The sequence below is a fragment of the Amblyomma mixtum genome, chromosome 1 (genome assembly GCF_055824585.1).
Source record: "Amblyomma mixtum isolate Tamu chromosome 1, ASM5582458v1, whole genome shotgun sequence".
In the NCBI taxonomy this organism is placed as follows: Eukaryota; Metazoa; Arthropoda; class Arachnida; order Ixodida; family Ixodidae; genus Amblyomma; species Amblyomma mixtum.
This window is the reverse complement of record NC_143012.1, coordinates 11,841,023-11,912,493: the sequence shown is the minus strand read 5'-3', so window position 1 is coordinate 11,912,493 and position 71,471 is coordinate 11,841,023. Positions and strand designations below refer to the sequence as shown.

At 46.0% G+C, this 71,471-nt stretch overlaps 2 protein-coding genes and 1 pseudogene across 2 annotated transcripts; 1 reads left to right on the top strand and 2 right to left on the bottom strand.

Annotated features, from left to right (window-relative positions):
• Positions 1-12,154: 12,154 nt before the first annotated feature.
• Positions 12,155-13,006, bottom strand: LOC149365469 (ubiquitin-conjugating enzyme E2 Z pseudogene; annotated as a pseudogene).
• A 3,385-nt stretch (positions 13,007-16,391) lies between these two features.
• On the bottom strand, positions 16,392-53,347 carry LOC149365467 (lysosomal protective protein-like). Its single transcript, XM_089585197.1, has 10 exons — positions 53,175-53,347; positions 44,420-44,582; positions 40,443-40,688; positions 39,570-39,661; positions 38,289-38,388; positions 35,789-35,962; positions 34,151-34,272; positions 32,567-32,726; positions 31,385-31,477; positions 16,392-16,508 (listed from the first exon to the last, which is right to left on the bottom strand). Exons 1-10 carry the CDS (start codon positions 53,345-53,347, stop codon positions 16,425-16,427), a joined length of 1,407 nt encoding a protein of 468 aa, XP_089441323.1. The 3' UTR covers positions 16,392-16,424.
• Positions 20,680-26,939, top strand: LOC149365468 (lipid storage droplets surface-binding protein 2-like). Its single transcript, XM_089567430.1, has 5 exons — positions 20,680-21,192; positions 22,334-22,471; positions 23,249-23,461; positions 24,614-24,743; positions 26,826-26,939. The coding sequence occupies exons 1-5, from the start codon at positions 20,680-20,682 to the stop codon at positions 26,828-26,830; spliced, it is 999 nt and encodes a 332-aa protein (XP_089423556.1). The 3' UTR covers positions 26,831-26,939.
• Positions 53,348-71,471: the final 18,124 nt, after the last annotated feature.

Below are 71,471 nucleotides of genomic sequence, written 5' to 3'. Positions count from 1 at the left end.
CGATATTTCACGTACTTCTGTTTGTTAGGTTGTTCAATTGTATGGTTTTTGCTGCTTTTTGCTTCAATTTAAGTGAATATTTTCTCGCCGCGAGCATTTTTAGTGCTGCAAATACCGTCACTATGCCTTTCTGGGACGATTCAGACACACATATAAATAAAAATAAATAAAAAAATCTTTAAGCTCACAATTTTAAGCTCCGATTCAACAAAGCACTTTGAGGGTTGCGTAGAAAGTGCAGGAATAGTATTCTTGTTGGAGTGGCCAGGATTTGAATGCTACTCTCTAGATGGCGCCACAGGCCTTGAAATTAGCGACGCGCAGTACTTCGCTAAAGCTTCGTGCGCGTATAAGTGGATAGCGAGCCGATATGTTATTTGTGCGAAGCCACGCAAAGCAGTGAAATGATATCTAAAACCGATAACTTTGAAAGCAACGTCATGCGTGGCAGGACAGGCGTGCTCTTGTTTCGCGAGCGGGCGATGACGGTTGTGATGCTGCACCGAGGAGGGACGGTGTAATCTGACGCGTAGATCTGGCAGCATTGTCATCTTGGGCCAATTTAAGCTGGCAGTATGCTGGGTGAACTGTACGACATCTGTAGCGATATAATTCTTGCTTACTGTCGCTTTAATTGAGTATTCAATAACGTACGTTCAGGGGCCAGTTGGCGGTGCATCATGACAACGAAAACTGCGCTACAGGACAGGGCAGGGGAGAAGAAATGCATTCTTGAAGAATAAACCAACCAACAGTCGAAGGAAGACGAGTCACCGAAACCAAGTACCATAGGGAAATGTTTCGATTATTTTCTTTTTTAATTTTTTGGTGCTGATCAATGGGAACTTAATAGTGTAATTATTTTATCCATGCAAATATGACTGATCAGAAAGTACAAGAAAAAAAAAAAAACTGTAGCCTCCAGTGGGATGCTTTGTTTTGTTGTTTTAAAGCGTAAGCTATTATTAGCTCGTTCCTAAATATCCCGCCGTCCTGACCGTCGTCGCCTTCGGCAGCGTCACCGGCCTCGGTTTGTAGGTGATGAAGTGGAGAGATGAGGGCGAGGGAAAGTGGGAGAGGGAGGAGAGACCTCGGCGGAGGCAGATGGTCGCTCGAATGCCAGCGCCGTTCAAAAATGCACACAAGCGCCCCTCGGCCCGGCGCCCAGCTTCTTTCTTCGCGGTCACGCCATAGCTAACTCTCAAACATTCGCGTTACTCACTCAGTAACCGTTCCGAAATTTTTTTAAGACTAAAAACGCGAACGCTGCCTACTCTGAAGGCCTATGAGTTCACCAAGTGTTCGTTCTTTCTTTGCGTTTGTAAGATAGCAAAAAGGTTTGATCGTCGGTCAAAGGGTAAGCATTAATTTGTACGTATCTTAGAGCCCGAAGATATTGTCTTCATTATCGTCAGTGTAATTTGAAGAGCTGAATGGTGCAGCCATAACAAAGAGCAGTAGAAAGCTTTTAGTGTTTAGAACACGTGCATAGCAGAGACTCAAAATAAATAAAATCCTTCAGCTTATTGGAGAGAATTCTTGTTTAATCCCGCTGCTTTAAATCGGGGCTATTTTCTTGTATTCAGCTGAACTTGCTAGAAACGAAGCTAGGACACATAGAAAAGAATCTTCAATTTACTTAATTTTGTGGTACTCTCTGTGCTAGAAAGAAAAAAAAAATAAGAAAATAGCAGAGGCTGAGCTTTGCTAATCCTAATTCCTCTCATCCTAATTCGCTCTTATCCTCGACGCCGCTGGCAAAGACAGTGCTGAGTTGTAGGCCTAACGCAACAGTCGTTACCCAAATAACGAAGGAAAAATAATTGAGAAACTCGATTTGGAGTGCTTCCTCCGATGTGACCTAGAAACAAAAAGTAAACAATATCAAACAACCCTCTCTTTTCGCACTCACTTTTATTAAAAATGCTAATGGATGGCCCGGAATAGAAGCAATATTAACCAGGTGCACAACAGGACGAATTGGCCGACATTCAACGGATTTAGCAGGCTAAGATTGACATACACAAGGTGGGCATTATCAAGTAGACTGGTTAACAGCTAAACCAATCTGGTCTGTTTTGGGGCGCCTTAGCTTGTGATTGTGTTCGCTTTTGTGTAGGCGGGCTATTTTTGCCCATTCGCTCTGCCACGATGACGAGTACCAAGGTCGGCGCTGGACACAGACGCAGCCTCCCAATCCTGGCTACGCTATCAGCACAAAACATACGTTAGAGTATGCTGGGCCTAAGAGAGGTCATTTTAATGAAAAAATATACTGTCGTTTGCATTCCTTGTGTGTTTGTCTAGCGTTTGAGCTTTTTTGTAGCATGGCTGAGGATTGTCGTAGCCCTGATACAACGACGGTAAATTGCACTGCTTTGACGGACCTAGATCCTCAACGTGAACACAGATCGCCACAATGGCGGGGACGCCAACAGTTCGAGGAGTTTTTATACAGCGTCATGTCTACAAAAAGAGAAAAAAATAAATGACTGCTGTCTTTCAGTTCCAAGGGCAACAGTCAAGAAACGAATAGGACTTCTTCAAGGCAGCCGGATGCAGTCCTTATGTGCATTACAAAATCTCTGTTCTTTTCTTCTGAACGCCAGTGTTAAGCGGAGGCAGCGTAGGTGGAGACCAAGGTTCAACGGAGCATTAACCCAGAACGATTCTCATGGCGCCAAATTATTTAGTTTTTTTTTCTGTCTTAGGCCATTACGTAGGAGGATCGTGCATCATAAAGCCTGTCTTAAACGCTCCGAGAATGTAGCTGTATGCTCTCAGGGACACCCGCCGTGAAATAAACAAATTAGCGGGTGCGTCTGATCCACTGCTCGACCTGAGGGTCAGATCGAGGCGGCGGGGGCGTGAGAAACGGCTGCGTGACACCACCGCGCCCGAGCCTCCTTGGGGATCTCGAATTAAGTCATTACGCTCACTTCGTCGAAACCTGTGGTTCATGAGTTGATGGCATAGCTTCTCTGAAAAGGTCAGGAAAGAGTGGCCTTGACGGCACGGCTCAAAACATCGCGCACAGAAAGTTATTTACTCATCTAAAGTTTAGGCTTCTTAGAGATCCAGGACGAGTTGTTTTAGAAAGAGACAAACGGCTCCAAAGTAGAAACTATGGTGAGACCATTTGCTGCAATATCGAAAGTATATATACTAAATGAATTGCGATGGAGGCGAAATTCTAGAGGCCCGTGTACTGTGCGATGTCAGTGCACGTTAAAGAACCCCAGGTGGTCGAAATTTCCGGAGCTCTTTCTTTACTACGGCGCCCGTCATAGCCTGAGTCGGTTTGAGACGTTAAATTCTCATAAACTGAAGTAAAGTAAACTAAACTAAACTAAAAACTTTTGTGGGTGTTTTGACCTTAATGTTTCGCAACGGTAAATTATTATAGGGTGTTTCTGTGAGCTAATTGTGATATTAATACAAATATTTTCTCCGGAACAACAATTTCTCTTTGTAATAATATTTCATATGCATTCTCTACCAAGAGAAGGTGTACGAAGAAATCCAACCGATAACTAAACCAAAGAAAGCAGGGGTATGGTGTTGTTTTCTGTGAAGTAATTGTAAGAGAAGAGAGTCTTGGGGAGGGCTGGAAATGGGACCATTTGGAGCGATGAGTTTCAGATTTTTTTTTAGATGTCACTGTGTCCCTGCCTGGTTTGTACGTAGCAGAACAGATAAGAGGTAGCTGAAGGAATTCCGTTTCTTGCAGTCGCCTGGTGACAACGAAGAGAACGAAAATACCGATGACAACTTTCACTGAAAACATGAGTTTCTTAATCCACTAAAGGAAAAAAAAAATGAAATATTGTTGTCGCCCAATGCGGTCATTTTCTCAAGCAGTCTATGATGCAAGACAAATTCTGTGAAACTGTTACTGAAGCAAGACAGCGGCACCATTCAATTCCGAATAAAAATCACAGAGCCCTTTGCGGTTTTGACGATAAATTCAATCGGGTGGTAGTAACAAAATGTTCCATTCATACTTTAAATTTGCTTAGCAATAAATGAGTCTTTTGCTGCCCGACAAGGATCAACGTAGCCAGACAGCCAACAGCGGCGTTTACATAAATGCGGCAGAATGCGTCTTCAGTCGACTTTTCGCCAGAAAAAGCAGGTTTTGAGAAGGAAAGACGTGGCTGGTCTGGTATGCTCATCCTCGACGTTTCTGCACTTCCCATCAAAGAGTACACAGGGGTTGACTTCTGTCTCATTCATTTAAACGCGGCTATAGGGTCGACGTTTACTAAGAACTAAAATTGGACGGAGTGGCCCTCAGTGTCCTTAAACCCTGGCTCAGCTTTTCCTATACAGGTTCGACGTTTGCAACGCCCTACGCTTTCCTCGGTCGCGGTTTGGTGAAGCGATCCGCTTTGAAAGAAGGAGGTTGTAACGAGTCTGACGACAAGCTCTTCATTAGGCGCGTAGTCCTAACGCTTTCTGCTTTCACTGTTTGAGAATTTATGGAGCCCCCCTAATTTCGTGTAGCGGTCGAACGTTTATCTTCTGTGTAACTTGGATGCCTGCCCACCCGCTGGGGCGCGGAGCGCTGACAGGGCTTGAGCAACGATAAAGACTGACCTTGCGACCGCGAAACGATTTGCACTCGTCGGCACATGCGCGGTTATTAGCATGAATTGAGAGAGCTCCCTTCTTCCGCGTGCGCCATCCTGGCGCCATGGGCACGTTTCACAAGCATGGAAATGAAAGCTTAGCAGAAGGGCTTAATATGGAAGCGTTACTATGATCCCCTTCACAGGACTCAGATTGTCGGCAGATTAGCTGTTGCCATGTGCGCACATGACGTGCAGACAAGCTGGACAGACCAATAGTTGTAGCGTGGAGTCAATCAGGAGCCCACTTCCCTTGATGGAAAGGCTGAAACGTAGGGTGATAGGCCTATGATAGAAAGCATGATAATCCCTCGATAGAAAAAAAGGTAGGAGGAAGCGCTCGTCCCGTCTAACTCTTCCTGCTGTGCCATGTATTGTGATGCGAAATAGTCCGCACCAAAGCAAACGTTCCTTTGATAGTGAAATGCACTGATCTCCACTAGGTGGCTGGATGCCGCATTCCCGCTTTCCGAGACGAACGCGAGTGAAGCCACCGGAAGAGGGCAAATACGGGCTGGTTGGTACATGTTTTACGAATTGGAAAAACAGCGCAATCAAAGACGAGACACAGCGCAGCGCTGGTGTTTTGTCCTTCTCTTGTGTCTCGTCTTTGATTGCGCTGTTTTTCCAATTCGTAAAGCCACCGGAAGTTGGACGGCTTGTCCCGGAAGTCGGGTTTCTGCTGTGTATTTCAATGCAAAAAGTCGCGACTTTCGCCCTTTCGTTCTCAGTTTTTTGCGTTGTTCTCGTGTAATGTCTGCTGTTATATGAAAGGAACAAGCAAGCTGAACGCGAGAAATGTGAGCATTGTGTGCAGAACCCTGTAATTTCTGAGAAACCGAAGAAAACAGGCATGCAGGTCTCACCCTGCCGCGGCAAAGGAGTACGTGCATTAAACACTATGTTCTTGTCTGGTTCTTGCCTTCCGAGCGTGAAGGAGAAGTAGTGGAATGACGATGAGGCTAGGTCATCATAAAACCGAATTTTAGTGCAGCAAAGAAAAGGCACAACGCGAGAGGAATGACTGACAAGAAAGACGAATGCTGCAGTGCGCGTGAGAAGCGCTATTAGAAGTCAACTGCACCAAGCACCACGAATTAAAGCCCATTCAAGCTTAACTTGCTACAATAAGAAACAGTACATGACACGCTCCGTCGAAAAAGCAGTAGCATACCTTTTAGAGGCGCTAATGTGAACCAACCGAACACCGTCGACACCTCACAAGATAGTAGCCTAGCCCTCACTCCGGTTCGGTCTAAACATAATTCGGTATTAAAATGGCAGTTTGGGCGAGTTGGTTAAGCATCTTGTAATAAAAACAGCGCAAGGACACAGGACGAGAACGGAGAGTAGACACACACGGCGCTGAACTTGCAACTAAGTTTATTGGAAAAACACGCTGCTTTTCAAGGCAGGGCGTCAAGAAAGCGCGCGCATGCGCTTTGTCAAAAATACACTTATCGGGTAATAAAATGTCTCCTAAAGGCACGTGTGATTATCGGTGCTAACCACTGTTTAGCAACTTCATTTCCTTAGAGGACAATGCTACTGAAGGCTGGCTGACACATCTGTTTCCTTTCCTCAAGATATGAAATGCCTCTGCTACTTCCCTCGTGCTACGATCGTTATGTATGAACAAGATTTCGGTGTCAACGAAAAACGGGGTGCACTTACACTCGAGACAATGCTTGGCCAAGTTTGTTGAACTCTTACCCAAAGAATTTTGGTGCTCCAAAAGCCGTACATTAATGCAGCGACCTGTCTGGCCAATATAAGTACGGCCACAGGACAGAGGAATCTGGTAGACCACAGCAACCTTACACGAGACGAACCTGTTTGCATGATTAATTTTACACCCTGTTTTCTTTCCCATTCCATCCCTCTTCCTTTGAACAGCTGCCCCCACTTTGCCTACCTTATTAGGTGCCGAGAACACAACGTTGACACCATACTTGGCCCCCACTTTCTTGAATCTGTGCGAAAGAGAATGTACGTACGGCATTACAGCTATATTCTTTGTTCTATCGTCCACACTGGCGCGCTGCTCAGAGTCACGTTCGGAGGTTTTCAATTTCTTCAGGATCTTTTCCGCACACGACACAAGAACTGAGTCTGGGAAACCGGCCTGCTTACAGCGGTGTACCTGGGCGCAGAGGCTAGTCTTCATTTTGTGAGAACAGGATTTCTTTAACGCCATACTCATGCATCCTGTTACTATCCCGTTTTTTACTAGTTTCGAGCTGAATCTGTCCTGTGGCCGTACTTATATTGGCCAGACAGGTCGCTGCATTAATGTACGGCTTTTGGAGCACCAAAATTCTTTGGGTAAGAGTTCAACAAACTTGGCCAAGCATTGTCTCGAGTGTAAGTGCACCCCGTTTTTCGTTGACACCGAAATCTTGTTCATACATAACGATCGTAGCACGAGGGAAGTAGCAGAGGCATTTCATATCTTGAGGAAAGGAAACAGATGTGTCAGCCAGCCTTCAGTAGCATTGTCCTCTAAGGAAATGAAGTTGCTAAACAGTGGTTAGCACCGATAATCACACGTGCCTTTAGGAGACATTTTATTACCCGATAAGTGTATTTTTGACAAAGCGCATGCGCGCGCTTTCTTGACGCCCTGCCTTGAAAAGCAGCGTGTTTTTCCAATAAACTTAGTTGCAAGTTCAGCGCCGTGTGTGTCTACTCTCCGTTCTCGTCCTGTGTCCTTGCGCTGTTTTTATTACAAGATAATTCGGTAATATGATCGCTGCAAAGTAAGCTGCCTGGTGAATGTTTCAACCTATTCTTTCTTATATTTATCCCCCATTGATAGCATAACTTGGGCTTGAGCGTGGGAACAAGCAACACAGTAAAGAGCAGAGTTGGCGAAGCTAGGCAAACGAGACGACACCGAGCCGAGTAGACGAGGCTCCATACTTACTGTGTGTAGCGACGTCCAATCGCTGAAGCTTAGCTAAGGTTAAGCCTAGTCAGATGCGAAGCATATTGATGGCTAGGCTTGGTAATACATGGCTTTCCTTGGTTGAATACTTGGTCATTTTAATACAACCACTAGAAGCCTTCGTCGTGGGGGAAGACAACGGCATGGCTACAGCGGAACGCCGACTAACCCCGAGACGCGCGTTGGGTGAGCGCCTGGATTGCCACGGAAGCCGCGTCCGCCTGCCCGGTGGAGCGAGCGTTTCACCTACACCGAGTGTGAACGCGCGTTCGAAATGCGCGGGAATGCCGCTCGAGGACATTCCGGCGTCTGTGCGATGGCATCGTTCTCCCTCTCCCAGCGCGTGACGGCGATCTGTCGTGACGTCATCGTGTCACGTGGTGTGGCATCATCGTGTCGCGTAATTTGGAGGCGCACAACCACAGCGACGGCGCCAGGTGGGCCCCCGTTTCTCCACTGTCGTGACGTCATCGTGTCACGTGGTGTGGCATCATCGTGTCGCCTAATTTGGAGGCGCACAACCACAGCGACGGCGCGAGGTGGGCCCCCGTTTCTCCACTGTCGTGACGTCATCGTGTCACGTGGTGTAACGTCATGTATCACGTGATTTGGAGGCGCACAACCACAGCGACGGCGCGAGGTGGGCCCCCGTTTCTCCACTGTCGTGACGTCATCGTGTCACGTGGTGTGGCATCATCGTGTCACGTAATTTGGAGGCGCACAACCACAGCGACGGCGCGAGGTGGGTCCCCGTTTCTCTACTGTCGTGACGTCATCGTGTCACGTGGTGTGACGTCATGTATCACGTGATTTGGAGGCGCATAACCACGGTTAAGGGCTGAAGTGGTAGCTAAAGTAGTATGCTTCGCATAAAAGACGAGAACGACGAACAGACGAAATGCTAAGCATACCCTCGCCGTGGGTATGGGCCATTAAGATTGAGGACATGATCATCGTCATCATCATATTAGGGCACAACTTGAAAAGCCACATCCGGCAACGACAGTCGCGACCCGCAGAGTGAAAGAAATTAAAATGAGTTTTGAGAAAAGGAAATGCCGCAGTCTCACTTCTCTCGGCGTACACCCCAACCGCACCAAGGACGAAAGTGGAAGTGAAAGAAAAAAGAAAGAAAGGGGTGCCATAGTGGAGGGCTCCGGAATAATTTCGACCACCCGGGGATCTTTAGCGTGCATTGACATTGCGGCGTTGTGTATAACTGCGCTAACTAATCACAGCAGTAAAGGAAATCAACATTTCACTGTTTCACTCTGTCATCAAGTTGGGTGTGCAAAACTCCTGAGTTTATATTTTCTTCCAGTGGTTTACATTTTTTTTTTTGGTTAGCAAAAAAGATCTAGCAATGGACAGTTTTCTTTCAGCGCAGGAAAAATGGGCGGGGATCGGGAATGCTGGCGGAGCCAGACCGCAGCCTTCGCTTGTGAGCGAGTGCAGAATACATGAACTTCCATGAGTTATCGGTAGGAAAGTATTTCTGCAGCAGCTGCACCGAGCGCTTCGCCTGTGGCATGTGCCGTTAATTATTCTGTGCTTTCACCTCGATTATTAGAACACAGGAAAAAGCGTACGGCTTCATTTCGAAATATCTGCGCGTGACAGAACTGATAGGCCCTCGGCGTGTCCTGCAAACACGGTGCCTCTTTCTTCTGCTGGCTAGCTGCGTGCACTCGCATGCAGTCGACCGACATTGACAGGGGACGAATTGTTTGAACTAAAGACTGCCTGTGTCGGCATTTTCTGTGAGTGCAACAGCATTAGAAGCGTCGTCGGGAAGAAAATGCGAAATCGGAAGCTAAATTCTGATTGGCAGCAGGGAAGGGACGTCACCAGACCGGAGAATTTCCATTGGCTGTTTGGCTGGAGAAAAGTGGCGTCACTGGAACGAAGCATTCCCATTGGCTGGAGAGAAGTGACGTCACAGATGCGAGCATTCCTATTGATTAGAGGGGAGTGACGTCACTAGACCGGACACGATGTTCCCAGGTCAGAAGTGACGTCGCTATCGGGGAAGGCAACAACAGCATCCACTGCTATCGCACTGCCGACACATAATAGAATTAGGTGTCCCGTTAACTTTTCTTCGGCTTCTTCTCTTTACAAGGAGGAGGACGGGCAATAACTTTATTAATCCGAAAGCATTTCTAGGCTATGTCGGTGGAGTCGTGTCAGCAAAACGTGTCCTCAAAATGTGTCCGCAGAAGTTGTGGCGGTGATCGATAGAGGATGGTGTGAGGATGCTGCGTAAAAAAAATATATCGATAGAATGATTAGTTAATTAATTAGAGCTAAAAATGTCCAGAAAACGTCAAAATAGCTCAGATGAGGATAAAGTGAGTTGGCGGGATAACAGCCGTGGACGACAAAATAGTTGAAAAATAGGCAAAGGAGTGAAAATAAAGTCAAAATGGTTGAGATGAAAGAAGGTATATCGATCTGTAATTAAGGCATAAGATATGTTACGCTAATTCATTAAAGTTAATCAACAAACAAAAAGAAGATGATAAAGAGAGGCGACGAGTGCCGAGGAGGGAGCAATGCTTTCTCATTCTCCGAATGCGGGTCGCCGCAGTGGTCTCTAATTTTTTTAAGAAAAGAAGAAAACGTGCTCAAGGGTGGGCAACAACAACAAACTGCCCAAGAGTCAACAGGCCTGGTCTTTACAACGCAGCTCTCAGCTGATTCAGGGTTTCTCAGGGGGCGCACCTGAAAATGTTGAAGCATCTTATCCATGGCGTCCATGGCGTCTACGGCAGACTGCACTTCAGCGTTTCACACCAGGTAGAAAGGATGCTCTCGGCAGGGTACCCCCTAGAACTTATCACGTCAGTAGCTGAGTCGGCCCTAAAGAAGAGCAAGTCAGAACCAGCTACACGGGACGGCCAGGAATCGGACAACCGCAAACGTGTCGCTGTGATTCCATATCTACATGGAATTCCACACTCCCTGAAAAAAGTGGGGAAAAAAGCAGGTGTCGATGTTGTGTTTTCCGCGCCTGGTCGTCTGGCTGCTTCACTAGATATATCAGACCAACTCACCCACCAGTTCATGGCTGGCTTGTGCCGATCTGTTAATGAGATCAAAGGAAAAGTGGCTAAGTGCATAACTAAGCACCAGTCACGCTTCGTCTCTTGTGATAAGGGGGTTGTTTATAACATCCCTCTGCCCTGTGGAGGGCAGTACGTTGGACAGATGGGACGATGTATCAATAAAAGGCTGAGCGAACATAGCTATAAAGTCTCAAAAGTAGTTTCCGGTCACCTCGGCATTCATTGCCGGAATTGTGAATGGGCAAAGACAGAGAAAAAACAGTGCGTACCGCTATATCATGAAACTAAGGTCATTGCCAAAAATCGGCAAAAAACTGCGAGGGAAATTATCGAGGCCTGCAACATATTCAAGCAGGGAAATGCATGTATAAGCATTCCTTCGCTAACACTACCGCAAAAAGAGCTGTCACTCCTGGGGGCTGATAATCTCCGCTGATTTCTAGCGTGCTTCTGTTGCTGTTGTCACATTTTTAGGTTTTGTTTTCTTTTGTTTTTTTTGCACTTTGCATACCTTTCCATCTCTGCCGACATCTATGTATTTATACTTGTATGATCAGCAATAAACCCTCAGTTGTTAGTCAGCGCTGTGTCGTCCGTTCCCTTGTCTTTTGTGCTCGTCTTCGTTCGCGCTGTTTATTCAAGATGCTTAACCAACTAGCCCGCCAAAACGTGCTTACTCGCAGAGAAAAAAAAAAAAAATCCCGCATGCGTGGTTTTCCCATGGGAACAGCCAGAGAGTCTCCTAGCTTCTTGGGTACCTCAACGCGGACGTCATCAGGTGCGCGAGTCGCACTTCGTTTTTGTGACTTGAGCTACGACCTCTACGTCAGTTCTCCTCCATCTGGGACTTTCCCAGCATCGTCATTCCCTGAACAGCCGGCACAGAAAACGGACTTTGCGAGCATATATTTAATTAATTTAGCTTTTTAAACTAACGTTATCCCACAATAAACGAAGTACGGCATGAGAGGCTCGTAGGGTATACGTACTTTACTGAAGGATAGGAAAATATTATTTTTTAAAATTTAAAGTGGTGTCGATTAGGGAGGGAATTTAATTGCGTGACCACTTGAGTAGAAGATAATTTCATAGAAAGAACAGAAGACTACCAGGCTGACGACTGGATCTGAATGCGAAGTGTTCGCGTGTCGCGGCAGGAAAACAATTGACTTCAGAAGATTAGAAATTTTGTGGGAAAAGCTGTTCGCAGCTAGCACAGTGCCGGGTTAATGGGAAGTCAGTGGGGGACTCCTTGGTCCTACGAGGAACGCAAGTACACTCATGATCATTACATCTTGAGGAGAAAACATCACCATAGACCAAGAGCACAATCGCCGAATCGTTTATTTTATCGAAAATTCAACCGGGCAGCAAACCCTGCCCCTTGTGGGAAGTCACGTGACCTTGAGCCTGACGTAAATGTTGAGGATGCGCAATGTCTTCGCCGCGTTCCTGTCGCCTGGAGCAGACCTGCCAGCTCCGTGCGTCAGTGTAGCAAAAGCCAGGAAAAACTCAGGAGCCCGAGATGATGGCGGAAGCTTCGTTCTTCTGGGCGACTCGCTGCTTCAGTTCCTGAAGCTTTGTTAGGAGCGCCTTGAATTTGTACGTGGCGCTTCTTCTCGAGTAATGATCTTCCATTTTAGTTCCCGCAAGGTGCGCGTGATTCTTCACCGTTTCCTCGTACGTGTCGTAACATTCGGCAAATTTCTTCAGCACGACGTCCCTGAAAGCCGGAGGGAAGGTTGTCGCGTCCTGGAGGCACTCTTCCACGGCGTCGCACACGGCCACCCTGACGGTCTCGTGCAGTACGAAGGTCCTGTAGCGGCTGGCGGCGAGGTCGTCCACTTTTTGAGGCTCGTTGTAGTAAGGGTCTTCGGTCAGCAGCGACTGTATGGAGATGAGGAGGCTGCTCACAGTCTGAGCCGGACTCCAGGGTGGTCCTCGCATGGTTCCCAGGATGCTGAGGCATATGCTGCCGTCGGAGAATATGTTAGGGTTGAGTCTTACTCGTCCGGAGTCCGTAGTAAGGAAGCGGGCGCCCGGTGGACTCATGGGGTAATCGGCGGGACACGTAAGGAGCAAGCGGAAGAAGCCGCCTTCGTACGGTGTGCCCTGGGGACCAATGATGAGGGCCTGTATCTTGGTGATGTCCCCTTCTTGGGGCGAGATGAAGATTCCAGGGGGAGGGTCGGCGAAGAACTCGACGATGTCCTTCTCCACCCTCAATAGGCTTGGGTTGGGCGGGCCGTCTCGCTGGGGGTGGAGATTCGCTGCTGACGAACCTTGCGGACTTTGGAAACCTCCTTGCTGGGTCGCCATCGGTGCTGATCTCGGTAAATTTTGGCCCCAGACCCGATCCCGACCTTTCGAATAGGTTGTACGCTACAGCTTCTTTTTCCTCAGAATCTCAGTCGTTTTGAGCACCCGCTGAGCATGGAATTCCGCGGAGCTAGCAATGCCTAAGAGGTGAAAAAGAGTTTGAACGTATGTGTAGTAATTTAGATAAGAGGTTGAAGAGAATTTGAACGTATGCGTAGTAATTTAGAAAGAGAGCCTAGAACCAAGGTTGCAGAAAAATATTTCTTTTCCATTGAACACGGAATAGAAAATCAATCGTTTAATCAGCACTAGAGACCTCATTCGGTTTTGCCGTTTTCACTCAGTTCGCAACGTATTGTTGCTATATCTATAATTCGTGTATATCTGATTTATTTTATGCTGTTTGTGAAAAACAGCTGGACGATAGCATGTTCTCATTGTAGGAATCTCATTCAATAAATATCATTCATACTCATTCAATAAACTGGGCCAAAAAGGTTAGGTGGCGCAGTGGTCGGTAGCCTGACTGCCGTTCTGAATAAACCTCTACGAACGAGTAAATAAATAAATTAATTCGTTACAAGGAAAGGATAAGAGCGATGACTGTCACACTCTCGGTGGACAGCTCAGAGAGCCGTGAGGGTAGGAATAAACTAGGGAAGAAGGGACAAAAGAAATTAAGAGGGCAGAAGAATAAGGAGAACTTCATTTTCTACCGATATAGGAGGCCCCCTACTCCCCGCCTCCGGCGTGTAGGCTCAAGGGCCGGGGGCCGGGGCCTCCGCGACTTAAGACAGGCGATGTTACAGTGTTTCTTTGCGGCTTCCGTCGCCAGGCGGATGACTTGCTGCTGTTCGGCGGGAGATTTGCTTCGCAGCAAGGCCTCTGAGGCATCTCTACTTTTAATGTTTTTCCCGACGCCTGGGGAGTCTGGACATTGCCAGATTATATATGATCAAGAGTACCCCTTTCTCCACAGATTTTACATTTATCGTCTGGTCTACCTTCTATTCGCGTGAGGAACAGTCAGTCTGGGTTGCGATATGGTGTAACTTGTTTTTTTTTTCACTGCTGAGTTTTTTGGCGTGATAAAATTAAGTGTTCTGAAAACTTTGCTCAAATCCATCTGCTATGGTATGTCTTTGACTTTGAATACGGATGTATTCGAGCACCTGCATCTTCCTAATTTTAATCTTCTGTATAAATTAACAGTTGTTCTAAAATATATTTGGACTAAAGAATTTTGTCATTTGTATACTCCAGCACGAGAACTTCGCTAGCGAGAGCGTTTTCTTTTGCCCCGTACACGGACCAGGTACGGAGAACGTGTACGATCGTACTATGTACCGTTGGTATTGAACAGTTTGCCTGACGATGCCTTTTGTTTTAACAAGCCGGAAACTTGTAAAACAAACTGTTCTTGAGCAATGATCCATTATCTGTTTGTTTCTTCCTCTTGTGTGTGTTGTTTTCTTTTTTCTCTCTTTTTTTCCCCTCTATATAATATGTTGATATGCAAGTTTTGTTGTCGCCAACTGCCAGGCACTGCCCCTCAAGCCTTCTTTGGCTTAGGCAGGCCTGAATATTTATTATGTTCTTTGAAAATAAACAAACTATTATTATTATTATTTGGGAAATTTCCAGCCTGCAGGCGCCGGCAAGCGACAACCTCTGTTGCTTATAGTTCGGTCCGGTGGTAGCAGAGACCTCCTTGCAACTCTATAGTGCTCGACGATTTCAGTGGAGGCTTGAGCACGCTCATCCAGTCCCCGACAGTCGGGTGGCTCTAGGGTTACCCGGAAGTAGAGAGCTAGGCCTAACTCGTGTGCCGCCTCGTTGCCTGGCACTGATTCGTGTGCGGGGCTCCAGATTATCGTAATTTTACGGTTCAGTTCAGAACTTGATAAATTTTGTTTGCCTGTTTGGAGACCCTTCCTTTGCCAAAATTCCAGACGGCCGTTACATTTCAAGGGAGGCGAAAAACAAACTTGCCTGTGCGCTGTGAGATGACAGTGCAAATAAAAGAACCCTAAGTGGTCGAAATCATTCGGTAGTTCTCTGCTACGGCGGCTATCATAGACCAGCTGTATCGTCAGTACATGACATTGAACATGCCGTATTTTCGGTCAACAATTCTAACTGTTCTTTTTCAGTCATTCCTCTTGCATCTTTTACATTCATTTTACCAAAGCTAGAAGACCTCCACGGTTTGATTGGGCAAAAGGCCCGCCTAACAAGTGGTTCGTTAAGAGTTCGCTTCAAAATGGAGTTCTCGGCATTCAAAAAGCGTGGCGCCATTCCGTTTAGCGGAAGCGCCGTGGTGCGTTCTTATAAAGACGGTCTCTTTGTGTTTTTTTTTTCATTATGAACTGATTTTGGTACTTTAGGCCTCCGTATGGACGTCTGGGTGGCACAAATTGGAGTGACGACCAGGCCGACCTCTTCCAGCCTCTTGTTGGATTCAGGCAACACTTCTCACATGGCACCCTCTTCTCTGTGAACAGAAACTGATACATCAAGATAAGCGTTGTTTTTCGCGCACTAGCTTCAGTTGCCACATCATGATGGCCACATATCATGCTATGGAAAGACGAAGTTTATACATACATTCATGTGAAATTTTGGCGCTGAAATGGTCTAGTTAACTCTGGTATACTCATGCAGGCATTGAAAACTTCGGGAAAAAGCAATGAGCATCGAGGATTTCATCCCTAATAGTCCCATAATGGCACAGTGCGTATCAGAATAACGGCACAAAATATTCCTAATAATCCCGTCACAGCAAAAATGTTGAAAACTAAGAGGTTTATTAGGAAAATACCAATAGAGGATAAGTATATTTAGAGAATATAGATGATTTACGAATGTTAAGGACGATAAAACTGCGTAAAAATACGCAGGAGCACGCAGTTGTAAATCAAGAGCGAAACACAGCATTGCCCCACTATCCACCAAAGCAGCAATCGGCCACAGATTTTAATTTTTTTTTGGTTCTAGGATAAGCTTTTGCATCAATCTATTGTTCAGCATTCCTCTTGCATCTCTTGCAACGAACAGTTTAACCTCTCTTGTTATAAAATGGTTGGAACTGACCATTCACGTCATTATATTAGGAATTCAAGTAGTTCTGTGGGAAGAACTGAAAATTATTTCATTTTTTTACACTGCCTATCATAGGAGTTACGCCAGATATTGCAAGGCATTAGTAAGAAATATGAGAACTATAGTGACCAGCGGTTCAAAAGCAACACTTGGAGCACATGACCGCAGGGCGCTTCTCATGGGGTGGTGATGTGTAATGGCAATTTTTCAATGAACAGAGGCGAATCCGTGCTCAATGCGATACACCCATTCCGGTAATGAACAAACATGGGCACTGATCTTCGCTTTATTTCTAATTAGCTTGACTTAAGCATTATATCTCCAGGCTCTTTCAATTTTTCGTCGCGGTTCCTAAGCTCAGAACGGCTTATCAAAAAGGAACTTTGAGATCATCTCTAGGGACTCTTGAGGCTTGTCCAAGGGAACCATATGGCCGGATCCCTGCAATAAAAAAAAAAAAACGGGTTGAAGGATTAGTTCGTGTTTATGAATTGAAATGATTTAACGTGGTTCTAGCATTGTGTCACATCAGGAAATCCACAATGCAACGCAAGGCAAGAATCTTCGCGCTCTCCGTAAAAGAGGAAACCGGTTCCCCACTATTCCGTGCTTCTTCTTGGATGTAGTGATTTGCGCAGTGGAAGATTCCAGACATGTTTGTGGTCCGGCTGTTTGCAGTCTCCTCTCTAGATGCTTGAAATATTCACTCGTTGTTTCAAGCAGGTTAAACGCCGTAACAAGAGGCGCCACAAACGTGGTTGCGTCTACGCCCGCTCCAATTCAAACCCTGCATGCGTCAACAATTTCTTCACCCGGAAGCGGTTTGGGCAGCCTCTATCGTCATCATCGGCCGAGTTTGCTTACAAACAGAAAAAGTATCTATACATGATTCATACAAAATGCCTTTATTTTCGGTACATGGTCCGCTGGTTATAGATATATTTTTTGTGTTAAAGTTAGTGCTCTGCGGATTACAGGTACGGGACTATACAATATTTTTGTTCCGAAAATTGCCCAGTGTAACGTGCCATGCCTCAATGCGGTTCCTACTATCGGGAATTTTTAAGTTCGTACTTTGGCTGTGCTTCCGTAGCAACCGCTCGGTTCACTTTATCAGCCGCTATCTCGATTCCGCAAATTGTCGCTGGAGCGTCTGCTGCCCCAGTGCAGATAAAGCCCGTGCCGAACCATCGGGGCGTGGCTTTTACAGCGTAAGGTCGTAGTCAAGTTAAACTAGACAGCAGCGAAACATTCGCTGTAGTCGAGGAAGTAAGAATGTTAACATCCGGTTTTTGGTTGCTTGGCCGCTTGGATGCTTTGGCGATTTGCTACACGATTGTGCACTTTTTCTTACGTTATCATCTAACGCAGTAAACGCGTGTACGTAACTTTTATGTGTGGATTGTACGCTTCACATGTATCGGCTGGGAGCAATCCAGCAAAAACTTTATCTAAAATTGAAGTTTCAGGACTGCTCACTGAGAGTATCTAAACTGCCAATGAATTCATTTCGAGGAAGGGTAAGAGAGCAAGAGTTCTGTTTTTACTGTCCGGTGGAGTTTGCCATAGGGGTTGCTGGCCACAAGCAGCCACCGTGGTGGCTTATCGGCTGTGGTGTTCTGCCACAGAGCCGAAGGCTGCGAAACCAAATCTCGATGGAGGCTAAATGCCAATGCGCCCGAATTGCCGTGTGAGTGCAGTTTATGGAACCCCAAGCGGTCGACATTGACCCGGAGTTCTCTACGGCTTCTCTGATAGCCCCTGCCTAGCTTCGGGAGGCTGAACCCCGGATACCAATACGAATGCTAGAAGCAGTTCCTAAGAAGCTGAATACAAACGCTCGAGTTGTTCAGTAGTGCGCCACTGCCCACCTAATTACCTGTTCACTCGAGGGAAGCGATAGAACACTCCTCTGTTTTTTTTTTCTAAGGCGACATTTTATTATCACTTCAACTAGTAACGGCTTTGCGCGACGTAATGCTCTTAAGAATTGGATTAGGCACTGCTATAGTATAGTATAGTATAGTATAGTATAGTATAGTATAGTATAGTATAGTATAGTATAGTATAGTATAGTATAGTATAGTATAGTATAGTATAGTATAGTATAGTATAGTATAGTATAGTATAGTATAGTATAGTATAGTATAGTATAGTATAGTATTTTAATCAACGCCATCACAAATTCGACGAACTCAAATTGTTCATTCTTCAGTCAGGCTTCAAATCGACTAGGGACAGAAAATACAGAGAAGCATTCCTAATCCACAAATTTAAAACACTGCAACCAACAGGGATTAACATGTCCAGAGGAAACCTGGAATCTCTCAGGTACATTCCAGGGTCAGCATAATGTTAAATTAACAAATGTCTTGCACGTGGTCAGACTATTTCCTAGAACCTCACATAAGTATATTGTCTCTCCTTGCACCCTTCCCACGTCATATCTTCCACCACATTTCCGGCCTTGTCACCCTCTCCCTTTGTTCACCTTTTTTTTCTTTTCTTTTTCTCCTAATCCCCTGCTACCAGTTCTCGGAAACCATGACACTCCTGTTACCCCCTCCGCCCCCACTTTTTGACTTTTTCTGAACACGAGCCATTCCCCCCCCCCCCCCCCCCTGCCTTGTCCTTCCTTGGAAATGCCCCCCTTCCTTTCTCCTTCCGGTGCCAGCCCTTTTTTTTTTCTTGTTCTCATTTCCCTGTACCACGCTGACTAATCCTTTTATCTGAGTTTTGCAGGTTCACCCAGCGCCCCCCCCCCCCCCCCCCCCCCCCCGTCGCAGCCCCTTCAAAGCCTTTTGTTCATTACACACCCCCCGGATATAAGTTGTTCCACTATTGCAGCCTAACGAATCATGATTCACCTCCCTCCCCTTCCTGAACCGCATCCCCTCCCACACCACTTTCCTTCCCCACCCCCGGGGCCTTCCTCCTCGGAGCGAAGGCCCTATTTAATCCCTGCCGATGATGAACGCTTTGCCCAGACGAAGACAAGTCCGCTTGTCGAAACGTTGGCTCTAGCAACCTGAGGTTTTCCCCTCCCTTGTTCATTTTGTGATCGATAGTATAGTATAGTATAGCAGAGTATAGCATAGTATAGCATAGTATAGTATAGCATAGCATAGCATAGCATAGCATAGCATAGCATAGCATAGCATAGCATAGCATGGCATAGCTAAAAAAAAAAAGAAACTGCAAAAGGAAGACTATATTCTTCAATACCGGTGGTATGCAGTCAGACCGGAATGAAGCGTGAACAGAACCCGCGAACAAAAAAAAATATTTAACCTGTGTACACTCAGCAGCAATGCACAATTAGCCTATTCATGCTTCTGGGTAAAGGGTCTCCCTAAGTATACATTAAATAAACTTGATTTATGGGCATATCTCGCTGCAAAGTAGAAAAATACAGCATACGCCTGTTCGGGTGCATATACTGCTTACGCATTTGACCCCATATTACACCGTAGGGCGTCCGTGTATAAAGTCACGTAGTGGTGACTGCAGTCCGGAGAGCAGGAAGACAGCGAAAATGGCTTCTAAGCAAAACTCTTTATTTGAGTTGACTTGCGCCCGCAAAGAACTGAAAGACTCGGCGGCAGAGTAGCAACAAGCGTGCTCGGCGGTCGTCGCACAGAATGCCCGCCGCTTTCGGCCCTGCTCAATTTAAAGCTGTTATCGAGCTTCCGAGATAAAGCGTGCAAAGTTACTACAACATTCTGAAACAGAGTAGAATCGGCTCCATCTGGATGCGATCAATCGAGATAAATCTGGTCACGTCTTGCATCACAAACAAAGCGATAAAGCGGCGTGCCGGCAGCTTTGAAGAATGAACAACCAAACACTACAAATATTCGCGGCATTACTCCCAATTTCGTTATACATGTGCTGTTTCTTCGATGATGGTTTGAATGCGCTTGACGTCGACCGTCGTGAAGCTATGGCGTCTTTTTGATATGTTTGGAAATGCAGTGTTCACATTCTCTGCTCGTGTAACACTGCCATTAGCTCTCTCTATAACCCTTAACCTCCACCTTCTTCCTGGAGGGCTTGGCTTCACTCGGGCTCGGCAGATCATCAGTGGGCCTCGGAGGAGCATGCGCTCTTCTTCCCTGGTTCTTAGTGTTGGCCCAAATAAAGTTTTTTCTTCCTCCTCCTCCTCGTCCTGTTCATGTTGCGTTCCGGTCTGACTGTCCAAGGCTTTCATTACATTGCGATTTGTACGCTAGCCGTATGGAAAAACATGTTTCTTTGTAGGTACGAAAAAAACAAAAGAAGCCCCTGGGGCAGCAGCAGTGCTAGACGCGTCATTATTCACGTGCAGCTAACAGAAAATGATCCCGAAGATTCAGCAGCGTCAGCTTATCACTTCCCTATGCCATCGTCACCGTACTGTAATCTCCATCCTAATCTTAAATTCTTACGCTCCGCGTCTGGCGCTGGTGCTGCTGCGGTTGAGATGATATCAACCTGCGCGCGCATCCCACGAATCACCGCATAACACGCTGCACTTTCACCGCCCTCGCAGTTCACATTAGTGATACTTTGGGTGCCGGCCCCCACTTATTTGCTCCTCGAGTATCGCTTTGAGTTTACGTCGTTAAACGCTATGGCCGGCGAACACGACGATGGTGGTAGCGATAGCAACGGTGATACCCAAGGCCACGAAGTTCATCACGAAGGTCATGAAGGCCCTGAAGCAGGCAACGAAGGACTTGAAGATCAAGAAGGAGGCTACGAAAGCAGTGAAGACACCGACGAGAGTGACGCAAGTCACCGGTGCCACTTCGTCGAACGTGTCACGACAGTGCCCAGCGTGAATTTCGCTATCTTCGTAGCCTCGCACGTTTACACCTCCTTCAAGGGGAACTGCGCGACGACTGGCAAAGTCCTGGACATTGTCGAAAGGTGTGCTTCACTCGCCTATGCCAACTTGGGACAGCCCGCTGTCGACAGGTTGTCGAAGCCGCTCCTGGTCGCCGACTTGCTGGCCTGCAGAGCACTCCAGAAGCTCGAGCTGTGCTGTCCCGAGGTTAGGAAATGTCCACACGAGATTATCGCCGATGTCCGCGAGTTTGGCCAACGTAAATACGACGCCGTTCATGCTTACATCGAAGGCAGGGTGAGTAGAATGTGATGTTACTATGTTAACATGTAAGAGGTTGGTGTAGTTGAGCGCTTTTCCAAAAGAGTAGCTATGCAGAGACTTCGAGGCCCCAAAGGTGGCTGCCGTAAACTCGGCGCACTCCTATAGCTATTACTTGCGAGCGATCGTGACGTCAGTCAGTCGCTGATCCGGGAAGAGGAAGGCGGGATAAGGAATGAGTTGGACGCTTCGGAAGGCCCGGAAGATGCAAGCCATTTCTGAAGTGTGGGTTGACGGGCACAGTGCGTGAACCGTGGTGATCGCCTTGTGAGCATAGGATGTGCTGTGGGGCTGTGGTGTCTACCATGTCGGAGTCTTGCCCTAAGTGCCGGATCCGTGGTGGCCGGTTCAGCCAACCAGTCATCATCTCGCTCCCGCCGCGGGAGTTCTATGGCACGGATATGAGGGCATTCATTTCTTGAGACGACTGGATAGCCTTGTACGGAAACCTAGTCGAAATTGTCATGTCGAGGAAGGTGAGGCAGTCGTGCCATGGTAGCGTGGAAGGGCGAAAAATGAGAATGCCATTGAGCTGGTAACCAGTTGAGGTGGTAATCAGGGACGAACCAGCCAGTACTATCAGGTTTTCTAGTTTTCAGATACCTGTATTCGCGGGCTTTCTCGGGGCATATATACTGGACGTCGATTTCGTATTGTGTACCACAGCTGAAAACCGCCGTTTTGAACTTTTGGTAAATTACAATGTGGCAATGTAGACTCAAGGTTCGGTATTATTCAAGATGCCTTGTAGGATCCTGTGCTCGTGGTAGGGTCGGGAATGTGGCCAATGGAGTGAATAAACATATAAGGTAGGGACTGCAGCACGATGCAAATGTTGCTTATTGGCCCTGGCAAAATGTGGGTGGTCTAGTTTTTTTTTTTGATGCAAGGCGCGTTTTGTTACTCCAGGAGTCATGCTTTCGGCGATGACTACGCACTTGACGTTCATAAGGCAACTCTCCTTCTTGGGTTTGTCGAAGAGAGCTTTATCTAAGTCGATCCAGGAATGGACTGGAGTGGTGTTTTTTTTTTCTCGAATATTCGATCGTATTCCCGTGCTTATTTGTCTCCTGTGCGTTGCCTGATATTGTCTGTATACTGCCACGCTGCAATGCAGGTCGAAGCCGGCAGGGACTTCTCGAAGCGCGTCGCCAACGCCGCTGCACAACCCGTCGTCACGATGCTGGATTGCGTGCAACTCGCTAATGACTTCGCTGAGCATCAGCTGGGGAAGGCAGAGGCCATTTGCGACGAGGTATGCATGTCCGAGCTATTCAGTCACATTTAGCGGGGTTCTTTGAAATGGATAATTGATGGTCCTTATCTTTCACTGGTCACGAAACTTCGATACCGCCGTCTGGGGAAGATGCCAATACAGTAAAGAGGGAGTGTTGTTAGCAGCTGCAAGGCACCGTGCCAGTTGTCAGCTGCCCTCCTTGAATATGTATGCATACGAATATGTATACATATATATTTATGCGCATTGTGTATACACGCATTCGAATATGTACATTGATATGCTGGGCGTGTCACGAATTAGAGAACACGTTGTAAACGTCTTAACGCTTTCGCGCAGTGGTTGTTTTCCAGGTGTACCTAATCGCTATGCTCAGTGTCCCTTCCCGTTGAAGGGATATTACTCGTTTACACCCCCACCCCATCTGTGTACTTTCCAACGGTAGTATTGCGACTGACACTATTGTGCTTTTTGCATTCACTTTCTCAAACGTAATTTTTCAACTACTGTTTTCTGCGCCCGTCTAGAATTTCTATCATGAGGAAAATGGTGTCGGTGCAGTTTTTCTCGCGCTCCAACGCGGCACTCAACGCCGTCCACGACGTTTTTCAGTCTGATCGCAACGCCGGGCACAGTAGTAGGGCAACAACTAATGAACCCTCCCGAAGTTTGTAAGCAAATGAAACCAACGGCTGAGATGTCTTTTTGATTAAACTTTACCTGAACATCGACGTAGATGACATTTGTTTTTGTGCTGCCCTTTCAAAGGTATCTTCTTTTTGTGCCCCGTTCTAGTACATGGTCGAGGTCTTGAGAGAGGCCACGCCGGACAACGACCCTCGTAGTTGTGTGGTGCCACGTCTCATGTGCCTGTCGTGGAAGGCCTTCGTCTGTGCAGCATATTACGGCAACCTAAAACGACAGCAAATGGCAGACGCCGCTTCCGAGACAGGGTCGGCACTGATGCGGTTCTTCGACGAGGTCGCTGAACCTGTTCGAAAGCCGACAGTACGTGTTTCTCACTTTTTTCTTTCTTTGTGGTGATATCTACAAAAAGGGTTTCCATGCTTTAAATACTTGCTACTACGTAGAGCATGTCTGTCCCGGTAAACCTCAGACATCAGCACACCAGGATTACGCGATTCTGAGCATTGAGAGTGGAGCGTTGTTGTGTTGCAGAGCAGGACAATATTTTCATCCGCCGCATTCCGACTTCCCTCCAGTCCGACCTCCACTTGTTCAGTACTCGGTGGTTGTCCTAATAAACTGTAGATGCCTGAAGGCTTGCGGCTTTGAACTCTCTGCAGGTTTAAAGAAGAGCATGCTTTCTCAAGATAACATAAATGCATTATTTCTACCGGTAGTGACCGTGACGCGAATGACTTAATGCATAGCATCTTGAACGCTTCAGAGCTCTGGACGTCAAGCCTAATTGCACTGACAGTGCTCAGATGCTAACGCGTGAAAGGGTGCAGGCCTGGCAATATACTCTAACCTGGAGTCATTAGAAACTGTGATGCGTGCAGTCTACCGCGTGTGCCGATGTCGTCAAGTTTTAGTAAAACACGTTGCGGGGCTAGTTGGTTATGCATTTTCTTTCGTTAAAATTTAAGCAGCGCTAACTTTTAGGACGAATACACAGATGACATCCTGTCCTCTGCACCCGTCCGTCCTGTCATGTCATGTCCCGTCCTGTCATGTCCTCTGTCTATTCGTCCTAAAAGTTAGCGCTGCTTAAATTTTAACGAAAGAAAATCGTCAAAACTAAATTCTGTGGTTACGACTCATATTTTGAGGCTGTCGTTTTTATTGCCCTGTTCAGGTCTGCATAGCACGTAAGTTAGCACTTTTCAATTCGTTTTGTCACCTCTGGGAACGCTCACGCATATATCCTTGAAAGCGAAAAATTCATTGCCGTTTGTAGCGTCATATCTTGCAATGGGACAAAAAAAGTTAGCACTGACACCGAATTATGCGTCGGCAAAGCGATGTAACTAGGAGCTGCTGATGCCCTTAGTGCGAGTGACGTCACTTTCAGTCTGGTGACGTCACATCCCTCCGGCCAATGGGGGAGTTTTATGACAGACTGCTCATTTCTTTTACCTTGTGATGCTTCTAACACTTTCTCATTACTACTTGCTCGCCCACTGCTTGCCGCAGACCCTAAGCGGGCACGCCGAGGCTGCCGTCCGCCACATCTGCAAAGTACCCGGGCTGCTCCTGGAGCGATTCGCCGACAGACTTGTCGGCCAGGTCCTTACGGAAGCCATACACCGCTTCCTGAACGCGGGTTCGTAATTTTGTGCTTCTGTGCGTTTTCCGGTCCCAACAGCGTTTTCTCTACCGTTCGTCGATTCTTTATCGCTTTCAGATGTATTTAATCTGCTTCGTTGCCACCGCTCTCTCCTTCCGATGTATGGGTGCGATGAAAAAGTAGGGGAACTACGAATGTTTCACGCAGGCTAAAAATGTGCTACTCTGCAGCCCATCCTGCCACCAACATATTCTCATTTGGCTTAGCACCAGCGCGGCTAAATGCAAGTGGGCTATTCTTACAACGTTGGACACAATTTTTCTTGTCGTTCCGGGGTATTTTGCAGACACTTGTATGCAGCTTCGATGCCGCGTTTCTGCTAAACAAATCTCATTCCAACGCATGCCAGCTACATTCCAACGTATGGAAAGGGCGGCTACTCATTGCACACATGATCATTTACCTTTCTGACATTGGTGAAAACAGCGCGAAAGAAGCCCGAAGGCGAAACGAGGAAGTGACAGGAAAGAGCGCTGACTGACAACTGAATTTATTGAGCGAAACTCGCGCAATATATAGGAAGGCAGTGGCAAAGATAGTCAGAAGCAGTCAACGTCACATGGTGCAAAGAGCCATAAAAGCGATAAAAACAAAACTGGGTGATAAAGCTAACAGTGAACTGAATCTCAAAAGGGATGGTAACAAAATGAAAGCTACACTCAATGACTATACACAGTTAATGTCACATGGTGTAAAGAGCTATAAAAGCGATAAAAACATAACAGGGTGAAAAGGCTAAAAGTCAGCAGAATCTCAAGGGGATGGTAACAAAAAAATACATGACTTAAACAGTTAATGTCACAAGGTGTAAAGAGCCATAAAAACCGATAATACATCCGTAGCAGGTAACAAGGGTAAAACCGATAAAAACTGACGAAATGGAATTGTGGAAAGAAAAAAAACTAACTGAATGTAACAACGTATGGCTAAAAACATGCACATACCTTAACAAACACAGACCTCATTTACCTTTCCTTTGTCCCCATGCTTAACCAGTGTTACGTTATTTCCGTTTGTTACGCGCATGCACTCGCACTTGTACCCTCGCGCGATTGTTTCCTTTGGTAGGCTTCTTTAGAACGCGCGCGTTCAGCATGATTTAAGCGCACTGCCTATGAAGACATCACACGTGAGTTAACGGTCACCATATTTTAGAGTGGAGCCTAGCTTGCGCAGTTAAGGCCGGAGTATGTAGTGACCAGCATAGTAGACGCGCAGGTTTTCGCCGCGTTCGAGTTCTCAAATTTTGCGGCCGCGCAATGAAGAAGGTGCAAACAACGTATGTACAAGTATACTGGCTGCACGACTGCTGCGCTTCCAGCGGCATTGACATGGCCACGCACGACTAGCATACCAAATCGGATGGAATTTCTTGGGCGTCATGATTAAGTGCTAAAACAGCTGCCTATTCTTGCCAGGGTGGCTCCTTCGACGCCAAACTGTTTCATTTTAGCATGTTAAATTCAGTTTTCTATGTACACTTTAGAGAACGGATAGCTGTGTGCTGCACCGGCCAGTATCTGTAGATTTGTGAGAATATTTGGTGTCGCTAACCACAAGTTTTTCATCCTGTCGGCAGTTTCGCCCAGTCTGCGGTCGCCTAGCAGTTCCGACAGCTTTACAACATGCTTGTAATTCCAGCAATTGAGATAAAGCGCATCTGCGTTCATTTTGTGCTCTTGAGCAATGCTCAGGTAACGGTCATGCCCCTTTCCTCCTGTTATCTGCGTTTCATGTGCAAGGCGAGCTTCACACACGTGTCGCCTCAGAGTCGAAACAAACGACACAATCTTGTCAAGAATACAACGTTTTGCCGTGTAGACAACCTTTTTTGTTGTAGTATTTTTCGGTAGTTTGTAGTTCTGTAGGGAACTACGCAAGATTCTGTTAGACGGAATCTGGTTCTTGGCTGGTTCAGGTTTGTCACTTTTTTCCACGGAGAAGCGCACTCTTTTTCAGTGCTTGATCCTCGCAACAGGCGCCGCGTCTGTTGTGACTTCGTCTTAGTGCTTCCACTCTTGTGTCTTCACATCTGTCTTCTGTCTGATTCCTTTGCAGAGTAAGTTCTCTCTCTGCTCCCGCACTCATTCATCTTCCGAAGACCTACTGCACCTGCCGTCTTCGATGAAGACACCGAATCGCAGAGGTCTAGCTGAAATTGAGTAGACTTTTTTTTTCTTCGTAATGTTTTGAGTTGCGTGTAATAAAACGTGTTCAACGCTTTTCTCCTGGGTGCCTTCATCAAATTATTTTTAAACCCTAGTTCCCGCAGTGCTCGTTTGCACGATCATTCAACTGCTTTGGAAGTGAATCGCCCCGGCGAAGTTGCGCATGCGAACGTTCTTATTGGCATTAATGTTCGGGAACAACACCTCTTACTTCGAAGCTCCTGCATGCGACAGCTATTCTGATGGGACTGCATTGCGCGGAGGCCAGCAATAGATTAACTTGATTATTGCTTTGTCTCCCATATTTTCATTCAATATCTTGATATGTCCTTCTTAAAGAGTGGTCTATCAACGAAAGTTGCTGATGCGGAGGGGAATGCGTTAGCTCATGGGCTCAGCTTTCGTGAGCGCTTCGTGTTGTGGAACTCAGTGGTTATACTACATTACGGTATCGTCCCATGCTCGTCACGCGGCTTTACAACTTCGGCTCGGGCGTGCGAAATACGATAGCCACTGGGCCTGGGCCCTGTTCCCGTCAGTATGCATACAGCAGCTACATGTATAAAGAAAAAACGTAAATGCGTATGCAAATCGCTTTTGCAAACTCAACTTCGAACAAGCGTTAATTTGGTAGCATTAGGGTTCCCGTTCTCCAGAAGGGACGTCGTTGTCTGTGTCCACGAGAAAAGCAGAGTGGTTTAGAGGACCGTCACGACATTCAACCACAATTTGCGGAGTGCCTCTGGAGTACGAGTAACGCTTTCTCCGGTCGCTTTCCCAAATGAGCGGTAGCGCGAGAGAAAACTTGCGGAAAATTTTTACTTTCAATAACCTTCGGAGCGTCCGTAGCGCCAAAATCCAAGACTACAAGACCTTGCAGCAGCTCGGTTTGCCACTTTCCAGGTTAGACAGCCGGGCCGCACACGAGTGTTTTGTTTGCATCCAGTTGCTGCTCTTGTTACGCGTTTTTAGAGAGGACAAAACGCTTGTCTAGAATGCTCGAACTTCGAACTCTGGGCTGCTCCGGAATATGCGCGCGGGATTCGGCGATAACGCCTGGATCGAGACAGGTACTGTGTGAGCATGGACGGCCAACGAACTGACAGCGTTGCCCGTCTTTTCGCGGTTCTCTGGCTGCCACAGCTCTGGCACCTGCTTCCGTTGTCAGGAGCGCTGTTATGAGGATGGCGAGGTGAAATGTTGCACGCGAGAGCTTTCCTTACGAAAAAAGAACAAAGAAAAATGAAGCCAATCCTGGCCAAGCATCGCGCTCCTGCAGCCGCTCAGTTTTCGTGTCGTAGCCGGAACTGCACTGCCCGGCGCTCATCAAGCCGCAAAAATACATCTAATGCTATCAGATTGACCGCGCATGCGCACTCACAGCCCGTCTCGAGCTTGGAGTTATCGCTAGATGTCTCGCGCTTAGCCCACAGCGACCCGGAGCGCAGTTTGTGCGCTCGACAAGCGTTTTACACTCTGTATGCATTTGTTTCTTTGAGGTGCGCTCACCGGGATTGCAGCCATGAAAGGCCAAGAGAGCACCGTGAAAGCGGATGCGCAGGTATGAACGTTGTTTCAGGATTCTGCACGAATTGTGCTTTTGGAAATATTTCGAGCTTGAAATTCGTATCGGCGTTAAAATCGCGTTGGCGGGAGCGAATCAGCCAATTTAGGTACTTTCTTTAGTCTCTCCGGTATTGCGCCTCCAATAGTTGGCCGGCTGTTGTTAAGATCCGTCCGCGCGACACTGTGAGGTACTTTGTATCTTGACAGTGACGCTTGTAACACTAGCGCAAAGCAAAACGCTCTTTTCGTGGGCCGCTCATTTCGACCGTGAACGCGTCCAGCCTGTCTTCAGGCACGCCGCGAGAGCACACAGCCTCCCCCGGCGCAGCCAACGTTTGTCCGAGGAGCATAACCGTCATTGCCTTGGCTCAGTCACGACTGTACGCACACCAAGGACGATAAGCGTCTGGTCTGAATTTTCATTCTTTGCTTGGGTCCGGAGGTCGTGTCGTGCGGCACGCTTCGTGCTGGCGAGTGTGCGTTGTTACTTTTAGTTGCTTTTGGCTCATGACGATGTGCATGTACTACACCCCACAGCAACACGTGCCACCGTTCATCTTTTATTTTTTAGCGGCATTGGGGCAGTGACTCAAAGCGCTGTTTAGTACTTTCCAGCCTGTCCTTGAATATAAGATATCACTTTTGGCTCATCAAGATGTCGAGGTAATAACATTTGATCAAGATGTCGAGGTATTCGCTACTGAATTCCTTTTTTTTTTTGCTTACAAACGCGAATGATCTTGCTGGCTCCGACTGTGACTACACTAATTTTAGTAGCTTGACCGCTTTTAAAGCAGGAATTTTAATGCGGAAGCCTTTAATGCCTCATCATTGTAAGCAGGAGTTGTCGACAGAAATGTCACGCTTTTCAATTGGTCGAAACGGTCGTGACGTCACAGTGCGCGAATTTCAAACGGGCCAATTGTACTTTGGCTAGTAACCATGCAACCAATTAAAGGGATCGTATAATGATGCTCCAAGTAAGTGGAAATGAGGAAATTGGTCGAGTTTGGGAATCGAACCTCGGTGTCCGGAGTGCGAGCCGAGCACGGTAACCACTCCGCCATGCCATCTCGATGGTTTGGAATGAACATAGGCGCGTCTGATAATACGCCGTCTTCGTTAACTCCCATCTACCTCCGTTCCCTTACGGCGAGATTCAGGTGTCCAGCGAGATATGCGAGAGAGAGATACATTTCCTTTACTCAAAAACCAATTGACCGGCGAGCAAGGCGTACAACCGAACAGTCGATGGCGTTCTGTGGACTCGCTGGCAGCGTTGCAAGACGCTGTCGCGTTTCGCTCTTAGAGGCGAAACCTAACATCTTAACAACGCATCAGTATCACAAGCAGCAACACCACACTTAAGGCTTTCGCCTCACCGGACTTTAGGTCAACAAAGTGCCCTCCTGAATTTTTCTTCGCTTCCGACTTGTGAAACTTAAAATTAATGCGGTCTCCTTCACGGGTGTGTATTTTTTTCTCGCATTTGTTGGAGCGAAGCAGCATTGGAGGCCCCACGTGTAGATGCTAAGTCACGTGGTGTGATTCCGCCGCAGTTCGTTGCGTTGCCCACGCATTAAAAAGACTGGGCCAAATCACGAGTTCTTAATTTTGCGATGTGGTCGGATAAAATCGCGTGCTTACTTATCTAAACCTTCTTTCTGAACAGCAGGTCTTCGACCATACTTATGTGCCACAGACTCATCTCAGGTAGCAAGTCCCGGTTACTATAGCGTGTGCGTTTGACACGTATGACACGCTTGACAGCGCGACGTTATCGTGACGCAGCTGGGCGGTGATGAAAATGTCAGCAACGCTTTTTGTCCATTCACTTTCGCTTCGAGGCACTGACAAAGTTGTCAGAGAAAAAAATAGTCCGTGTGAGGAGGAATCATGTTCGAGATGTATTTGATGAGCTCCATTTGGGACAGAAAGGACGAAATGTGAAATAAATATCGTAATACCCCTAATATTTTTTCATTAGATGAGAAATGTTTAATTATTTTCTATTTTGGAGTTCCCTGTAAGTAAAAAAGCGCTATTTCAGGCTATAAAGCATCGGAATTTAAGGTTTCTTTACTTTCTAAATTATTCCGATTTTAAAAGAAATGCCTCCTCACCGCATGTACGATGCAGAATATAGTAAGTTACGGTTTCTATGTGGCGCTATTCGAGTGCAGGTTATCTTGTAATCTGCGTCAGCAACGTGAACGTAGCATAGGCCAGTCCGACGAGAAACATACAGACGCTTGATTATGCGGAATCCAACTTCCGCAGGTCTTGCAGGATTGTAAAGAAGCAGATAACATTCACTGCTTCTTTACAGTTTAGTTTGCACGTTTTTGAAAGCGTAGAGACCCTTAGGTCAGATCATCGACAAAAACCATAAAAAAAAAATGAGCTTGTGGTCCTACGGCGGTAAGCTTTTAGTGCAAGTTTGTTGTAACACTCAGCCCTTGAAAAGTAAAGCTGACAAACTAAACTTTAGCTCAGGTCTGAACGGGATATACTCTATTAACGAGGAAAATTGGGCGTGTTGGTACATGTCTTGAATAAATAAATGGCAGACAACAAGGAGGGCGCTGAAACGGAGCTGGCATATTGGCGCGTGCACTGACGATGACGCCGGATGGTTCAGAGTGCATATATGGTCGCACGTTTCGTTGGCAATAAAAGTTGGAAGTTCAGCGCCGTCCTTGTTGTCTCGTCTAGTCCTCGTCTCCTTGCGCTGCCATTTATTTGTTCAAGATATACTCTATTATCTGCGTCTTTACTAGGCCTATCACGTTGTTCAACTGCGAGAGACGCGACGCATGGTTTTTCAGCCTTTACTGCGAGCCCAACGAAAACAGCAGCATTTCAAGGGAAACAAAGACTCACCTTAACAGTGACAAAAGCGATGTTCTTCTCAAACTCCTGCACGAATCCGGCGATCACGCTACCGACGCGCCACATCCTGTACTCCGAGGTTGGCTGTGGGGTCAGAAGCATCGGAGAGTAAAATACAGCCTTTAGAGTGCGCCTGCGCTGCTTCCTTTTAATTATTCCGTCCGTTACTAGAATATGCCGTAATCATTTGGGACCCTTTCACGTTAACAAACATTCAGAAATCAGAGCGAATACAGCATAAAGTAGCTAGATTTGTTTTTAACTCATATGGCCGTGCATTTGTAAGTGAGCTCGTGAGGCGAAGTGGGTTACCCCCCGTCGTTGAGCGCAATCGTGCTTGTCGATTAAATTTTTTCTTTCAGCTTATAAAAGGACATTATAAAGTTGATACCTCTAATTATTTTTCTTACTCCTCAGGTTATAAAACGAGACAAAGGCATGCACTAACAATAACCCCTTTGAACGCGCAAAATAACTGCTTTAAATATTGTTTTTTTCCGAGGACAATTACTGATTGGAATAAACTTAATAGCGAGACTGTTAATCAAAATTCTTTACTGCTGTTTGAAAAGTGCCTGTAAATGTTATGAATTTGTGTGTGTTTATATGCTTGTATTTTGTTTTGTTCCACCCTGCTATGATCTTTACAAGATCGCAGTATCTATAAATAAATAAATAAATAAATAAATAAATAAATAAATAAATAAATAAATAAATAAATAAATAAATAAATTCATCGGCTTCTACACAAAGCTGAATGCAAGTCATGCCCGTATTTCCGTTCTAAATTTTGTGTCTGGTGTTATCTTGGACTGAATATAATCTCAACATGTGGCGAGAAAATCAACATATCTGTGTGGCTGCTGACGAATAGGTTACTGAAGAAGCTTGTAAATACAACAACTAAACAAATGCGCGTGCAACCAAGCTGCAACAAAAGAACCAATAAAATTACAATTTCAAACGGCAAGCACTTGCCCATCATGTGTCCCGGCGCTTGGCGGTAACTGATAGCAGCGCGGTTGCGCACGCATCATTTCACTTGCAGCCTATCACATGCTTTTTCGGCAAATTGTCAGCACCTGTGTGGTCTTTTTTAGCTAGCAGCTTGGCTAACGTCGCGCTAGACCATCATGCAAGTGCCCATGTCCTTAGGTGATTAACTCGGCTTACCTCGTATCCCAAGCTGCGCACAAACCACTCGTCGCCCAAAAAGTTGCACGCCATGTCGACGTCACCGTTGTAGATGAGGGCTTTCAGGCGGCCCGTCTCTGCCAGCTCTTGAACAACCTCTCGCATGGTCGGGTACTGCTGAGTGTAGGTCATGTCCGAACTGTAATGCAAATCAGAATACATTTAGATTTGAAGAGACTATAGAGCATCCGTGGCAGCAGGCGACTGAAAGCATGCACCAACAGTTCTATTTCCACCATTTTAACCAGCGGAAATCTTGTGCACGCTTGTGCCATTTGTACGACAGCACACATTCCTTCGGCCCAGATGTGTGGCCGATGTCTCCATCGGGCGACACAAGAAACGGTTTGGCTTGTTGCTTCAAATACACATTGTAGACCCTGCAAACTTTAGGGTGCGTGATTTGCACATGCCTTCTCTTCGCGACGTCATATCATATAGCTGTCCTTTCATATTTATCTCGTACTGTGTTAGAGACCCGTGCCTATAGGTATAAAACCTTCAGCGGTATTACAGAAGCATCGCCTTTGAGTCTAATACACCAGGAACATTTTGGGCGCTTCTAAGTGGGGTGCTTTGTCACTTTTCTTGCCTGCGTCCTCCTGTCTGACTTTCGTGCTTTCTTTGCGCTATTTTTTACATCCTGCTTTGAAGAACCTTGAGAGCACATGTGCACTTTGTGCGTCAATGCGTGTGCTATTCCGGTATGTGTGTTTGGCTTCGTACATCACAACTTCCATGTGGAGTAGCATATAGCTACGATCGTATCCTTTATTCTTTAACTGCATCACTGCAGACCAGTACCAGCATCTTCTTTCTTGGTGATTTCTGTATCCGCCATGTTTAAGCGAGCCACAACACGTTCTATAAGAGTTAGAAAGTGTCCTACCGTAGGCGTAAACATTTTTTTTCCCCAAAAAACAACGTGGAATGCAGAAAACATGAACCAGCGACAACAGGAAGAGAATTCTCGCGCGGCTAGTGGAAATCACACTGTTGGCTTCACTGTGTGTAGTCACGTCCGCCGAACATTTCAAGAGACGTACAGAATCGATCACACTTGTCTAGAGTGCTCGGACGGTGTGCTGCGGAGCGAATGAACTGAAATCTTTTCGAAGCTGCTTTGCTGGGGGTAAGGCGCTGGCGCCTGTGCCTTCACGTCTCTATTCAGCTGCTGTCCGGCGCAAGCATTATCAATGAAAGTCAATACCTGCTTCATGATTTCTGTTCATTTTCCCCGAACGGCACCTTTCCAGCGCTCTAGGCAACTGTGCTCGACTCTGTACGCGAAACATCAGAAACGCGATTGCACTGAACGCTGAGTGCATTCGCCATTCCCGCTTTACATTCTGTGCTCTTAGAGGCCCCTTTACATGTTCTGTAGCAGTTATCGTGTTCATAATGGCGAGATAGTCCCATTAGAATTAGAAAATCCTCACATCTATAGCCCTTGCCCCGTCGTGAAAATGGAAGGGGTAGCTGAAGCGATTGCTGAATCAATAGCGATAGCTAATTGCGAAGTTCGCTGAACAGCTGTTTATGTAAAAATAAATTCTTCCTTACTTGCAGGGAGTCCAGGTTGTAGGGCACTGTTCCACATGTAGGGCGGATGTGACGTCATTGCGGTTGAAATACAGCTGTAGGCGGTCCTGGTCGACGCACTGAGGAGTAGCAGGCTCGGATTCCTGAGTTGGGATGAGAAGCACAGATACTTCTCAGTTCGGACTCATAAATTGGGCCTATTTTTGAAAGTTTTTCCTCATTTAGTGGAAAACTTAAGTCCTTCGTTATCATTCTAATCATTCATTGAGGTGCATAATGAAACTCCTTATGACATGAGAAAAATGATCAGACTCCTTTGTACAAACGCGCTTCAGCTCTTGTGCTGGCTGTATGACATCCTAGAAAAGAATAAGCTTTTCATGTGACCTTCAAGAAGCAGATCCTGATTTGGCGGGCTGGTGCGCCAGAGGAAAATGCTTCGTCGCATAACGACCACTGCTTTAGCCCATCATTCCGAGCGCTGAGACGAGAGGCGTGTTTTTAGATGCAATCCTGCGGTTCTCTACCGCGCTTATATATATATATATTTTCAATCAATCAATCATTTTATTTCCTTAGAAAAGGAGGAGTACGGGACTAAAAGCTCGAGCAGCTTGACGAGGTCCCGACCCCTTGTTAGTTGGCATGACAGCAGGATGACGGCCAGTCTTACACAAAAATGAAAAAATATCACAAAGCAACGGGTAATACAGAATGAAACAACACGGCAATCAATCGGAGAAGCAACAAAAGGTAATACAGATAAATCAACACACATAAGCAACATTAGTGAATAAAATTAGGCGAATAGGAAGGCATGGTTTAGTCTTGCAAATGAAGAAGTTGACAAAAACGTTTAATGCGACAGTTTCGGTTTCTGGAGGGATCAAAATTTTCTCGGTCTAGTAAGTTTAACAGCGAAGGTAATGTATAAGATAGAGATTGTTCATCATAGGAGGTTCTCGGGGTGTGTACAAACCACATTTCTTTATGTCGGGTCTGACGAATATTTGTGTTTTCTTGGAGTTTTGCCAGATGAGTTATGTAATCAATGCCAAACTTTACAAAACCTTTGTAGCACAACATCAACCTGTAATTATAAAAACAAAACACAGGAAGAATTTCATATTTTGGAAAAAGTGGTTTTGTGGAGTATGTATAATGGACATCAGCTATGTAACGTACAGCTCTTTTTTGTAGCAAAAAAAATTTAACGTGTTCATCCAAGTGAGTTGCTCAGGCATCCTTGTCACATTTACAGAAGGTAATTCTTTACATTCATCGATCCCTTGGTGTGCTCGTACCCCTCCTGGCGCAGTGGTGCAGCGGTTAAGCGATGCGCCACTGCACTGCGATGGCAGGTGCTCGCAGCTGTGGGCCTTGGGCGACCAAAGTTGCTCTTCCCGAGCTGCCAATCATTAATTTGAACTGCCACCTGCCACGGTGGGCAGTTTTCTCACTATCCGGTAGGCAGCTTGCGAGGACACCGAAACATCACATGGCCTAGGTGGCCCACCAGTCTCCTAGGTTGCTCTCTGGGCAGCACCTGCCGGAGCCATGCCCGTGATTTTTCGCTCATAACGACGATGCCAACGACGACACCGGATTTTCAGGAGAACGGGGCCTTTGACACTATCGCGTTAAAGCTGCATTTTTTACCTTGAAGGGTATCCCTATCATTTTCCTCAGGAGCTGCAAGGAGGCGTGCTGACGGGTGGTCTTCGGGTAGCGAGCCGCCAGCGACACCTTGGATGTATCGTCGTAGCTGCACGGGTCGTAGAGATTGTAGACGTTCAGACCGCTGTTGAGAACGATGTTGAGGACTTTGCGCACCTGTGAACACACAAACGATTGAGAGAGTCTCTTGTTTATTTGTTTATTTGTTTATTGTAATACCCAAGGCGCCACAAGTGGCATTACAGTGGGGGGGAATAACACATCATACAAACGAAAAAAAAAGGTAACAAAGTGCAGCCCATACAATGCAACCATGATGCAATATTAATACAGCCTAAAAACAGCATTCACAGAGATGACGAGAATAAATCACCTGACGTAATTAATACCACCTCTTCAGAGAGCCGGTTCCAATCTCTTATAGACCTAGGAAAAAAAGCATATTTGTACATCTCTGATTTACAGTTAATTTCCTTAACTTTTAACCGATGGTCGCGGCGTAGCGAAATATAGTTTGGTGAATGGATGTAGAGGTCACGGTTTATGCCAGTATTGGAATAGTAAATACTATGAAAAAATTTTAACCTCAAACAATATCTACGTTTTTCAAGCGTCTTCCATCCCAGCGAGTTTTTTGCACGCGAAACGCTAAAGCTCCTGGTATAGTTGTTAAAGACATATCGGATACCCAAGTTTTGTACCCTCTCAAGTTTATCTATATCCGTTTTATGCCAAGGGTCTCATACAGCGCAGGCATATTCGAGAACCGAGCGAACGTTTGTCATGAAAAGTAACTCTTTTGTTACGCCTTAAAAAACCAAGAACGCTACACGCCTTTCCTGTTACATAGTCTACATGTCGTCTCCAGCTTAGGTTTGAGGTTATGAATACGCCGAGATATTTGTATTCTGATACTGAGGAAAGTTGTGTCCCATTAATTGTATAAGAGAATTCATGGGGCTTTTTCTTTTTTGTGACACGCATATACACAGTTAAGAAGGATGGCGAGCAAACGTCTGAAGGCCTCACTACCTCAGCTCACAATGCAAGGTTTAAGACCCTAACCCTACTTCGTGTCAGATTACTCGACTTCGCCTCCTACCAAGCTCAGCAGAGTGAAGGCAGTTGACCCTAACGTACGAAGGGAATGCCATTCTCGCGATGTCGTTATGAGCGCATACGTGAAGAGAAAGGTTCCAGTCTTCAAGCCCAAGATCAAAGAGTAAGCGAAGCTCCAAGCAGTGCCAAGAGTGTTCGAAGGCCTGTGCATCGATTAGCCGACGTTGCTTTGTCGGTTGATTTAGTTGTAGATAAGTTCTGGTACAGACGTAGAGAAGGCTCTTTAGCTCGATGAATAGAGTGGAAGCTATCGAAAAGGGTTCAGCCTAAGTTAAGGACAAAACAGCGAGCTATGGAAAAGAAAACTATAGGTGTAACTTTAAGAGACGGGAAGCGGGCAGTGTGGATGAGGAAACAAACGCGGGTTACTGACATCGTAGTCAAAATCAGGAGGAAGAAATTGGTTTGGTGAGGGCATGTAGTGCGAAGGCAAGGTAACCGTTGGTCCTTAATGGTGGCCTGGTGGATTTCCAAGAGAAGGCAAGCGTAGCAGGGGCGGCAAAAAGTTAGGTGGTCGGATGAGATTAATACATTTGCGGGGATACGGTGGCTGCAGCTGGCAAAGGACAGGGTTAACTGGAGAGGCATGGGAGAAGCCTTTGGTTTGCAGTGGGCGTAGTCAGGCTGATGATGATGATATAGTCAAGCTGCTTTCTTAACTTCGACAGCAGCTACGGACAGATCGTGGAAGAGTTTCAACCACTCTTTATTCGCATTGTCATCAAATTACACTCGAAAAATTGGAAATTGGTTTTGGAGGAAAGGAAATGGCGCAGTATCTGTTTCGCATGGCGGTAGACACCTGAACCGCGCTCTAAGGGAAGGTATAAAGGAGGAAATGAGGGAAGAAAAGAACAAAGAGGTGCCATAGTGGAGGGCTCCGGAGTAATTTCGACCACCTGGGTATTTTAACGTGCACTGACATCGCACAGAACACGGGCGTCTCCTCCATCGAAACCCGGCCGCCGCTGTCGGGTTTGAACCCGGGAACTCCGGCTCATTAGACGAGCACCCTAATCACTGAGCCCCAGCGGCGGGTAGAAACTACACTCGCCTGGCCTGTGACATTTCCTGGTGTGTCACATTTTTTTTGCCGCTTTTCATTCAGAATTCACTCCTTTACAAGCATCTAAACGTCACTGACATTTCATTTTCAGTGAAAAAAACAAAAAAAAACGAGCCATTTCTACTTATTAGAACGCTTTGAACATGCTCCGATCACAGCTTACACTGCTTTATTTACTATGTGACATTGAAATCTTTCACTGTTTTACATGCCTAAAGAATCTTCTTTTGAATATTTGCAGGATGTTATGCATGCCGTTAGATGCTATCTTGGGTTAAAATGTAAACTCAACTATACCGGATTGGTGCAGGCTGTGTTATTGTTGTACCATCCGAAGTCGCAGGTTTCTTCGGAGATGCTGCCGTTGCAGCAGTTTGTAGTAACTTCCTTCCACAACCTGCAAAACAATTAGCGTTCTCAACTTTTCTTTTCGGAAAGCCCTTTCTGCTCTGACGAATTAGAAATATTTCAAACACTTTAAAACGAGCATTCGCCAACTAACTTTTCACATCCACTGGATAAGGTTTCAGGTTTTCAGAGCAGTTTAGTGCTGCGACGAAGGCAGGCATATGTGTACCGGCAGATAATAGCTCAACTGCATTCGGTACCATGCGCTTCCTTCTACTCATGCTTGTGCTGGACGGAAACGCATAGGCTGGACTCAGATTAAAAAAAAAAAAAATTGGCGGGGGTTTGGCTTTGGTTAAGCCTGGTAGGTTGCGAAAGCAGTGGGAAGAGCGCTGCCCGTCGTGCCAAGCCAGATGGCGCCGTGCCAAGCGGCCGCCGTTACCCGACGAGCCGAGATGGTAGCCCGTCTCTCGCTCCTGGTATGACGTCACGCTGTGACGTCACTAGGCATGGTATGACGTCAGGGGTCATTCTAAAGGTCAAACGTGCCAAGTGGCCGCCACTACGCGAAAGGCCGTTCTTGGGAGCAGTATTGCTTTCGCAAAAAAAAAAAAAAAAATGGAAACGTACACCTAATTACACTATGTGCTAGCAGTCAGAAAGCATTAAAAGGCGTGAATGCCTTTACCAGAGCTGACGTCTTTCCCGGTCTTGTGACGTCCACTCCCGGTCTTGTGACGTCGCTGATCGGCTAAAGAGCCGATCAGCGAATCTTATGACCAACGGCACATTTTTTTACCGATGAGGTTTCTAATGATATCGCTTTAAAAATGCCCCCCCCCCCCCACCCGAAAAAAAAAAACACATGAAATTTTCCGCACTTGCCATGGTAAGCCACCAAAACACAAAAGATGCATGGGGTCAAGTTTCCTAATAAACGTGTCATATCCCAAAAAGATTTCCGCGGCGCTTCGCACCACTAGTCTATCTGCCTCCCTCAATCCACCTTTTAGTGTGTATTCCCGGCTCTAATCCCTCAAAACACTTTACCGACGTGATTGCCTTGTGCCTTCAATGGACGTTCGCAGTTCCCTGTTTCTGTGACGGAGATGGAAGCCTGAGCTGGTTGGCTGGGAAGAGGTTTTCATAGAGCGCACGTCCGCTGGTAATAGTCTCGCCTTACTACGTTTTCGTCAGTGAACGGGGGTTTTCACAACATTGAAGGCTTACCTGTTGCTGACCAGGCCATGGTAGTAGGCAAAAAAGACGATGGAGTTTCCGAGAAGCTGCTCATCCATCGCTCCATTTCCGACTGCGTAACCCTGGGCAAATAAAAGCATTGGTTCTTTTGAGAATTGTTGTGTATGACGCTCATTCGCTGTTAATATGTTCCTTAAATGTAGTCCTTAATAGACGGGGTTTGTGACCCTATGGGGTAATGAAAATTGCAGTCAATTATTTCACTGAGGCGTAATTCTAGAGGCCCGTGTACTGTGCGATGCCAGTGCACGGTAAAGAACCCCAGGTGGCCGAAATTTCCGGAGCCCTTCAGTACGGCACCCTCAAAGCCTGAGTCGCTTTGGGATGTTAAACCCCTATAAACCAAGCCATTTCATTCTTTTCCTAATTGCTGTAATTGTCTCCGTGCACTTCGAGATCTTGAAAGTTGTACAGAGTGCATTCTGCACAAACAGTATTAAGCTCGCGTTGATTTATAATCCGGTCCCTCAAGTTTTACTCGCAAATGATTACGAGCACCAGAGCTCAAACTGTCGATGATGGATGTCCTGCGCGCTCATACTTGCTCCTTCTCTTTTGTTGTATACACGGTGTATAGCCGTTACCAAAAATATGCATCTCAATAGGCTTCCTTCAGGGCCTGTACCGGGTCCCGTTTTGCCTAGCCAGCGTTCTCTCGACTGTGCGACTGTCTGTGCTAAAGTTCTGTGCGACTGAGTGCGGCTATCGTCCTTATAGCTATAAAGTTTTTGACCTCATGGGGTGCTAGAGAACCTTACATCACAACTCAGAAGCAAATCATTTGGCTGCATAGTATTAACAAGTGCTGTTTATATTGCCGCGGTTAGACTGCAGGTCGCTTACCCTGAGGTTAATTCCGTGTGGCTCTTGGAGGACTCGCTTCGCAAGTAGAGGCACGTAGACTCCCGCGTAACTTTCGCCCATAATGTAGAAGTCGTTTTGCCGGAAGTTCTCAAAGTAGTCGAAAAACTTGAGCACAGCCAGGTAGTTATCGTGCGTCGTCTTTGTGTCGTTTGTTGTGTAGTTGCCAGAAAGGTCGTAAGAGAATCCTACGCCCACTGGTGATTCGAGGAATATAATATTCGCCACCTAGCAGGGGAAAAAAAAGAAGTTATATTACGTTGAACTCTTCGGAAAAGAGAAGATCAAACAGAGAGAGAAAATAAATGAAAGGTTATCCAGAAATTCCTTATTGGCTACCTTATGCAGCGTACACCCTTAGAAAAAAGTAGTAGTACTCACTAACTTTTGTGGTAGTAACTGGTTGTCACATTTACTACCCTATTAGTAACTGCAGTTAGTAAAGGGAAAGTTAGTAACAGTTACTAACCCACTGAGTTAGAAACGGCTGCTGCCTGCAGTTAGTAACGGGAAGCTAGTAGTATTTACAAAGAAAATGAATAGAAACTCGCATAAGTTGCTAGATTCATCGTACGGCGTGCTGGCGTGGCTTGTCCAATTTATGCGTGCTCGAAAAATAAAAAAAGCTTCAGAGTCAATTTGACGAATTCCGGAATCCTATCCGGAATCCGGAAGCTATCAGAACGTGCTGGCCGTAAATCACGCTCTTAGGTTTAAGCTTATCGCGCATTACATGTAGAAATTATGCGAGATGATCGCATCAGCAACCTTACCATGCGCACACAGAGGTTCAGAATGCAGAAAAAGCCCAAATCAGAAAGAGTCAGACTCGCGCACAGCGTGTGCACATGTAGGGAAATATTTCTCAGTCTTATATACTCCGTAAATCAGGCTCATTTACGGGCTAGTGGCTCTTACCGGTTGAGCTAAGATACCAGAGTTATGAAGTTGAGATAGTAGAAACAGCTCAGTCTACCTAACCATATGCCCCTGCAGAAATGTTTAATTACAAAACCAATTTATTAGCACGTCAATCTGTGTCATTTATGTTCTTTTAATTTATTTTAGGGTTAAACGAACAGTTACTACCCAGGTAGTAACTAGCGACCATAGTTAGTAAAAAGGTAGCAAGGGCTACTTTTACTAACTATACCTTGAAGATGGTAGCAAATAGCTGATAAAGAGTAGTAAAACGAAATCAGAGTTAGTAACTGCTGCACTTACTACTTTTTACTATTTTTTTAAGAGTGTAGGGTAGCCAACCGGGACCGAGAGATAAAGATGGAAAGTTTAGTTCGCCGTGTAAATGAAACGCGACCATGGTCATTAGCCTTTTGCTTTCAATAACGGCATAGAAAGCCCCGGCAAGGGATGTTCAAACCTCTGGTTCCTTGAAAAAAAAAATTGCAGGGATACCTAATTACATTATGTATTGGTAATGCGATGGCATTATAAGCTGTTTATGCATTTACCGGAAGTGACGTCACTTCCTTCCCGCCAATGGAAATTATCCGGTCTGGTGATGTCACTTCTCTCCAGCCAATGGGCAAATTTTATGACATTTTCGCCGTCATAAAATTTTATGACATTTTCGTCGCATTCGGCTTCTGTGCCATTGCATTGATATCAGTATAGTGCTTTGAAAACATTTTGCACCGAGAAAAGTCGACACTGTAGTCCCGGAATCGCGGCCTCTGTTATAGAAGACGAGTGAAGGACGTACTGTTGCAGTCAGAGACACTCGTTTATTGCGAGAACAGGGGAAGCAAATGCTGAGTTGTTCTCTACAGTGGTCACATGATGATTAGTAAAGTAGAGTTGAAGGATAACATAAAGACTGAGATAGGAAGAAGATTTCGTAGCCACCTCGAGACTTATTTAACATTTAGTGCCACGTACTCTGTGAAATCGCATACCACTGAATTCTAAGGTCCATGTACGTGATGCTGGCAAAGCACTGAAACGTAGCATTGAACTCGTGTTGGGGTGAGACAATAAGCTTTGCTTCGGCGCCTAATTTTTCACCATCTAAAGTAGCCGCTTCTTGATGCTGCCAATGTCGTGAGCAAAATATGTCATGAGCGATGGCCCTGCACGCTGTGCGATACATTTGTTGCACAGAGAGGGTAATTGCGTTTAGTAGGGGTGTGCGAATAGTGTTTTTTTGATTCGAAGCGAATTCGAAGCGAATAGCAATTTTCTTCGAATAATTTCGAAGCGAATAGTTCGAATAGTACTTCTGGCACTAAAAAGAGGCTGAGTGACAGTAGGCATTTCCAAAACCATTTATTTTCCCAACACACGATGCCATTACACACTGCACTGAGGCTTTATTTAAAACCACACTTCAAAATTTTAACACCTAGAGTGAAGAACAATTTTTACTGGCAATTTATACTGAAAGAACAACTTTTACATTCCCAGACTTGCATTCCCTCGAGCAAGGATGGAAAAGGCTGTACAAAACTCGCGCCGCAAGCGAAACGTCATTCGCACCGCTCGCGCGTCCTGGCAAAATTGTCCCTAGTATTACTTCCGAGCAGCACTCAGCATCGCGCTTCCATCAAGAATGCTCTCAGCCTCCAACGTATGGGAGTGCCCGAGTTGCGGCGACGGAGTTCGGCACACCACCGAAGATGGCTCAATGCCCTGATTACGGCGGCGTTCCGTTCCAATCAACGCGCAAGCAGTCTGAATAGCAAGAAAAGACGCCAGTCGTAGATGCCGAGCGTTAACGGCAGTAATCCTCCACGGGTGCACAATAAGCTTAGCGTTATCACACGCTAAAGGCGCCCTTCCCATTGACGTAAGTATACATTTCGGCGACATCGAGTCCCCGCGCTGCCGCTGAATTTTTCGCGCCTCCGCCGGTAATATGATGGCTTGCTTGAAAGCTGCCGAGAACGGTCGCTCATGTTCCGTACGCATGATTCGTCACCAGGGTGAAGCGATCGGTGCTTATCTGATCTTCCAGCCAGCGCACGCCGCGGCGGACGCGGTTGTTGCGTTGTGTGACGCGCGTCTTTTTTCGTTTTTCTTTCTTTCCTCTTATCTTTGAAATCTCCTCTATCTGCACGTGGCAGCGGTGGTGGCTCGGCTAGAGCCAGTCGGCAGGCTCGTACACTTTCCTTTTCATCCTTCGCTCAGTCGCAACAACAACAACAGTAAACTGAGGTTTCTTGTTTTGAAGCTTAGACGACTGATGGCTGTGCTCTTCCTTCTTTGCGTCTGCCTCGACACGGTGGCAGCGACGCGGCTTATGGCAGCCTTAGTGCGGAGGCTCGGAGACGGCCAGAACGCAGGATCTTCCGCAAGAGCGCGTCGCCCTCACCTTTATTTCGTTTGTAGCTGGGTTCGCACCCCGACCTGGTTGTGATTCGTGTATTGACTGACCCCCGAGCGTTGAAAGCGCGATAAAAAAAAGCCATCTATGCGGCAATACTCGGAACTGAAACCACATGAAGCAAGCGCCCCAGAAACACTATTCGCGCGAGGCGAATACTTCGAAATTTCGAATACCGAGAATTCGGTTCGAAGCGAATATCGAATACCGTGCTATTCGATCGAATATTCGAAATTATCGAATATTCGCACACCCCTAGCGTTTAGGCGCGACCACATTTGAACTGATCCAGCCATGGTTAAGGCAGCTAGTGTAAAGCGGCCAAACAAAGTCGCTCATCTGGCGGTAAGAATGGCATGTAACTTAAGTGCAGTTCATTTTTGTAAAAATACTGCTGCGAACTGCGTAGGCCTCGTCAGGCTTCAACAACCTTTAGCCTCTGTCCCTGCATCAGGCTCTGTATATTGTCTGCTACTGAAACTAAATAAATGAAATAAACAAAATAAGCTACATTTAGTAGTAGCGACGATTGCCAGAACCGGTTTTAACAAGCATATAAATTACGACATCAGCGTTGGCTGTCACTATCGTAGTCTCTGCTCCTGAGCTAATTCACCTTGTTCCAGCTGTAGGGATTAGTGGTCATGTTGATGCCCTGATATCCAACTCGGAAGGCGCCCTGTTCCGCCACGGCTGCAATCAACGAGCTGCAGCCAGGTCCTCCACTCAGCCACAGTATCACTGGGTCCTCAGACGGGGACCGTTGGCTCTCCATGAACCTTTGGAAAAACAAAAAGAATCAAACGAGCTACAACTTGCTTTTAATGCACTAAGATTGCTACCTTCTATTCCGTAAAGCCGCCGCGGTGCTCGGCGGCGCGGTGCTCGGCTATGGTGCTCGGCTGCTGGCCCGAAAGACGCGGGTTCGATCCCGGCCGCGGCGGTTGAATTTCTTTGGAGGAGAAATTCGAGGCCCGTGTACTGTGCGATGTCAGTGCACGTTAAAGAACCCCAGGTGGTCGAAATTTCCGGAGCCCTCCACTATGGCGTCTCTCATAGCCTTAGTCGCTTTGGGACGTTAAACCCCATAAACCAACCAACCAACAAATTCTATTCCGTAAAATATATCCATCTGGGGCTGTCTAATGCTGCTTCCACCCTCTAAGAGGCCTCATCCCACTACCCACTTTCACACCTTCCAGAATTCTCACCGACCACCAAACAACCCACGTTTGCTCTCCACCAGCCATACAATTCCATCCTCCAGAAGGCCTCCACCCACTATTCATCCACCTTGCCCTCCACCATCTTCACCGTCCGGAAGCAGCAATTCACCACCAAACAACTCACCGCCACCCTACAGAACCATCACCCACCACCAAGCATCCACCGCCGCCCTTCAGAAGCCCCTACCCATCACCCATCCACTCACTTCCACCCTTCATGAGCCTCCACCAACGAGAAGCACACGCTGCACTGGAATGAAAAAGCAGGGTGTCGAACCGGAACCGAACCCGAACCCTAAACCGGAACCGAACCCGAATTTTCGCCCGGAACCGGAACCGAACCGAACCCATAACTTTTCCGCCATCTTGGAACTGAACCCGAACCGGAACGATTCAAAGGAACCGTTCCAAACCGGTTCGGTACCCGGTTCAGCCCCATTTTTTTTTTTGCATCTCGGAATACTTCTTGTTTCCGGACATAATGAGATGATCTGGTGCATAGATTTAACCACCCGTAGCTGTCTGCTCTGGGAAGTGCGATAATGGTACCCATTATATGCGACAGCAAACTTACAGGAAGTCTGGGGCCTGGGAAGATGCCTAATTGACGCTTTTGTAATGTACTACCGCCAATTCATTGTACTTCAGGTTTATGTGAAATCTTGAGCTATTCTTCCTCCCCTTTTACATATTTGCGTAAATCTTTAATCAAATTGCTAGCACTGCTCTAACTCAATGAAGGACTATAGACACCAAATTTTTGCTTGCGTGCTTTTTTCTTTCAAACGATGCGTTAGACATTGGTGTACACGGAGCACCGCGTGGTATTTCACCAACACATAATAAATAATTTATGTTTGAATTTCTTCATGACCCTGTTTCGGTTTCACCAACATAACGATGGCTGTGACGTGTAGAGGAAATTAGGTCGCTTGAGGTGCAATAAAATGGCAATACAACTGCTGATACGTCGTTCGTTGTGATTATAGGTCTTGAAGCCAGCTGATGTAAGTGCTAGAGTGAGTCAAAACAACGCATCAGTGTTTGTATTAGTTTTCCCGTGCCTCACGTCACCTAATGTTGATTTATTTATTTATTTATTTATTTATTTATTTATTTATTTATTTATTTATTTCAGAATACTGCAGGCCACTGCTTGGCCCAAGCAGGAGTGAACTTACATTGTTACATAACCAAAAGAATAAAATTATTCAATATTAGCAGCACACGGATACCAAAAGAATAAAACCAAAAGAATAAACTTTTACAATATTAGCAGCACACGGATACAAAACGTACATATAAGCAATATTAGCAGGTAAGTAGACGATTTAACGCACCAGAAAAATTTTCAGAGCAAAAAACAAATCCCGGTACCGAATTCCAATCTTGCGCTGTTCTAGGGAAAAAACTATTTAAAACTGTGAGTTTTGGCGAAAAGGGGAGTAAGTGAATGTTCATGAACGTTCCGAGTCCTTCTCACTAGAGGACGCTTAATGCACTCCGGAAGTTTCAGTTTATTTTTACCTGTTAAACTATTAAACAAGAATACCAATCTATTAATCTCTCGGCGGATTTCTAGTGTAGAAATGTTATTTGACATCATTAACTGCGAGGGAGAGTCTTCCCTTTTGTATTTTCCGTATATAAACCTAACCGCTTTCCTATTGACTTTTTCAAGGACCATTATGTCCTTTTTCGTGTACGGGTCCCACACGACTGAAGCATATTCAAGTAAAGACCGCACACAAGTTTCGTAAGCCAATTTTTTCATGTGTGCTGGGGCAGTTTTTAGCTTTCTTCGTATCACAGCCTTTCTTCACAGCCTTCGTATCACAGCTTCTCTTACCTTTATTCACATCACAGCCATCATTCGGTTGATGAAACCGGGACAGCATAGAAGAAAAAATTAGTTTCTAAATTATTTAGTGGCAGTAGGCGAATACCACACGGTGATCCATGTGTTCTAATATCTATGGCGTCATTTGAAAGGAGAAACACGCAATAAAACTGGGTGTCTCCCGAGGCCCGCTAAGGGTCTCAGTTAATCAGAGGAATGTCACCTTCGCAGGCTGCAAACTTTGTCTTTCAATAATCCAGCTACGCTTCACGCCATTGAGCCCGAGTCCTTTTCGGCACAGTGCAAATTTTGTGGCCAGAAGGCAAACCTGTACCATATGGTATGGGCTTGTCAGAAAAATGACAGCATTGACATCATAAATCAGCCAACGCGGGAGGGCTGGGAGGCGGCCCTGTCAAGCTCGGACCTCGAGGAACAACGAGCCCTCGTCGCCAGAGCACGGGCAGCGGCTTTCACCAACGGCGTCCCGGACTAGGGACCCGACCAGCCTTCCCTTCAACTAAGGCATTGTGGCTTTAATAAACGTTTTCATCATCATCATAGTCATTTAAGCACTGATTGAGAATGCCTTCCTTTTATTTGCGTCATTCCTCACACATAGATGATATATTAGCGCGAGGATCCAACAACGTTGTGATGGTGGTTTTTGAGGAAATGAAATGGCGCAGTACATGTCTCACTTCTTGATGGACACCTCAACCGTGCCGTAAGACAGGGAGGAAGGTGGGAGTGAAAGAAAAAAGAGAAACAGGTGCAGCAGGGGAGGCCTCCGGAATAATTTCTACCATCTGGGGATCCTTAATAAAGAGCAACTGCATAGGTTTTAGAAATCGACGAGCTAAAAAGGGTCGAATGTGTGAAATTTCCAGGTAAAGTATGCGAAGTCCTTTTGGCCTAGCATTTGAAACGCTGACGTAATCACCAATTAAAATTGGGACGGCCTTCAAGCTTCTCGGCCTGCCAGCAGAACCCATCCCTACCCCCTATCCCGAACCCCACCCGAGAGGACTGGGAGGCGACCCTGTCCGGTTGCTGCACCCTCGAGGCCCAAAGGGCCTTAACGCAGCGCGCCCGGACTGCGGCAAACACCAATGGTGTGCCTGACTAGGCATCCCACCTAGTGGTTGTAAGGGCGTGACCCTTCAGGTCACGACCCCCAACACCTCTCTCTATGATTAATAAATGTTTTCACCACCACCCCCCGCAGCGTACAACGCTAAGTGGGGGACACATGATGACGTCATCGAAGGTATCGGTACATTTCCAACGCATAAACGTCTGCTTTGAAGGAAAAAAACCAATGCCACCGAAGGCAAAGCCCACCGAACGTTGTTTGGCCGCGTCCAACGAGGCACGGCAGGGCGTGGCTGACGGCAGCGGTAATTCGAAATCATACCTTCCATGACGTCACACTAAACTTCCCCGCGCTCCTTCATTGTTTTGAAAAGTGCCAAATTTAATAGTCGATTAGGTCACTATTTTAAATGGTAGTGCAAAAAAACTTAGCATGTTTTACCTACAGCCTGTTTTACCTACCCACTGAGCCACCGCAGTGGGTAGTGCAACATATACTTTTGTAGGCGCTCATTGTCTCAGACAGCAGGTTCTAAATAAAACCCCTCACGATGCAGGGCAACAAAGAAAAAAAATGGCTCAATGACTGTGGAGCTCGGCTGCTGATTCTAAAAATACAAAAACCAGCGTGCTCTGTCGCACGCCGAAAATCCCCAGCTGATCTCCGTTAATTTGGAGCCCTCCACTACACCGTCTATCCTATAGCCTCAATGTCTACTCGACAGGTTAAACCTGCGATATTACTACTAGTATTACCAAAAGGACGATGTATGAATTTGTGCAGCTTCTTTTTTTTTGGAATCCGCATATTCTTGTTTGCAGCGACGGAAATAAGCAACGAAAGGCCGGTTCTTGGCAACGGTGGAGATGCACTAATAAGAACAAAAAATTAAATACCGGATAATCAAACGGGCAATGCGGAAATATATGCGCTCGCTGGCATGCGTTAGTGATCACGCCCAGAAAGCATAGCTGCCAGAAAGGGGTTGTTTGTAGTTTTGAAAATAAATGCGTGAAACAAATTCGTGGACAAATGGTGCACGCCAGATTAACCACTCTTTATCATTCTATTCTGTTGACCCAAAGGTTCCCTTTGATAGCGCCTCAGGAAAAGTCTCAAACATTCAATGTAGTGCAAGTATATCTCCTTCCTCGCACAATGCTGCACTTGCAAGAATGCTGCAGTTCAACGTCCCAACAAACATGTTGCCAATTTCTTTGGTTTGGTTTGGTTTATTGGATTTTAACGTCCAAAAGCGACTCAGGCTATGAGTGACGCCGTAGTGAAGGGCAGCGGGAATTTCGACCACCTGGGGTTCTTTAACGTGCACTGACATCGCACAGTACACAAGCCTCTAGAATTTCGCCTTCATCGAAATTCGTCCGCCGCGGCCGGGATCGAACCCACGTCTTTCGGGTCAGGAGCAGAGTGCCGTAACCACTGAGCCACCGCGGCGGGGCTGCTGACATTTTGTGTCCGGCAAAAACGAAGCGTTCTCAACCCATCCAAGCGTGCGTTTTTTATGATACTATTTTTATCAGAAGAGAGGAGGTTGACGTCATCATAATAAGTCAATGTCGTAATTTCTTACTGTGCTATAGTGAGAAGCCACGATTAGCTGTGTTTTTGAAGATACTGAGCTATATGGGTTCGGGATATACAGGGTCTGTTCTGAAAGTAGTAGGACTGGTTTTTTCCTGGGCGAACGGGCAGACGAAAGGTTGTCTGCGCATGCAGGTTCGTTGAAGGGGGATATTGGGAATGCTGGGGAAAATCGGCAGTCGGCTCTCGGCCGTCGAAGAGAGGAGGTCGCTTGTACTGTGAACCCCTGTCAAAACGTCTCGTCACGCAGAATCGTCGAGCGTTTACTGGATCAGCGATACGCGATCAAATTTTGAGTAAACCTTCGTAAAACGGGCAAAGAGACTCACAACATGATTAAGGAGGCCTGCGGTGACGCTTCCATGGGTAGATCAGGGGTTTTCTAGTGGCACAACCTTTTCCGAGAAGGTAAGGAAAGAGTGGAGGAAGACGACCGCTCCAGACGCCCTTCGACCAGCAAGACCAACGAAAATGTGTAGCGAGTGAAATATTTGCTTAACAGTGATCGTAGAATGAGTATCAGAATGATTGCTGATGACTTGAGCATTCCTCAATCCCAAATTTTTGAGATCGTGAAAGAAAACTTATCCACGAGGAAAGCGTGCGCGAAGTTGGTGCCGGGAGTGTTGTCAGAGGAGGAAAAGGCCAACCGGTAGGATCTTCTTCATCATGTGAATAAGGACCCCGATTTGTTGCCCAGCACAAGGCGGCAACGCTGCCTCAGCCCCCCTACAGCTTCGACTTGGCCCCGCCAGACTTTTTTCTATTCCCGAGAATAAAATAGACGCTCGAGGGGAAACATCACGGATCGGTAGAGGTGGTTCAACACGCCGTGACGAGGGAGCTAAACAGCATTCCGGTCCCGGCGTTCCTGGAGGCGTACGCAAACTGTAAAACTCATTGGCAGCAGCGTGTAGGTGCGGAAGGGGTCTGCCTTGAAAAATTGTAATCGTTTGTACTATTCTCTTGAATAAATTTTGTTTAAAAAAATGAGTCCTACTACTTTCAGAACAGACCATGTATAACGTGAGTCACAAAGGTGGTGTCGAATAGGTGATTTAAATAAAGTATGTTTGGTAAGTTCTGCAAGTTAGGGAGAGCCTGTGCTCCCACGAGGCTCTCGTTGGGCGGCAGATGGGCGGTGGAGGGATTCTCGCACATTTTCTTACCATTTAGTAAAGGAGGGGTGGGGTGACTGGCAAGTCGGTTTCGGGGCGACGGAAAGGTGTCCGTCTGTATGTAGGTACCGATACATGGCAGTTTCTGTGCTCAGTAGTGCGCGGGAACGTAAAGGGCGCGTGCGTCGGCAATCTTGGGGCCCCGTAATTACACTGCGTACGAGAAAGTCCCAACTGACTCAAGCTTCAAAAGAGACCTATTACTCGCGCAACGGGGTCTCCCAAATTGCTCAAGCAGGAGGGTCTTGTAGATTGAAAATCCACCGGCTTTTCGCCTTACACCTCATATGGTGGATTATAGCGTATACACAGCCGATTTTCATCAATTTCGAGTTCATTTCATTTTGCGGCTCTTGCCGTAAATTCGTCTTTGCTGCGGACAATAAGTAAAATGGGTAAAGTGAGAACATCTCGCATTAAACAATTTTTCATGCTTAATTAACGCAGTAAACACGACAAAAGAAAGACGGGAGACGACACGAGCGCTGACTAACAGCTGGTTATTTTATTCTGGGAAAAATATATAAAGGCGCAGGACTCAAGGAACAACACTAAAAACAGAAGAACAAAGGTTAAAACTTAAAAATCATACTGCGCATGCACACCACAGTTGAGTCATGACGTTTTTTTCAACGAAATTCTAAGACTATCTTCCTTAGTAGACAGCAATCCGCTATCTCCTGGACCTCACACGGTTGCCAAGAAAGCCTTACTCCTTATCTACCAAATTGATAGATGGTGAGGCAACACACTCATCAGCTTCCTTCCTGGTCATATAGGCCTCGACCAACTCCCTACTTATGCAAACAGGGTTATTAACACGACACTTGTCTTATCTACGGGGTAAGCAATCGTTGCACTCGCTGCAATGCAAAGCCAAGTTGTACGACACCGCTACTTTTTCACCCATCTGTGATGTTCGAACAAATGCTCATTGCTTACCCATTTAGAAAGACAAGTCTCCTGCTTATTCACCCAGATCGAATTTGTAGGGACATGGTGGAGGCCTTTATGATCAGGAAGGAAGCAGATGGGCGTGTTGCTTCCCCATCCGTCAATTTGTAGAGAAGGAGTCAGGCTTTCTTGGCAACTGTGTGAGGTCCAGAAGATAGGGAATTGCTGTCTACTATGGAATATAGTCTTCGTATTTCGTTGAAAAAGATGTCATGACTCGACTATGCTGGGCATGCGCAGTATGTTTTTTTAGTTTTAATCTTTGATCTTCTGTTTTTTGCATGGTTCACTGTGTCCTGCGCCTTCATACACTTTTCCTAGAATGTAACAACCAGTTGTTAGTCAGCGTCTGTGTCGTCTCCAGTCTTCCTTTGTCCTGTTTATTGCGCTGCTTAAGCATGAACTCTTACCAGCTAGCCCAGTTTTATGTTCTTGTAAACAAATCTTTGCATTTTTTATTATGCATACCGATGTGCCGGAAAAACGAAAACGCATAGCAGGGTTGACAAACTCATCTGCGTTCAATTTTTTTTTGTCCTGAATCCGTTTGAACCGGTTTGAACCGGTTCGGGACGGTCCGAACCGGTTCGAACCGGAATGAAATGGCCCTCTGGAGCCGAACCCGGAACTGAACCCGAAAGGCGTGAACCCGAACCCGAACCGAACCCGAAAAAATGCCGGTTCGACACCCTGTGAAAAAGTGACAGCGAAATACAATCCAGAGACACGACTAGAATATTTTCGTTGGCGAATCGCAATGTACAGCCAGTACTGCAAATGCAGCTTTGACAGATCACATTGTATGATCACATGCGCATTTTTTATATTAAAAACAGCTGTACATTGTGACCTTGTTTGCGAGCATGAGCTTACAGTGTGGGAGAATAGACTTGCCCGTCTCCTGCATTACAAAAAAAAAATCTTGCGTTCTGCCCTTTCCTGCTCAGGTACATCTAACAATCTGTTCCTTCTTAACCGGAATTTAGCTTTCATTTCAGGCAGCAAGTGGCGTTTTATTTTTGTGTTTTTGAACATTTTATCCATTTTTTAAAACAAAAGCGCATTCATATGTGGCATCGTTTTGTGAAATAAGGCATACGTATTTTTTATGATGGGTTGATAATTTATCACACTACGGCTTCCTTCCTGGGCTGGGTTGTCGGTTGGAGTTTGTCGTGACTCATTTACTTAAGAGCAACTAATACGCCCTCATCGTTATGCGCAACATATATTCTTGCTCTCTTAGCCTATAGTTCCGTTTATAAGCTTATCAACTCTGTACTTCCGGACACAAAGGTCCTATTTGGCGCTCCCACCATCCCAACAACGGAGCCTTTCAATACCCAAAATGACCCATTTTTACACTGAGGTAGGTTACAGGGTTCCTAATTTTTTGAATTTCTATTTAAGAAGTGCGAAAACAGTTAAAACGGACAACATTCAGACAAACGACGCTGGCGTCGTGACTCGCATACCAAAAGTGTAGGGCTCCTCCGTTTGCGATGTTTAGGTATCCCGAGTAGTGTTTGAAGTTGATCCGTTCCAGCAGGCCTGGTAGCTCGGTCACTTCAAACTCAGACGGGTCGGAACCTGTAGCAAACAGCGGGAGAGCCCAGGTCACGAGGAGGAGCTTGAACATGGCTGCCATGACGGTTTCCCTGGAAGAAACAAAGTGGTGACGGCGTAAATCAAATCTTTTTCTCTGCTGTGGGGTCACAACTGAGTACATGTACACAGTACTTCACACTACTACCTGTTTACCTACCTACCCATCTGTTCAGAACTGGCTGCAAGGGCCAATCTGAGTAAATCCATTGAGGTAGGCGAAGTCATACTACACCCATGGCTCACATCCCACCTAAGGCTATTTTCCCATTTCTTCCCGTTTATGTCCCGTCGCTGCGCACATAAAATCAAGGACTTAATTTACAAGTTTTCCTTTTGCTAAACATTTCGCCACGCTCGCGGTTTTTATATAACATGCAATGCCATCTTGTGACACAGCACGTTTCCAACGACGATGTTTGGCCTGGTATGAAATTCATAGCCATTCTCGCTGATAGGTCCGGAGGAGGTCTTTTTTTCCCCGTTGCAGAGAATTCATGTTGCAGTGTCATGTTCCACTTGTTGGTGGCGCACCTCGCTCTGCCGCAGAGCGTGCTTGCTTTGTCTGGCAGTCATTTTTCGTTGGAACTCAGGTGCAATGCGTTCAATCCTTGAAGAGTGAATCAGTTTGCCTATTTCAAGCACTTTTTGAGATAAGACCTGGTGGATCTGTTCTTATGTCTATATCAAAGAAATTACGCTGTTAGTTAATTAGATATGAGAGAAGCCTTTGTCCTGCAGTGGGCGTAGTCAGGCTGATGATGATACTGATGATGCGGCAGCGGTTCTTATCATCTTGACCAAATCGCACAGTAGTTGAAGTTGCTCTGTGAGAAGCAGCAGCGAAGTTAATGAGTTTATGGCTTGGGTAGTCCTTGCACGAAATATTTATTCAAGGGATGTTTCCTCAATCGCCTTGTAGAGGTCCAAAAAATTTATCATAGGAATATTTCAGCGGCCCTGATCAGCCACGTGTTGGACAGACCACGACGCCACGATGAGCTGGCATCTCACCCCAGCCACAACAAACCCCACCCCTGAGATACATACTATACATAGTATAGTTTTCTCCGCCTCGTTCTCATGTCAGTTTATCCGTTAACAAAATCTTCGTATTTAATCTTCGAATGAAGCTTCCCGAGATGACATTGCAACTTACCCAAGTCCGCAGACCACCGTGCCTCGGGGACCGTATGCCTTGCTCCAAATGCGTAAGGTGTATCCGTACCAACGGCCTGCTTGGTGTTTTACGCTGATGTCGCAACAGAGTCAGTGAAGATAACGGCGTGCTTGGAAGACACCGAGGTTCCAATTTCAACGGAGGCAGCGTTGATGATAAAAGAGTGGGGACTGCCGTGCTGAGCTTACTCGCGCGGACGGCAGTCTTTTTCGTTGACCGCGCGCTGGACGCCACGCAGGTTCATCCTCTCTGTACGCCGTGGGGAGAAAGTAGTGCTGCCTTGTGCAAACAGCAGCGGGCGTCTACCACGCACAGTAGACTGGGTGATAAGAACGAACTGAATGTTCCCTACTGTGAGCGCGAGGAAACAAGTACGATGAAATAAGGCCTAATCAATAATAACCTATAGCTAAAGTGAGCAGGATGGTTGAACATTATTAAGGGCACTTACGTTCTAAAGGACAACTGTGCGACATGCTGTTGGCAGTGAGACAAGGCGTAAAGGATGGCTCCAGTTATATTTATTTATTATTTATTTCAGGAGTAACTCCAGCCTTCGCAGACGGCCTTTGACAGGAGTGAGCTTACATAGTACAACGAAAACAAAGCATAAAATAAGTGCGACAAGACACATAAAAAATAACATGATTATCATCCGCCACGCCTGCGCAGATAAACATTCAGTGGAGACAAAACAATTTGCACAAGCATGCGCTCTTTCACCAGCAAACACAAGATGCCAATTACGAACTACTTTGACTGCTCGCTGGGTCTTACAGTAGCAAAGGTTCCGAGTGTTAACACATACATTTGTTTGTTTATTTTGGTATACGTATCATATAAAGCCTACAGTACGAAGGGATATTGCCGATTATCGGCCGGCTGTTTATTTTATCGTGTACACTACGATCTTCGATGACATCTCAAGTTTAGTTACTGGAAATAATTAAAAGATACTGTTTTTTGCATTCTTCAGTACTCATCTGTAGGCCGAAACTAGGAGGCTAATGATAACGAACAGCGAATTGAACTGTGGAAAATAAATGATAGGGGTGACGTTAAGAGTCAGGAAGAGACCAGAGTGCATTAGGGCACAAAGATGAGTTAATGGTTTTCCACCTCTACACGTAAAGCGAAAGGAAGATAAGTGATTATCCTCTTAATGTAACTGAGTGGATTTCGAGAGAAGGCAAGCGTAGCGAGGGTGCAGAGTGTCAGGAAGACAGATGAGATCAGGAAGTTTGCGGAGGTAGGATGACCGCAGCTGGCACAGGACAGGTTTAACTGGAGGGATATAGGAGATACTTTTGTCGTTGAGTGGACGTAGTAGTTTGGTTGACGGCGGCGATGATTTCTCTTTTAACGGCCACAGCTTCATGAGGGACAATTCCCGGGACGCTTGTGTCCATGTTTCTCCAACTACTGTTATCCGAAGGAATCGGCGTCACTTTCGCCTTAGGCGTAGTATGTCGTACTCATATTCTGCTGCCTTCTTCTTCTGAACAAAAACCTTTGTTAAGATGCACCTAAACCGTAACCTACAGGGGAGTAGGAAAGCCGATGCCCTTCTAAAAATTGACACGTCGTCACCGGGACACCCTGCTGAGATCGGCCTAGGAGCACGCGTTCTCACCAGAAACAGATGTTGGTAACAGCACGCTTACCTTTTTCAACTCGCCTCAATAGAGGGCTGAGGGCTCTAGAGTTTATTATTGCTTGCTTCTGAATGTTCGCTTCTGAAGAACCAGCTCTGCGCGATGTCGGAGACCAGCGAAGGAGGCCAGTGCAGTAACTGACCATAAGTTGTTGACCTAAAAACCACTTCAGGGTATCACTGTGTAAAGGGTGCCGCCTTCTATCTAGAAGGGAAAGAGCGGAAGCGAAGAATGAATGACCATAACTCTTTTCAACCCTTCCCCCGCAATGTACAGATGCAAAAAAATACCTATTTTGGTAACTGGGACAAAGTCTTAAGCGTTCCGCCTCAGCCCACGTGTTTGTGAGGGTTTAGCGACTAAACCTACGTCATGGAAACGCTTAAAAAAGGGTGCAAGCTTTAAAATTTGCCGGTTCTTTAACGTGCACTGACATCGCACAGTACACGGGCCTCTAGAATTTCGCCTCCATCGAAATTCTACAGCTGCGGCAGGGATCGAACAAACGTCTTTCGGGTCAGCAGCCAAGCACCATAACCACTGTGCCACCGCGGCGGACGAGGAGCTGATATGGGGTTGTTTCAGCCTTCTGCCAGTTCAATGAATGAAAGTACTTTGGACACTGCAATCTTTCAGGTTTCGTTCTAATGCCTAACTATCCTATTCGTTGCTTCTTCCCGAATAACGTTTTCAATAATTTCAATTGCTGCCATTCATTTGGAGTTTTATGATGAGGAAGAGCACACGCCAAAATAGCTGATGTAGAGGGCATTTTCATCATTTAGCTTTTGATTCGCTAGATGGGCTATACAGCGGAACCAGCTGCAATATTTGCTAATATGAGTGTGATGCTGGAATTGCTGTCTGCAAACCTCTCATGCGTTAAGCGTGTCTGCGTTTTGCACCGAAACAGTTGCTGCAAGAGCAGCAGAAAAATTCACCTTACCTGCGAAAATAAAAAAAAAGCACCGTCGCACCACTTCTCGTCCGCCGTCACTTAATCTTTCGCTTTCAGGCGTCTTTGCTCACTGATAAGGCTTATCGAATTCGCTTAGGACGTCTCCCCTCGGCAAATGATTTATTATTTTATTCAAGCAGTATGCCGTTGCCGCCGCCTCGTATCCATCACAGTCACCGATGGCCTATATATTCGTTGAGTTAGCATGGAAGAGAAATTCGTTCGTTCGCTCAAAACGTGTTTGAGGGCGCTAAATTCGCATTGCACTTGCGCATTGTCAAGTGGCATCTATTTTTTTTTTGAAATTGTGGGACTTGCACTTTAAGCGCTATAAACAAATTCAGACGACGCTGCATGCGAAAGCCAGAGGGCGAGAAAGAGCTTAAATTCACTCTAAACACAAATACGCCTGTATGGGAATAAAAAGGGAGTAACTTGTCCAACAGCACACTCCCTTTCATAAAAGAGTGCGCTAGAGGACAGCTTACACCCCTTTTATTCCTTTCTACTTAGAGAGTCAGGGCGTTGACCTCTGCGATATGATACTCTGCGCAAGGGCGACGTTGGGGGCGAAACACGCAGAACAGTGCCTAGAATAATAACAGGAAACGAGAGGAACAAAAATGATTTGTTCTGATGGAATCTTGTTAAGTGCGTAACACAGTGATTATAAGAAAAAGATTAAAATCTTTATGATCTTTATGAAAGTGCAATGACTTCGAGATGGTTGAGCAAAACGTGGAATGCCCGGCGCTGCGGCGAAGGGCCAGGGAGGTGGTCCTGTTATAGAGTTCATTGTGAGGGGCGTACAGCACAAGTAAAAAGCTACGTGAGCGCCCCTCGGATTACACAGAGTGACCTCCTGCCACGCTGCGCGATGCTTTGTACATTATGCGTCTCTCTTAAGTCGCATTGCGAAGCCGGCCGCCGGAGTGTTCTGGTCGCATATTTCACTGCATGTTATTCCCCGGTCACTGCCTCTCAGTGTTGTATGGCGAGTTTGCTTCAGCGACGGCGTTGGTTCCCTGCTGTGACGTGGCGGCCGTCGTACCTCGGTCATCAGTCATGCGCGGAATCTATGGCCACCCGCCGAGCCGCCTTCGCTTCTGAGAAACGTGGAGGTAATGCCGAGCAGCAGCGTAGATGGGCGCGTCAAAATCATAATGTTTTGCGGAGGCCTGACAGCCGCATGCCCATGCGCTCCTTTCACTCAGGTTACTTACGTCCTCGGCGCTGCTTCTCATTTTGGACGTGATTGCAATAGGCATCCAAAAGAAAGCTTAATAGGCCTGTTTCCTCTTCTGTAAACGGGATGAATAAAAAGGAACTGGACAGGAAAAGTTCATGTCCAGTTTATGTCCATTTGATGTCCATGGCGGATCATTTTGCTTATGTTCACTGGATGAAAGTGTAGACTTTCCGCGAAGTAACCCTGTCACGCGCGGCCGATTTTACATCTTTCTGGACTCTTCGCGTCTATGTCGGCTATGCACGTGTTTTATCCGAATAGTTTAAATTGTCTATATAAAGCCCAAGTCGAGTCCAGAGCGTGACCTACAGGCGACGGCCCATCTCATCCCAACTGCCAACTCTGTATGCCATTGCTGACGCCGCACGCATTCTTCTGCGGTCGCAAGCTTGCCACATCAACAATTCACTGGCATTCTGCAACAGACCGCCTCCATTGTCACCTGACCCGCCGCGGTGGCTCAGTGGTTACGGCGCTCGGCTGCTGGCCCGAAAGACGCGGGTTCGATCCCGGCCGCGGAGGCTGAATTTCAATGGAGGCGGAATTCTAGAAGCCCGTGTACTGTGCGATGTCAGTGCACGTTAAAGAACCCCAGGTAGTCGAATTTTCCGGAGCCCTTCACTACGGCGTCCCTCATAGCCTTAGTCGCTTTGGGACGTTAAACCCAACAAATCAACCAAACCAACCATTGTCACCTGGTGGTAACAACACTGCGAAGAATGGACCAGCAGACTAAAGTGGCGCTGAGAGGAATTCTTTATTGGGCTGACTTTTGACCACGAAGAACTGAAAAAAAGATGCCCAGGCTTAGCTTGGTTAAGCCAAGAATGCGTTGCATATTGCGCGGTCTTTTTGCGCGAGGTATTGCTTGGCGGCATTCGATTTTCTCAGCAGCTTTTTCTCCGTGACGTATGGATGGATGGATAGGAGCGCCCCCTTTGAAACGGGGCGGTGGCAACCGCCACCATGCTCAGCCGTCCTTTTTTGTTTTTCTTTTCCTTTTTTTCCTTTTTTTTCTTTTTTCTTTTTTCACGTGGTTTGGTGGCTGCCCGGCCGCGCCCAAGGGCTGAACTGAGTGATTGCAATATGCTACGCATAAAACTTGGTGGCGGCGATACCAGCATACGTGCTCGGTGGTCGTCCAAGAACAGATTCCTTGCCGTTCTCGACCGCGCTTAATTTAACGCTGACGAGCTTTCGAGATAACGCGCTGGAATCACCTACCACAATATCGAGAAGCTTTCGCGCCGTCTTCAGAATCAACCTTAACTACGAACCAACTAGCCCAAACCAAATTAATTCTTCAGTTTCAAGCGGCTGCAATGATTCCAGATAAATCTGGATGCATGTGTTCCTCAAAGACAAAGCGGTAAAGCCGGGTGCCAGTTGCTTTAAGCATAACAAACTTTACCAAGTTTCGCGTCAATATATTCAATGTCTAGCAACCTGCCTTCGATGCCTGTTTCAACGCTCACTGCCACGAGCAAGTGGCAATACACAAACGGGTGACCTTTTCTCTCGAGGGCTACGTCTGCCACAAACGCGTCACGCACGAAGGTCTATAAAACGCTTTGACCCCCTCTTTTTGTTCTCTCTTTAGTTTCGACGTTCAGCTCGTCTCTAGGTCACACAGATGGCGTCTCCGCCCTTGAAGAACCCCCTTCATCTCGGAGACGAGAGGTTGGCGTTGTCAAGGGTGTTTTGCTTACTGCGCTTTCCGCAGTCTCCAACGCTTGGCCGCGGCCTTTGTTCCATTTCTTTCCGCTGTTCTGTTACATTTCAATGAAATCGGTTACAGAATCCTCCCAACAGGGGTAATCGTTTCAGAATGACTGTTCGCTTTTCAATGAATACAAACGATCTCACTGGTTGTTGAAATATGTAAATACATAGTTATACTTCTCATGTGTTCCTTCCTGTACTAGTGTGTACCTGTTCAAAGAACTAATCTAATCGCAGGCAGGTGGTAAATGTGGCTTTAAAATACACGCACGTCGCACAGCACACAGGCGAGTTCTCCCTTCCTCTTCACCGAATGCGACTGCCGCTTCCGGGATGTGAACCCGCGACCTCGTGGTCGGCAGCCGAGAGCCACAGCCACCAAGCCACCGTGGCGCTTTGGGGTTATCATGTATTTATACTTTCCAGATTGTTCAAAAATTTTGAACTATTCTAGAAAGAAAAACTTAATTCAGTAACCTCTGTAGATAGGATGAAATTTACCAGAGGGTAACCTCCGCACGTGCGGAGGTCGTGGGCTTCTATTCCAGCAGTGATATGTGGCTGTATTTCTTCTAATTTCTGTAAATTTATCCTCTATCTGAAATATTGCCCTGCTCCGATCAACAGCTATTAAAAATGTTCGTCATTCTCCTATGCTTTCCTTGGATTCAAAGATTGTTTTTTTTTCGTATATTTTTTCGTACATATTTTATTTGTATTTTGGCTGCGGCGGCAGCGTCTGGAAGCACATCTAACACTTGTACTCTGGTGTTGCAATTGCCGTATTGTAGCAGTGCTGCTTTCGACCCTACTGGGGCATCTTCAGAAGTACTATTTTCCAGCGGCCATCCTTATCGTCAGTGTTCCTGCGACGAAGTCCTTACGATAGGCTGTACTCTGCTAATGGATCCACGATTTCGAGGATACCGTTTGCGCAAGTGCCGTTCGACGAATCGTAACCTGATATTGTGGGGCGTTTCCCGGTCGGCGGTCATTTGGCAGCGGCGGCAGCACCTGGAAGCACGTCTAACACTTGTACTCTGCTGTTACAGGTTAGTAATCCTGAGCTTTCTTTTGCACTTCAATGCTTCTTTTACGCTGTCGCTGCTGCCACTACTGCCACTGCCATAAAACTATGCAATAGAATTGAATAACAGTTGCTTTGCGGAACTTTCTGTTTTTTTGGTTTTCATTTTCGTTCGTTTCTTCTTGATTCTTTCGTGCTATGTCTGACATTTGTTTATCATGTCAGCGGCCTGTACAGGATGAAAGGGCTATGAAACGTAGTGAGTGTTCATATATATACCTCTTCTGGAAATGTGCTGGTTTGCAAGAAAAAACTTACCAATCTAAATATGAGGTGGCTAAGAAGGCCTGGAAATGCGTGGCATATAAGAGCGCAGGCTCGCGGTCTAGTCGCAGTGAGGATAGCATTGATGTAAGCTTGGTTCTTGCGTCAATCCACGAAAAACTTGAGGGCCTGCCAGCTCTAGTTGAAAAAGTAAACAGCATAGAACAGGCAGTTCAGTTTCTGTCGCAGAAATTTGATGAATTTCAAGAAATGATCGCTAATCAAGACACTGAAATCAAAGGGCTAAGAAAAAGAGTGACAGAACTGGAGGAAAAAGATATAGTGCATGCAGCCGTTGAGTTCGACCTTCAACGCCAGATGAACGATCTTGAGTTCCGAAGTAGGCGACTGAACCTTGAAGTCCACGGAATCCCTACTGCGGAGGGTGAACAACTGATATGCTCTGAATAAGGTCGCTGATAAGCTCCAGATACCTCAGCTTGAAGAGGCTGACGTTGCAGCCGGGCATCGACTGCCCGCTAGGCAAGACAACGTGCCGGAATTCTTGTCCGTTTCACAAAGTAGGGAACCAGAGACACGTGACCTAAGAAAAAAAAAAACGCCCTGAGAGATGAAACCCCTGCAATTTTCTTTCAAGGAAACTTGACTCGGCCGAACACGGAGCTTCTACGGTCGGTAAAGGAAGCAGCAAAACAAAAAGGTTATAAGTGTGTTTGGTACGTGAACGGTAAGGTCCTTGTTCGAAACACCGACGGAGCTAATGCAATTCACATCAAGGCTAAGGGGTAGGTTGAAGATCTTTAAAAGGTAGTTTTTTTTTGCAACAAAAGAAGGATGCATACTGAAGTGGAGTTTCACTTGCCTAATGATGTAGATGAAATTGTTGCAGCATTTCCCACAGATCCCGTAAGATATATCCACCGGAATACGCGTTCTGTCAGAAATAAGGTGTTATCCCTGGAGGAATTATTTACTGGTTTCTCTTTTCAAATTTCTGTTATTATGTTAACCGAGACATGGAGCACTAATGAATGTGATGTTTTTAGGTTGCCTGATTATAATGCCCACTATTTAAACAGAGCATCATTGCTGATTGCAAATGATGTAGAATGTCATAGGATCGATTCTGATACAGTTCTTTCTCCAGACTATGAAATGCTTACCCTGTGCACTGCTAGACATGTATTTTCTGTGTACTATCGACCACCGAATGGTGATTTGCCTGCGTTTCTGCAGTTCTATGATCAGTTTCTGGCTTATGTGCTTCAAACTCTAAACCTCTAATAGCTGGTGGAGATTTTGATGTCGACATGAGTGTGAACAGTTCATCATCAAATGCTTTCAATATGGTCATATTATCGAATGGCTTTGCTGGCCTAATTGACACACCAACTAGGATTACACCTGAAGATCAGTCCACTCTGAATTTATTTATTACTAATTCCTTGGAGTCGAACGCTAAATCTGGGATTTTATATTGTTCTCTCAGCGATCCTTTGCCAGTGTTGTTTGGAATCAAGCAGGTCAATAAGAAAAAAAAAATTCCCACAATTAATGACCCGCAAATAACAGACAGAACACTGAATTCCTTTCGTGGTGCCCTGTTGTCAGTGGAATGGGACATGATCACTAATCTCACTGATGCCAGTGAGGCGTACAATAAGTATATGGATATACTGACCCAACTATACCACAAGATTTTCCCGTCAAGAACACGCAGAAAAGTAAAAAAAAAAACACGTAAACCATGGCTTACACATGAATTACGAAATGAAATGAAAACGAGGGACAAGCTATATCAATATTTCCTTCATACGCGATCAGCAGATGTTCTCGTCAAATTTAAAAAGCATCGTAATAAGCTTACAAAGAAGTTGCGAAATGCATGAACAGCACATAAGTAATCTTTGCTGGATATTGAGTGCCGCCAAAACAGTCTGTTATGGTCGAGGTTGAACACTCTCCTTAATCGTGGTCACTCGCATGAGCCTTTATTGAAATTACAAATTGATGAAAAAGAATTATGCGGTGCTGAACTTGCTGATGCTTTTAACAATTTTTTCACAAGTATCGCTACTGCTCGCTCTATATCCTCTCATGCTAGGAAATATGTTTCCACTTATATTAATAACACAGTGTACCTTCAACCCGTAACAGGAGATGAAATCATGTCAGTTATACAAGCATTAAAGAACTCTAGCAGTTTTGACATGGATGGTTTTCAATTATGCCCAATCAAACATGTAGTTTGTATTATTGCCCCAATCCTAACCCATATTTTTAACATGTGTTTAGAATCAGCGATTTTTACAGCGAAAATGCAATGTGCAAAAGTTACTGTTCTGTACAAAAAAGGAGATCGTAATGAGCTTGGAAATTACAGGCTGGTATCTATTTTACCGATCTTTTCAAAGCTGTTTGAAAAAGTCTTGTATTAGAGGACGACAAATTTCATTGAAAAAAATTGTCTGTTAACACCGCACTATAGTTCGGTTTCCGTAAAAACAAATTTGCTGAATTAGCGTTGCTAGAGCAGAAAGAATATATATTAACGGCGTTTGAAAACAAAGCAATAGTTGTTGGCATTTTCGAGGCCTTTTCTAAATCCTTCGATTTAGTTAACCATAACATTTTGCTGGAAAAATTAAGTTATTATGGCATACGAGGACAGGTACTTGTTCGTATGAAATCCTACCGAGCCAATAGAACTCAAGTTGTGAAAATAGGTATCGTACCTTTACATCGAAGGCTAAAACTCTCCAATTGTGGTGTGCCGCAGGGAAGTATTTTAGGACCTCTGCTTTTTTATCTCTATGTGAATGATATCGTCACTATTTACCCTAAAGCAAAATTTATTATCTATGCATATGACACTAGTATTTCTTTTTTTGCTGGCAACGGTATCAATCGTCTTGTTGAACAATGTAACAGTGCAATGAAAGCCTTAGACTAATGGTCGAGAGTAAATGCAATGAATATAAATGAAAGCAAAACAACAGCGATTATATTCAGGACGAAAAACAAGCCCATACCTCCGCATCAAGATATTATAATAAACTCACGATGCATCGATTTAGTCGAGAATTTCAAGTGTCTGGGTGTCACCTTTTCCGCAAAACTGTCCCGGGATATTCACGTCACGCATGTTCTAAGCAAAATAAGTCAAATAAGTGGTGTAATAGGTCGTTTAGGATATATCCTTCCCACACGCATCAAACGTTTGCTTTATCATTCACTCATTCAATCACACTTGAACTATTCTCACTTAATATGGAGAAACACAACATCAACTAATATAGAACACATCCACCTGTTACAGAAAAAGTATCACCGACACACACATAATGCTTCTTATACTGCTTCCAAATCAACTTTCTTTAACAACTCTGGTGTAATTCCAGCTTACAATCTCTATAGATATCGCTTAAGTCATGTGTATAAACAGGAAATCCACAGAAATGTCAACAATATACGTAACCTATTCCAAATAGAGGACAGAACTCCAAGTTACATTACAAGACACTTCGAGGATTGGTCAGTCAAGTTCAATTTACGAGAAACAGTGCCTTAAGTACACTATACCAACGCTTTTGAATTATTATAATTCTGTCCGTTTTGATCTCTTCACGGCGACCTACAAGGACCTCCGGCAGATGTATTTGGTTTCTATGTAATGTTGCCTAGCCTTGCTGTTGTTTTCTTTTGCATTTGTAGTTCCGCTGTGAGTGTAGTTGAGCAGTGAGTTCCGCTGTTGTTTTCGTTTACTATGAGTACTATATCTGCATCATAATAAATATGTATGTATACGTTTGGGTATCAAGAATATGTTTGCTTATGTGATGCTGCCACTCTGCCGAAATAAGGGATTGTGGACCCGTCAAGCTGTACAAGGACAGCTTTTTTTCTGCGATCCCCCCATCTGTATTTGATGGTAAATAAAGATTTCATTTCATTTCATATCCTAATGTATCTTCTCATCTCACTTATTCTTGTCTGTTTTGGCATTATGGATACCTACCTAGGAATTCTAACATATTCATTACTAGGAATTCAGGACAAACACTTCTGGTTCCCGTGGCTGCCATTCGAATGTAACGCGTTGCCGTCACCCATGACGTAAGAATGACCGAGTGCCTTCTATTAAAGTGCTATTGATCGCTAGGCTTAGCATCACTGGCTGTGCGCACTCTCGAATTCCTGGTAATTATTATTTTATTTATTTTCAATACTGCAGGCCCCTTTACGGGGCCCTAGCAGGTGGGCATAATGTCCACTGCTTCGCAGCTAAGCAATTATTCGCCAGTATAATCGCTTGATTATCATGAAATAAAAATTACCCTTCCTCAATTTCGCAGTCGCCAACGATCATGCCTCAATTTCGGTGTTGCAAACATGCGCATGTCTTGAGCGATTTATCTTCAGGCACTTCCCTTACGTGCAAGGCACCGTCAGCCACCGATCTAGTGAGTGAGGCTTCCTTTTATCGTTGGTTCAGGTGTTTTATTCTTCTCCGTACTTTTATCCCATGATAAAAACTTCTAGGAAACCTTTGCTCAGACTGAATGCGTGATTGGATATTTCTCGCGTGACATAATTGCTGCGAATACGCTTCATACCAATTGCTGTGGTGGAAGTTACATAACGTTCATTAATTTGCTGCCCATTTCTCACCGGTTGACCATGAGAGCCAAGTACAAGATCTGAAACGCATTTAGCAGAATTGTATTGCATCAGCGCGGTTCGTAATGGTCCTTATGCTAATCTCATCGGCGACCTGCTGACCTTCCGTGTTGTTGGGTATCATATTAGTGGGCGCTCGTTTTCCATATCTCCGTAGTAGTAGCAGCAGTAGTGGCAGGAAGAACACTGTCGTATATTTAAAAAAAAAAAAAACAGCAGAACACGTATAAAACATTTAAAAGTGCGAGACCTTCCTGTATAAGAGTACTCTATAGACTTTTTATACACTTCTTGTAGGCTCTGTTGCCTTCCTATAAATGTTTTCTTTATCTTTTCCTAGTCTGTGCACTTTATATATACGCGTTTACTAAAAGTGCATGACCATGAAGCGAGAGGTTGTTTGTAGACGGCCTATAAACGCTGAATAGACAAAAGAGTAGTGAAAGAGAATAGCCATAAATCTATAGACTTCATTGAAAAAAAAAAAAATAACGGCACTCTACGAAACATGTAAGGAAATTTTTGTTTAAGTTTGAGAACACCTTCCTCTAAGTATGTATTGCTGCTGTTCCTGTGGTACGGTTTTTTTTTTTTTTCACTCACTAATAAACGGCCTTTATAGAGCCTTCCAACTGCTCTGGGACTTTTTTCTGGATGATAATGGCTCGTTTACTACGCAATACTGACCGAATAAACATTGTATTTCACTTTAACGAGGACACCTTCGACGGAAATCCGTCTTGTTCTGTTTGACCGAGTTAGTTCCGAAACGTTGCGCAGAAAATAAATTAGTCCTCGGTGCGAGTATTTCTGAACTTTTATTTTATTCCACTGCACAGTGTATCTCCTTTCCAGCTCGAGAGTATAGCATTGTCGCGGTTGATTACCTGAAGGCTATTCACAATGCACGAGTAGTCGTCATGTGTGATCCAATTTAGAATCTATGGGCTCACGAGTAAGCCCTGAGAGTCAAAAGGAGTGAGGAGAGGTGGAGGAGGGGCGCACCTGTCGTTGACACCCAAGAAGGGCAATCTTAACGGCTGCAGTCGTCCTCATCGTCGTAATCAACAACAGCAAACTGAGTCCACAGCAGGTATCCTGCGCTCGCTGCAGCCAACTTATCCCGCAAACTTCCTTATTTCTCCGTCTTCCTGGCCTTCAGCCGCTCCCTGCAACGTGTACCACCTCTTCGAACCCACTCTGTCGCTTACTGTCGTTTTGGCCTACGTTCTCTGGATCACTAGACTCTAAAACAGCACGCGTTTAACCTCCCGCTTACGCCCAGTTTGTTTCTACCTCACGCTTGGGCCCAGTTTTAGGTGTGATGTATACATGTTAATTAGGCATGGTTGTGTTTTTCAGTTCCACGTGACCAAGAATAGGCAGGATCTTTATAAATCCAAGCGTGAACAGAGCCTGTCCCGCTGTCTCACAGGCCTCATACGATAAGGTTTGGTTTGGTTTATGGGGTTTAACGTCCTAAAGCGACTAAGGCTATGAGAGACGCCGTAGTGGAGGGCTCCGGAAATTTCGACCACCTGGGGTTCTTTAACTTGCACTGACATCGCACAGTACACGGGCCTCAAGAATTCCTCCTCCAAAGAAATTCAACCGCAGCGGCCGGGATCGAACCCGCGTCTTTCGGGCCAGCAGCCGAGCACCATAGCCACTGAGCCACCGCGGCGGCTTCCTCATACGATAAGATAAACGCTAGGAACACAGAACACACGCTGATATTGTAGCGAGAACGCGGGATCTTTTTCTCTATCATGCATATACGTATCTGGTTATAAAACAAAACATGGTTTCGGTGGCCCTGTTACAAACCACACGCATTAGTATTTAGATATTTATATGCGTGATTGGTACTTTCTTTTTTCTTGCTGCTATACCCCGAGTTGGTTGTGTAGAGAGCTCTTGCGTCACTTTTAGCCGGAAAGCACTGCTAGAAGCTTCAAATTGCGATGCACTACGTTGTGCGAGATTTGTCGAAGCTGTTGACGTCGTATAACGGTGATTTTGCTAAGCGTGAACACATTTGCTAAGCGTTGGAGTTATAGGAGTGTAACGCCACGAGAGCGGGATCGTTGAGCGTGGAGGAACATAACGCCTAGAATAAGCGTGTAAAAAAGAGTCATTCATCATAGCTAAGCGCAGACATTTTTACAGAATATCGAAAAGCCGCACCTCGTCGCTTATTTTTTCTTTAGCAGCGCAAATTTTTTGTTATCGGATAACTGCCGAGGTTCTTCGTTGATCCAATTTCGCTTTTTGGCTTTTCATTTTTCTTTGTTTGCTTGGTTCAGTTTTTTCTATGCTCAGCTGGAGTATCTGCTGGACTTTTGTGTGCATCTTTCGCTGTTGGTGTGGTTCTAAGAAAGACCTGGACGTTGAATCTTTTTACACGTGCTGTGTGTGGATAACTTTGCGCCTTTGATTTACAGTTTCTCGGGTGTTCCATTTTTTTTTTTCAGTACAGTTGTAAGTTTGCACTTGTATCTGTTTCCCTTTTATGTCTCGTCTGGGCGTCCACTGCAAGCTGCCAGTCGGTAGGCCAGGCCTGCGACGACATCTTCTCTGTACACAGCTGCTTGCAAAGCTGCTTTGCCTTAGTCAAGATCAGCACGTCCTTCGCAACGCGACAGCCGCGTCTCGGCAAACTTGAACCTGCATACTGGAAAAAAAAAGAAAAGTAGCGCCAGCCGCGAGAACGCGCAGACAGAAGAGATGAGGCTTGGGCATGTTGGTAAGACATACTTAAGGGAAAAGAATCGCGCACACGAGGTGGATGGATGGATGGAAAAACTTTATTTTCGTCAGAGAGCATGTGTGGACGATTCCGTGTTAGATGGCCATCAACCCATGGCTGTCGGCGACCTGGGTGGCCCACTCCACAGCCCTGGTCTGGACGACCGGGTCTGAGCTGGCCAACACGGCCTCCCACTGCTCGAGGGAAGGATCACGCATAATGTCCGCCGGTGGCGGTGCTATGCTACAGGTCCATAATATGTGGTCATAGGTTGCCAATTCGTGACACCATTTGCACTCCGGCTGAATGTCCGGGTAGATTTTGCTCAACACGTATGGGTTGAAGAAACATCTAGTCTGCAATCGTCGCCAGACGCATTCCTGCGCCTTCACCAATTGCTTGTCCGGGGGTGGGTAAATCCTCCGCTCAAGTCTGAAATGATTAGTAAAGTCATGAAAGGATACCAGCCCATCTCTCGTGGACCTTCCCGGGACGTCCGGCTCACCTACTCGGCTGACGAAACCTCGAGCATTCATGTGAGCCGTCTCGTTCCCAGGGTTCCCAGAGTGTGCAGGTACCCAGACAATTTCCGCCTCCGTAATCCCTCGCTCCGTGGCCCGATTCAGCAACCGCGCCGCTGTGACAGATATTCTGCCCCTCGCCAAATTTCGGATGGCTGTTTTTGAATCGCTGAAGATCAGGTCAGCATTACTACTAGTCATAGCTAGTGCTATCGCCGCTTCCTCTGCAGTTTCTGGGGAGCGGGTTTTGACTGATCCAGAGGCGATCAAGCGTCCCCGCCCGTCCACCACCGCAATTGCAAATGCATCCTTGTCCTTATACTCGGCGACATCTACATAGACTGCCCCGTTGTACTTCCCGTACTTAGCATGTAAAGCTTTGGCTCTTGCCTTCCTGCGGTCCTCATGATGTATTGGATGCATGTTCTTGGGCAAAGGTTTTATGTACAAGCCCTTGTGCGTTTCCCGCCTCATCTGAATTTTCGTGTCACCGGCTGGAACGTCAACTCCAATGCCATCCTTTCCAATATGTCCCTTCCTGCTTTTGTTTTTGAAAGCCTACCGAGCTGCATCACCAAGTGCGCCTCTCGTAGTTCTTCTAGGGTGTTGTGCACCCCTAATCCCAGCAGCCTTTCGGTAGACGCATTCTGAGGCAACCCAAGGGCCGCTTTTACACGCCTGCCTAATCATAGCATCCACTTTTCCTTTTTCCGCCGCGTCCAACTTCAAATAAGGCGTCGCATACACTATTCTACTGAGCACAAATGCCTGCACTAGCTTACACAAGTCTTTTTCCTTAACACCTCTCTTACGATTGGCGATTCTCCTGATTAGCCGCACGGTAGCATTGACCGTATTTTTAAGCCTTTGCAAGGACTCGCTATTCTTCCTGTTAGTCTGCAGATACATACCCAGGATCCTGATCGTTTGGACCTCAGCGACCGGTACTCCCCCCACTTTCACCTCTAAAGGTGGTGGCGGCATATAGTGCCTCGCATGTATCCCTCTTGGTTTATCCCTCAGCACAAAAAGCTCGGACTTGGGCTGAGAGCACGAGACTCCTGCTTCCCCTGCTAGCTCCTCCACAATATCCACCGCCTGTTGTAGAGTTTCTTCCAATTGTGCGTCACTGCCTCTTGTTACCCATAGAGTAATGTCATCCGCATAAAATGTATGTTTAAGTCCCGATATCCCTTGCGGCCTGGGTGGTATCTTGATCAAGGCGACATTAAATAGGAAGGGCGATAATACCGACCCTTGCGGTGTCCCCCTGCCCCCCAATGGGAAGGGATCCGATTTCATTTCTCCGACTACAATCTCCGCAGTCCTACCCTCCAGAAACAATCTGATGTACCGGAAGGTTCTACCCCCCGGTCCTATGTCCGATAGGTTCCTCAATAAATTGCCTCATGGGTAACATTGTCAAAGGCCTTAACAGCTCAAAAAAGACGTGGTTGATCCTGGGTATGGCACGGGCACCAAGGCTATCTTGGGGCGCACACGAGAAGACGGGACAAGCGAGGAGACACAGATAAGCGCTAACTTTCAACATACGGTTTACTGCAAAATCGGGAGCATATATACACATGTCCAGAAAGGCAACATAGAACAGAAACGAAGATAACATCAACAAGACACACACCCCCTCGGCGGCCATCTGTTCATCGTGCCAGATATGCAAGCTCTTTTTTTGACAAATTAACGGAAGGTTCACTGACACAATCCGGTCCAGAACGCACGATGTTCGACGCTTCAACAATCTCCCTGGTAAGTTGGTCGCGGTGATGGTACAAGATTACAGTATCTTACAGGAGGGTCACAGTCACATGTCTTGCAATGCAAAGCCAGATGCCCGTCTCCTCGCTTGTCCCGTCTTCTCGTGTGCGCTATTCTTTTCCCTTAAGCGCAGACAGGCTTCAACAAACATGCACCTGTTTCTCCGTAAGGCGACCTTTGTATCGTCTTCACGGCTGACAACAAAATGCCGGGCGAAGGAACGTGACGAAAGGAAACAGGCACTTAGGAATCGTACGCAACGCTTTCTCGCCATCACGCAGTTAATTACCTGCCGACGCCTTACTTTTCCACTTGGCGCGGCAGTTTGGCGCCTAAATGAAGTCCCACCCCCACACCGACGGCCG

What these genes read in the sequence shown, in the direction of transcription:
- LOC149365468 (XM_089567430.1), top strand. Translation starts at nt 20,680, where the DNA reads ATGGCCGGCGAACACGACGATGGTGGTAGCGATAGCAACGGTGATACC. An exon ending in ATGCTTACATCGAAGGCAGG is followed by an intron (nt 21,193 to 22,333) that starts GTGAGTAGAATG and finishes GCTGCAATGCAG; the next exon opens with GTCGAAGCCGGCAGGGACTT. An exon ending in AACCTGTTCGAAAGCCGACA is followed by an intron (nt 23,462 to 24,613) that starts GTACGTGTTTCT and finishes TGCTTGCCGCAG; the next exon opens with ACCCTAAGCGGGCACGCCGA.
- LOC149365467 (XM_089585197.1), bottom strand. Translation starts at nt 53,347, where the DNA reads ATGGCAGCCATGTTCAAGCTCCTCCTCGTGACCTGGGCTCTCCCGCTG. An exon ending in CATGGCCTGGTCAGCAACAG is followed by an intron (nt 38,389 to 39,569) that starts GTAAGCCTTCAA and finishes ATTGTTTTGCAG; the next exon opens with GTTGTGGAAGGAAGTTACTA. An exon ending in TGATAGGGATACCCTTCAAG is followed by an intron (nt 34,273 to 35,788) that starts GTAAAAAATGCA and finishes ATCCCAACTCAG; the next exon opens with GAATCCGAGCCTGCTACTCC.